This window comes from Papaver somniferum, chromosome 8 (genome assembly GCF_003573695.1).
Source record: "Papaver somniferum cultivar HN1 chromosome 8, ASM357369v1, whole genome shotgun sequence".
Classification (NCBI taxonomy): domain Eukaryota; kingdom Viridiplantae; phylum Streptophyta; class Magnoliopsida; order Ranunculales; family Papaveraceae; genus Papaver; species Papaver somniferum.
The window spans coordinates 83,215,248-83,287,336 of NC_039365.1; the positions used below are offsets into that span (position 1 = coordinate 83,215,248).

Below are 72,089 nucleotides of genomic sequence, written 5' to 3' on the forward strand. Positions count from 1 at the left end.
CATGGTTTAGTTAATCACCTTTTCTTTTTGGTTCATTTATCTTAGTTTGCTCTTGCATTTTTGAATCCATTGATTTTCACACTAATCATCTGATTATGTCTTCTCATACGTTCCTGCTGTGTTAACCATACAAACAAAACAAGCTTACAAATGATTCGATTAGGAATAAAATCAGAAAGCCCTGAAGAACCAAAAGACTGCAACAAATATCCAGAGATGAAAATGAGTAATGTTCCCAAGAACCCGAAGAAAAAGAACCCTGAATTTTTGGTATACATCAGGTATGATTCGGTTAGGTGCCCATTCTGTAAGTTTTGGGCACCTATCGCAACCTCTTATAAAAAATCTTATACATTAAACATATGGCATTCACAAAACATCTCAAATTGATAAATGGAGAGATGCATTCATAAAAATTTACCAAAAAAGCTGCTGATATTGAAAAAAAATTGATCAAAAAATGTAAATGAAAATTCTAACTATTTATGACTGTATAGAAGCCGTACTTGTACTGATGCCATTGTTGGAGAGCTCCGGTATTGTTGAATCTTTTTGCTGTTGGGTAACATCTGGTTCTTTATCCGAAAACACTTCAGATTTTAAACTAGGAACTAGATTGTCTACGATGGGCCATGTCAATTCCCAATGTAGGATCAGAACCAGGATTGATTTTGGGGTTCAAGAGAATTCCACTTGTTTTCATAACAAGCAAGGAATTCTTGAGAAGCTCAGGAACAAGTTCACGTAGTTTTTCGTTCTTTTTACCTCTTATCTTGATTGTGGCGTAAATTTCCATGCGGCCGAGGATTCCCACCCATAGCTTCGGAAAGCTGGATAATGAAGAGAGATCCATTATTTGCTGCAAGAACACCTTTGACGATAATTTCAGAGCATGCAAAAGTGTGATTTCCATATTACGGTAATCCCTCGATGATTTTCCCTGCACAATCTCAGGAAATCATCAAGCATTTGAAATAGTATCAAATCAAAGAAATTCAACCATAACTCTGGCAGCAGTGAAAATCCCTCATCATTATTGTACATCTCTGCAATGACAAAATTGCGTGATTTCGAACTTCTTCCCTCTGATCCAAGCAAACCTTCTTTAGTCCCTTCACTAACGCAAGCCAAACCTCTGATGCTTCCTGAGGAGATAGTTTCCATCGAGTGAGATACGTGAAAGACCCTGCCATTAGATCTAATGCATGAATCGATCTCTCTGCGGACCCAACCCGTGATTCTGCAAACTGCCTACATGCATCCACGCAAAGACTATAGTTTACCGCTGAAAGATGAGATCCATCAGTCATGATAAAAGCCAGTGTTTCGAAACCCACTTCGGAGGCTTCAGGATGTCGAGCGGTGATTGAGAGCAAGGAAGCAATTGTCCGCCATCCCATCTGAGATTTGATACAACCTGCATTTGTTTTCACAAGATCAGCAATTTCCTGTGTTATTTGCTCACAGTATGCATCGGCTACACGAGCATCAAGTTTAGGATAACTTGCAAAGATTTCAGGAGCTCATCAGCAAGGTTTTCTTTATAGGGGAGCAAACGCTGACAGATGTGAAGTAACCCGAAGACGCCTTTTCAACGAAGCACTAGGCATTACAGCAGATTGAACAATGCCAGCTATATGTTCGTAAACACCTGGCCAAAGAAGAACAATTCTGTCTCGATTGTAAAGTGTGATTGTGGTAAGTAATTCCAGGCAGAAAATCGAGGTATCTTCATCTTCAGATGAACCATTTTTCCTTTCTGGGATGGACCTGAAACCCAGATTAGGGCTTGCACGAGCTGCAATAGAGAATCAGATTGCAAGAACATGCTATCTGTGAAAATGGTACTAACTTGGCATTTCTCAATTGTTTGATGAGCGCGTCGTTGAGCTTCTAATTCTTCTTCGGTCGGTTCTAAGCTTTGCTGTTCTGTATCAAGAGATAATAATTGACTAAACCTGCCCATGAACCCCGATGACCTCTGAGGAGCAAGAGTCTTCACAGGCACATAAGCTGTAGACTGCGCTATTGGTTTTCAGAAACAGGATCTGAAGATTGTTCATTACTGGCCGCAACAGATGGAAGTAAACCTATTCTGTGCAAACTTAAAATGCAATCTAAGATGTTTCTCCCAGCCAGCACGATATAATCACCATACTTATTTGCTATGGTGAAAACTGTAACTGTTGCCATCATAGCTTTGGTGTCGTCGGCAAACGCTAAAATGGGATCATCCATTTGAGAAATATCAAGAAGAGTTGTGAATTTGCAAAGGGAAATAACAAGATCATCCAGTATGTTCACTGAATGACTGCAAGATGCTATCTGGGCCATGGCCAGGCAACCGTCTATACATGTCTGGTAAATATCTTCATTTTCTGCATTATCAAATACCACACAAATAGCGGCAAGTGTAGGACCCGATAACACAGAGAACATGTCACGGTCAAGAAAGGGTTTGGAGTCGCAAGTAATAAATGGAGGCGCAGTCTTTGATTTGTGCATCAAGTTGACCCGGTGGCTTGGCGTCACAACCTCGGCACCCTGCTCCGGAGACATCTTAATCTCGTTCTTGCAGATTGAGTGGTAAAGCTCCAATAGGAACTCACGAGGGAGGTCATCCCCACCATTTATTCGCCGATTGTTCCGCACAAAATCTTCTACTGTCATTTTTTTCTTAACTCGCACGTTGTGCTGGTCCGTATTTAACAGGATAATAGAATAAGATAACACAAGTGCAGCGTCCTTGTTAGCTAAAATCTGTGGTGACTGTTCATAGAATCTCTCCGAAAATGCCTCCAGTACTCTCTGTATCTTTTGGGATTCTCCTGGAAGCCTAAATGATTCTAAGAATAAACGCAAAGCTATATCCAAATTCATGTCTTGGAAATTAAAACTTCGAGCAAATTCCTGAAGCACCTGAACCCAGAATTCTTCATGACTTCCCAGAAAATCACCCACAATATTTTTATCCAACCCTAAGGTATACCTAAAGAACAAAGCTACGCTCTGGGGATCAAGTTCAGTAGGCAAGAGATGTGTTCTTTGCAAAAACTCTAGACCTTTCTTTGGATCCCTGTTGAAGTGATCAACACCCATCATCAAAGTTTTCTTAATTTGCTTCCTATGACGAACAAATCCAACCCAACTGTCTGGATCAGCATAATTCTTGCACTTCTCATTCCAAAATGGAGTATACTGTTCGAGAACTAACAACGATTTATCAGAAAATGATGGTGAATTACCAATTCTTTCAGAGAATCCCTCAACAACGGCAACCAAACCTTCCAAAGCGAGAACGTGCATCGAAGACAATGGAGAGTTAACTGGAAAAGCACTCTTTGACAGAAGGTTACTAACATCTTCAAACAGGTTGCAGCAAGATATGTCACAATCGAAGTTAGCGTACAGTTCTGCCATGAATGTCTTCTGCCTGCAGAGGTCAACAAGAGCCTCCATTAGAACCTCCTGCTGTTGATATGAAGAGTCCCCATGCTTGCTCTGTGCAAGTCTTTGAATTACAGATGACAAGAACGCTTCTAACTGTAATTTTAGCTCTTTTCGCAAATGGAGATATAAGTTTAGGATTATGTTACAGACCATAGAGAGAATCAGGGGACTCATAGACAGGCCAAACTGCATTAGATTTGGGAACAGCTCCTCCTTAATTAAAATCAATAACTTAGGATGCTGGCTTATAAAGGATCCCCCTAATTCAATAGACGAATTTATCAATCCCAAGGCAAAAAGTGGCACATCCTCATCAAATTCTGTCCAGTTCAATCTTGGGCTCATACCAATTTGGTCTCCAACGTTCAAGAGGGAACACAAAAATTGGAAAACCTCCAACACACAAGCGACTCCATACAGTTCGTTCATAGGATTTGGAACTGCATCGACTGCTACCTCACTGTGACCAGTACCAACCACAGAATCATCTACCAAGCTTCTTAGAGAACCCACAGAGACAGAAGCATTCTCGGAACTACCATTACTTCTATCTAACTGTTTATCTTCAGATGTGTACTCCTTTTGAAGCACACTCACCTGCATCAAATAGAGGTATTCGACTTGAATATATAATCAATCAGAAGAATTTCTGGGAGCAATGAAATATCTCAATACACGATGAGTTTTAGAAATGCAATATGATTGAAAAAGGAGCAATGAAATATGACTCCTGAGGGAACTTATAAAATATATAATAGTTTTAATGATACGGTGGAGTAGATGTAACCATTCAAATATCTAATGTTAAAGATTTTGATCTGGGCAGCAGCATAACAACATCATGCAGACAACTATTTTAAAATTGCCCATGAAGTAATACTGCCACAAGATAAATTAGTGGCTAGATGTCAATACCTCTGTCTCTCCAGGAGGCCCATTTCCATGCGTTGATGGTTTTCCTGTGTGATTAAAATGTTGTAGATGCAAAAATATACACCTTACAAGCTCATTCATCGTGTGGCGAGCTATACGCTGCAGTAACTCGCCTTTTGTGCCTGCTTGATGAACTATTCGAAAACAAGTATTCACGATAGTGCAGACATGCTGGTTGTTCAATAAAAATGATGCTTTACTCTTCATGCACGCCAAAAGAACTTGAAGTATCTTCATAAGCACAACCTCTTCGGATGCAGAATCGGTGACCTCAAATCTGCAACTTGTTACAGCGTCAACTACCAAATGCATTGCATCTTTGACATTCACAGTGGTTGGATCAAGTATGCCAAGAGACAAAATTTTATAAACAGAAGACAATGCAACTCCTGTTATTGGTGCTCCAATCTCATCTGATCTAATCACATCCAAGAATGGCTGGAGGTAAATGGATGGATCAACTGCATTCCACTGTCGATTCCAGGAAAAGAGTTTTTTCCGTAATGACTTCAATGATTGGATCAGAGAATGCTCTAGTTGATCCTCCTCAGACATATAACGGCCTCCCCAACGTACGTTTCTCCTCACAACAGCCAAAAGTGCACCAATTTCTGAATTTATCATACATGCAAAAGCAGTACTGCTTGGTATATACTGCCCAGGCTCGCCGTGCCCATTTTCCTCAATTCCAGCATGCATCTTTAAGCTCCCCATAGTCATTCTTACTAACTACTCTAATTCAGATTCCCCCCGACACAGAAAGGTATTAGAGATCAACTGGTACACGTCATCTATGTCCATGGAAAGGGAACATGTAACCTAATTTACATACAAAGGTACAACTATAAACCACAATACCCGAAAAGTTCATGCATACAAGTTGATTAGAATATAACCTTAAATGATGTCCATAACGCAAAAGAGATAGCGTTGAAGAGCTTACCTCAACATTTATGCCGCCTTACTATCACTCTAAAACGAGCGAGAAAAATAACTCAAAAGTCATGTGCATCTAGTAGTCCAATTGCCCCAGCTAGTACACCTATATATACCTAAACCACATTGAACAAACTACAGCGTCAAATAAAGTTTATAGTATCATATCCACAAACAAGTAGGTACTACAAAATGCGTAATTTCGAAACAATAGAAGGTTCAACAATCTCAATTATCAATATGGTCAATTTCCCATCACATCCTAACACATAAAAGAAAGTCATTAACTGTGTTGATATAATAAGATCCACTACTCAACTGAGATGATTTAGTAAGTTCTCTAATTGTATTTGGTCAATTGTGAAATTCAACATTATCCTAAATCTAGTTTCGCAGCAGAACATGATTATTCATTGAAACAGGAAATTGAAAATTTTCGCACAGATCTTATAAATTTAAGTTTTTCTAGGTAAACAACAAGTTAAGTGATGCTGATTTGGAGTAAAAATGAGGAATGAGTAGTAGATCTTCGATAATAATAAATCTAAGATCTCGAATTTTAGAGAGCTTAATGAATTTACCTTTGCTGAAGATCAAATACAGGGAGGGATTGCGTTTAGAGATAGGGAGAGAGACTTTTAGAGAGAGGAAGTCAGAGATCGGCCGCGCAGAAGAGACTGCAAATCAAAACTCTCTCAACGGCCAAAAACTGAAAAAGAAAAGTCAGGAGGAAGCAGAGACAATTAGAGACGATCGTCTTTGTTTGTCATTTTTACCTGAATTTGAGGGTAAAATTGGAATAAGACTAAGGAAAAAGAAAAAGAAAAAGAAAAGAAAGCTCCCTGTTCCAGTGCTGCACGGACTTACTTCTCATATTCTTCCTTTCCACGTGGGTTTTAGTGGGAGGCAAATCCACGGTCAAACTTCTCTAATAACTCAACTCTAGAAGCACGTATCTAGAAACGTGGGTTTTAATAGCATGTTTAAGATGCCAGAAGCATAAGTATTTCTGTTTTTTCAGAAGTAAAAGTTATAAGCATAAATCAAAAGCGAATACATTTTTCTTCACAATAGGTTGATTTTTCTGCTTCTAAAAGTCATTTTCAAATTTTACACCCAAACTACTTCTTGTTTTTTGACTTCTAGAAATATAAAAGTTATTTATGTATCCAGACATGGTATAAACCACAAAAAATGCTCTACGGCATTGGCACAACATGGATTGAACATTCCTATAGCTATATGCAGAAGATGTTAGTAACAGAGTTCTTGATCTAGCATTTGTAAAATGTATTTCATTACAAAATGGTAACTTTCATTACAGGACTGATTACAAGGCCATCAGTATTTAAAGCAAGGTAAGAGAACAATAACAAACTGATAACTCACACACGCGTGAGCAGAGTGAAAGATCACACGTGACTAAGACACAAGTGAACTAAAGAGGGAGTGTAGAATTTGAACTTATCATGCACTGTAGTTTTGCTTATCCTGCACCACTTCATTGTGTGTGCTAATACCCACCCCCCGCAAGCTCATGGGTGGCTGCATCACAGTGAGCTTGGATCTAAGAGTTACAAATCGTGGACCATGAAGCGGCCTGGTAAAAATATTTATAATCTAGTCAAGAGTATTGACATAAAAAACATCCAAAGCCTTGGATTGAACCAACTCCCTGACAAAATGATAATCCAAGGACATGCTTCATTCTTGAATGCAAGACAGGGTTTGAAGCAACAGAGATGGAGCTGATATTATCACAGCCAAGTCTGGGAATACCTTGCACTAGAAAATGAAGAGCCTGTAACACATAGCAGATCCAGATTATTTCAGCAGCACTGTGTGCTAGTGTTCTATACTCTACTTCAGTGCTCGATCTAGCAACTGTGGTTTGCTTCTTTGAAGACCAAGAAATATCATTTGAACCCAAAAAAACACAATACCCACCAGTAGATTTTCTGTCATCTATGTTACCAGCCCAGTCTGCATCAGAAAATCCCAAAAGAAAAGAAGAACCTTTTGTAAAGAGCATTCCATAGTCCAATGTGCCTTTGACATAACGCAAAATCCTTTTGGCAGCTATTAGATGAGGAACTCTAGGATTCTGCATAAACTGACACACCAAATTCACTGCAAAAGCTAGCTCAGGTCTTGACCAAGTAAGATAATGAAGCCCACCAACTAGTGACCTGTATTCAGTTGGATTCTCCATAAGTTCACCTTCGTATTTACTCAACTTATCTGCAGCTGAGATTGGAGTCTGACAAGGCTTAGCACCTTCCATGTGGTGTTTGTGTAAGATATCCACAACATACTTAGTTTGAGAAAGAAAAAGAGAATCATTAGTTCTCTGAACTTGTAACCCCAAAAAATAATGTAGCTGCCCCAAGTCTTTAATTGGAAACTGACTTTGCAAGTGAGCAATGACCTTAGCCATTAAATATTTGGAAGATCCAGTAAGTAAGATATCATCAACATAGATGAGTACAACAATTATTTTCTGACTAGATTTATGCACAAATAAGGATGGATCTGCAACAGAATTCTCAAAGTTTAATGACAAAAGAACTGTGCTCAATTTGTCATACCAGACTCTTGGTGCCTATTTCAATCCATAGATAGCTTTATGTAGTAAGCAGACATGATCAGGCCTAGTAGGATCAACAAAACCTGGTGGATGTCTCATGTAAACTTTCTCGTTCAAGTCACCATGCATAAATACATTACTCACATCTAATTGATGAATAGACCAGCCGAACTGCACCACCATTGACAAAATAATCCTAATAGTAGTTGGCTTTGCTACTGGGCTAAAAGTTTCTTCAAAGTCAATACCAGGATGTTGATGGAAACCCTTTGCCACCAGTCTAGATTTGTGAGTATCAATTGTCTCATCTGCTTTATATTTAATCCTAAACACCCACTTACAACCCACAAGATTTTGAGAAGAATGAGGTTTTACCAAGGACCATGTACCAGCATTTGCTAAAACTGTAAATTCTTTGGCTGAAGCAAACCTCCAAACCTCTTCTTTATGAGCAGTAGAAATACATGTAGGTATTCTAGTCTTGTGACTGAGAAGTGCAATAGACATTTTATGCTTTGTAGCGTAATAAGATTTTGGTACCCTTGTTCCATTCTTACCCCTATTTATCATATTATGATCATTCTTAGGAATAGTTACTGAAACTGCAGGAGGAGTAACAGTAGATAGAATAATAGCAGCAGAAGAAGAAGAAGTAGTAAGGGGCACTGAAACTGTAGAAGTGGATGTATTAGAGGGAGCAGTAACAGATGGTTGAGAGACATTAGAAAGTGTAGAATCTTCACATGAAACAGATGAGACTGACGATTTGAAAGGAAAATGAGTTTCATCAAATGAAACATGTCTTGAAATATAAATGGTGCCAGTGAGAGGATCAAGACATTTGTAGCCTTTATGAGATTGACTATATCCTAGAAACACACATTGTTTGCTTCTAGGTTCTAACTTATTTGAAGTGTATGGCTTTAACCAAGGAAAGCATGAGCAGACAAAAACTTTGAGAAAATTGTAATCTGGTGATTTGTGAAATAGTTTCTCATAAGGATTAGAAATTGAATAGCTCTAGTAGGAAGTCAGTTAATAAGATGATTTTCCGTAATAAGAGCTTCTACCCAATAAGAGAATGGGAGACCAGACTGAAAAATAAGTGTTCTTGTTACAACTAAGAGATGTTTGTGCTTTTTCTCAGCAACACTATTTTGCTCAGGTGTATGAGGACAACATAACTCATGTGTAATGCCTTTTTGAGCAGAAAAGTTAGCCAGAAAAGTATTTAGAAATTCTCCTCTATTGTTAGTTTTAATGGTGAGGATAGAATGAGATAAAAGATTTTATATTCAAGTAACAAAAGAACAGAAAGCATGTTTAAAATCAGACTTAGATGTTAAAGGCAAAACCCAACAATATCTGGTAAAGTCATCCACTATATTAGCATAGCCTAAAGAGCCTGAAACAGAAGGTTCATGACAAGGACCCCAAAGATCCATGTGCAACAACTCCGGAGGTTGCTTTGCACTATTACATGACAACTAAAATGGAAGTTTATGACTCTTACAAACTTTGCAGTCAATATAAGTGAAAGGCTTATTAGACACATTCTTTAAGTTGAGATTACTACATATTTTTTGAAAAGTTTGAAATGAAGGATGACCCAGTCTTCTGTGGAGAATAGTTGAATCATTTATTGTGGTTGAAAGAGCATAAGAGGTTGAGTTGAAGTGGATAGGATATAGGCCATTCCTATGTGGACCTTGGAAAAGAGTCTTCCCGGAGGGTACGTCCTTCACAGAAAAACCATTGGAATCAAGTGTTAGCGAACAATTGTTATCAGATGTGAATTTATGAATGGATAACATGTTATGAGAAGATTTTGGCACCACAAGAATGTCTTTTAAATGGAAAGAATGATCATTAATATGCTTACTAGAGGAGCCTGTGTGAGTAATAAACATATATTCACCAGTAGCAGTTTTGACAGCATCAGCACCATCATAAGGAGTTTGCTCTTGTAGAGTAGCAGCATCAGAAGTAATATGAGAATTAGCACTACTGTCAGCTATCCATTCTTCATTATCAAATATGTCCGCTGCATCTAACATAACATTTAAGTTTGTTGGTGGTTTCCTTCCTTGATAAGAGAAGTTCAATCTTTAAGGACAATTTGGGGCCAAATGAGTATCACTGAGACATAGTTGACAAGGTTGTGTGATAGCAGAAGTATAGCCTCTTCCTGATGAATTTCTAGTGAAGATATCTGGATTAGGAAATCTACCTCTATATCCTCTATCTCGAGAACATCCTTTGTGATTATATGAACCTCTATAACTACCTCTAGAAGAATTGGCCATAAATGCCTTCAATTCAGTTTCAGTTTTAACAAGCTGAATTCTTTCACCAATAACTGCCTCTTCACTCAGAAGATTATTGTGAAGTTCAATACAAGTAACAGGAGGATTTTTATGGCGCATAGAGGTTGCAAATGGAATATAATCTGAATTGAGTGCTTTAAGAGTTACTACTACAAGTTTTTTGTCAGAGATGAACTCACCAGCAGCAGCAAGTTGATCAGAAATACTTTTGATCTCATTTATCAATTCCGGGATAGATTTTGTACCTTGTGTAAGAGATAGTAGTTTCGTACGCAGCTGTATTGAATGAGTAAAACATGCTCTTGAAAATCGTTCCTCAATATTCTTCCATAACTCATGAGAGGTAGTGGATCTTGAAAAATAAGCAATTACAGATTCAGAGATGGTAGAATTAAGCCAGATAATGATGGAAGCATCTTCAGCTTTCCAGTCGGTGTAAGCATGATTCTCAATTCCATTTTCTTGATTTCTTATGTTAGTAAAACGCTCAGGACAAGGATGAAATCCATCTAAAAACTTCAATAACTTGTATATTTGAATAATCGGACTCAGTAAATTCTTCCATGTAATGAAATTATCTTCCTTGAGTTTGATATTAACAAAGTGAGTAAGGTGATTTATAGGTACTTTGGAGAAGGAATTCGAAGTTAAATTTTCCATTATTGAGAAATAAAAGTATGAATTTGAGATCTGATTTGAGAATAATGATGAAGAATCTTTGAAAAGAAAGAAAATTATTCTATTGAAAAGAATTGAAAACTACTGAGATGTAGAAATCAATTAGTGAGATAGATGATGAATGCTAAATACAAACAATTAGGATCGTACAAATCTACAAAATATAGATCTGAGAGAAGACAGAATTACAGATTCGTAAAGAAATCAAGATCATGATTTTGGAAAATCACCTCTCAATCAACAAATATCAGAAAACTCTTGTTGAAGATCACATTCAGAAAGCAATGAAGCAAGAGAATGAATATGGAGAAATACATGATCGAAGAAACGAGTTGAAACTCTAACCTATCTGATACCATAGTAACAGAGTTCTTGATCTAGCATTTGTAAAATGTATTTCATTACAGGACTGATTACAAGGCCATTAGTATTTAAAGCAAGGTAAGAGAACAATAACAAACTGATAGCTCACACACGCGTGAGCAGAGTGAAAGATCACACATGACTAAGACACAAGTGAACTAAAGAGGGAGTGTAGAATTTGAACTTATCATGCACTGCAGTTTTGCTTATCCTGCACCACTTCAGTGTGTGTGCTAATAGATGTCACGCTCTAAAGGCAATCAATAGAGCTTATTGAAGTGCATGGAATTTGAAGCTCTTGAACGAGTTGACAATCATCTACGATAGAATAAAACCAAAAGCACTAGTAGCTCTTATTAATTGGAATTTTATTTCCTGGTATGTAGATGTGGGAGTATCCGTAAGTTTGGTCCTAGCTCAGCTCAACAAACTGGCTTTAGACTTGGGATGGATGCTCACTTGAGCAAGCGCAAACTCTTTCCTTTTGCTAAACCCGTTAAGAGCTTTTCCAATGGTGGTTGTGTGTGTTTCCTAGGTGGCAACACAAACAAGACATCCTCATTCCAATTTTTCCTTAAATTTAGGGAGGAAAAATAGTTCTTCTCCGATGATGTTGTTTGTGATTTTTTATGGATTAAATGTAAATTTTATTTTTAGTAATTTTTAGATTTTATTAGAGCTAAAAATGGTTATTTAATATATTTGAATTAATTTAGGTAAGCAAAAGCTTAATAGGATAGCTTGACATAGTCAAGGTGAATGTCTAAAACTAGACATTCACCCTGACAATGTCTAAAAAAATTTAAGCCATGTCATCTTCGCATTGATTTAAGAAGTTGGGTTGGAGAAGAATGTTAGAAAAAATGAATGTCTATCCTATGTGAACTTAGACATTTATCTTCACATACATTCCATTGGAGAAGCTCTAAGGTAAAGTCTGATTCGAATAATCAAAACTACAGTGATGAAGATCTGCATGAACTGAAATGCCAAGTTCTTGGGTGCAATAATTATACTCATAAAAGTCATAACTAAAAGGAGCTTCTACTTGATCATTATTGTATTACAACACAAATGATTATCACATAAAATTGAATCACAATGAAGAATGAGACTTGATCTTCTGCCTCTGAACGGGAAAAGGCTGAAGATTCAGAACAAGGCCAGAAATTATCTAAGAAGCTGACTTTTGCATATGTACTCCCTGCTTTTAAACGGTTGACGTTTGCCTGCTCCAAAATCAGAACCTCTAGTTCGAGCTGCTTCTGGTGAAAAATTGTCACGAAAAGTATGCAGTCTTCAAGGTGGAAGCTTTAGGTTACAGTAGAAACATTTCTGACACTTTCTCTCACTATATTCTTAACGAATAGCTCGCCTGCTCTATATGAAGATCGAACCTAGAAAAACCATCAAATTAAACAAGTATCAGCAAGGACCTCTTGAGAAGATATAGATTGAATGCAATGCATAAGAACTAGGATGAGTAAAATCCAGATCACATTTTCCTTTCAGGATTGTAAAATTGTTCAATAAAAATAAGAAATGGTAATGGTCTTCTGCCATGCTGCTTGACTTTTGATACTAATAATCATGGCTTTGATTAGAATTAGGTAATGAACATGTATTGCTTGAATTCTTACGAGCAAATCACATACATGAAATTTCAGAAAATTTACAGCTCTAGACACTTACCAAGGGTCCACTGGCAACATAACGGAAACCAATTGATTCTCCAAATTCCTTCCAGAAGGCGAACTTTTCTGGAGTAACATACTCTTTGACAGTCAAGTGTAATGGAGTTGGCTACACAAAACAAACCTTTAATTTTTAGTGACACATACCACAAGTGTTGAATATATTATCAACTAAATAAATATGTACGTTATTTCACCTGTAGATATTGTCCAAGTGTCAAAATATCAACACCAATAGCCCTTAAATCGGTCATTGTTTCCTTCAACTCCTCGTCAGATTCACCCAAGCCAAGCATTATAGAAGATTTGGTCACCATCCCTTCTTTGCACAGCTTTGCTTGTTTGAGTACAGATAAGCTTTGGTCATACCTGTTTTGTTAACTGAAGAAATCAGTAAATATCCAAGATACCCAAAAAGTAGCCTCTGAAGCACACTAAACGGAACATCAACTCTGTTCAGAATCGAAAATTGGCAGGGGAAGTTCTTAAAGGGTGACGTTGGATTCATATATGCATGCTCATCATACTCATCCCACATTAGTAAAGAAACTGAGGCGAGTTACTTAGATAAATTCTGGCTGCACTAAACCTTAATCTGGAGAGGAGGAACACTCCTACTATCTAGTTTTAAAATGGTTTCATAAAGAGTTAATGTAGCAATAGTGAAACAAAAATAGATAAGATTATTGTGTACTCACCCGGCCCGAGGGTCTCTGACAATTCGTTGAAGCCGTTTAACAGTCTCAATATTGTGAGCAAAGACATCTAACCCTGAGTGTACCAACATCGTCACAGCTTCCAAATCTCCCCGGAAATCAGAAGTTAAACATTCTACCATAATTTCAGGCTTGAGTTTCTGCAAATTAAATTCTAAAATCAAATCAATTCTGGTTTTGTAAACAAGTCTTTATTGTGTTTTTGAGTAAAAACAACATATATACCTTCATAGCTTTGACTGTTTGAGCAAAATGACCACTTCCACCATCGGGTAGATCATCTCGATCAACACTTGTCAGCACAATGTAATCCACACTGTTACAGACAATAACCACCATTAGAGAGCAAAGTATCACTTCTACCCATATACAAAACCTATATGAAATCTCAAAACGAAAATTGTTTTCTGAATGCGTATAACAGTATTAAGTGGGTAATATTTCTTACCCCCAGCTTGCAATAGCCTTAGCAGTATTCTCGGGTTCCATTGGATCAGGTGGAGCTGGATTTCTGCTAGTTTTCACAGCACAAAATCTACAGCCACGAGTACAAGTATCTCCTAAAACCATGATTGTTGCAGTTGAAATACCATCTCCTCCCCCATTCCAACACTGTACTTAAAATTTGATTTAGCACTCAACAGTGTAAATGTCTAAACATAAAATGAGTGAAGTTTAGGAGACACAAGTTACCTCTCCAATATTAGGGCATTGAGCTTCTTCACAAACAGTATTTAGTTTCAATCTTGATAAAGAATCTTTAACTTGTTGAAATCTTTCACCCTGGGGTGCTTTTTGTCTAAGCCATTCAGGTTTTTTCACATTTGGATCTCTACCAGTATAAGCACCCATACCACCTGGATATGAACCTCCATTCTTATTCTTAGACTCAAATAACTCAGAATTACTTGATTGACTTACGGTTTTCAATTCTGATGGTGATGAATTTACAGCTTCAGATCTAATGATTTTTTTCCATGAAATTGAATTTGATGGTTTCGGTTTTGGTTGTAAGAATGAAATTGACGGAATTGAGGGTTTTGAAATCGATTGATGAATCATTTTTAATAAAATTGAGAAAGAATCCAATATAGAGAAAGTGTTTCTAATGGAGGAAGCTCAGCTTTGGATGTTTTTTTTTGTATTGTAATCTCCGTCACAAAATTTGGTGGTAGTTGTAACGGTTTGTTAAACCTAACTTGAATTTTTTTTGGTGTACTCATAAAACTCGGAGGATTTAACACAGTAGAAAATGTCGGCCGATTGGACTCGGGAATCGGACAAGTGAGCACGTGTTTTTCCTTTTGGTAATAAGTTTAAAAATAAAGGGTAATTTGAAAAGTGTATTCAGTAGCTAACCCTAATAAAACTAAAACTATCACAGCCTTGAGGTTTTGGTTCTGTTTCGTTTTTTGGTTGCAGTCATGGGAGGGAAAATAGAAGAGCAATACAGCGAACCAGAAACCCTAGAAATCAACAAGAAGAAGAAGAGGGAAAAGAAAAGCAAAAGGAAAAACATAGAAGATGAAGAAGAAATTGAAACCTTAGAAGTGGAAAAGAGTAATAAAAAAGAGTCAAATAAGAAGAATAAGAAGAAGAAATCACATGAAGAGAAGAATGAAATTAATGTTGTTGTTGTTGAGGAAGAGATGAAAAAAGAGAGTGTAGCTAAAAGTGTAGTTGTATCGGGGAATAATAGTAAAGATTTAAAGTACAAGCCTTTGAGTTCTTTCAGTGAAACCAAATTACCTGATGAAGTACTTGAATGCTGTAAAACATTTAGTAAACCCTCTCCAATTCAAGCTCATGCATGGCCTTTCCTTTTAGATGGTCGGGATCTTATTGGTATTGCTGCTACTGGTTCAGGTATATTTTTTTGTCTTAACTTTTTAGCTTATGAATTTATCAAGTAATGAAACTGTGATATTCAACAGGTATCTCATTTATGAGATAGTGTTGAAATTTATGAAAATGGAAAGTAAGAACGAATCACTGAGATTGATAGTTAATATGGTGGCTAGAATTTGTGGTTGGGGTGTTTGGGTGAAAGCTAGCTTCTTTCTGGCTAGTGAGGTTCAGATTAGTATTTATTATTAGATGTTTGAGCCAGAGAACATTGTAGACATTAATAATGACAATCTGATAGCTACAAGTATGACCTGCGTAGTCACTGGTATCTGAAATAGGAACTGAAAAAGCTTAAGGAAATATAGAATAGTCTCACTGTACTGGTATTCTCTCTTTAATAGAACGTGTCTTCCACCAAACCATGGTTATGCTTTTCTGTTTGTTAGGTGCTGCAGTCTTTAGTTTCTGCTTGCTAGTTGATGGTAGACTGTATTTGAGTTGACTGTCTAACCTGTTTCTTGGTCAGGGAAAACTTTGGCATTCGGGATTCCAGCTCTCATGCATATTCTGCAGAAAGGGAAAAACCAAGCATCTAAAAGAAAAAATCCTCTTTGTCTTGTTTTGTCACCTACAAGGGAGCTAGCTCAACAAGTATGTATTGTTCTGTATTTCATTTATATTTGTATATATTTCATTTTGTATGGCTTTTCTAATTGCACAAAAACAGGAAGAAATTCTTTTTGAATTTTGCAGAAACCTTTCTGTTGCTGCAATTTTAATGGGCATTTTATAGTTACATTTTAATCCTCTTTGAGTTGATATGATATAATGTATTTTACTCATATGAATTATTGATGGCAGATTTCAGATGTTCTTTGTGAGTCTGGAAAGCCATGTGGTGCAAAGTCAGTTGTCGTGTATGGAGGAACATCTAAAGGACCTCAAATATCTGCTTTAAAGTCGGGAGTTGTAAGACAGTTTTGATCTCTGTTAAAAAATTTATGAGTTACATACATGCAAAAGCTTCCACATTGGTTATGGTAAAATTGTATTTATGCCACATAGATATCGCCATTGTGTAGGTGAAAAGGCTAATGATAAAGCTGAATGGTATATATATACCATTTATGTTTAGCAATTAACTGGTGAAGCTTAAAATCCTGCACCAGGGTTTCAAACTCCGGTTGATTGAAAATGTATATAAGTGCTGCGTGATGGTCAAACCAGTTTGAAACACCTCATAGAGTTTAGGCGATGTTGGAAACACCTCCCAGAGTTTAGGCAATGTTTGAAACATCTCCTAACTCTAGGAGAAGTTTTAAACACCGCATACCCTCATTTATGATAAATATAAAACTCCGCTTCCTATACATAACAATGTCCCGTTGTGGTTTTGTCTCTTGAATGTTGAAATGGTATGCTGTATTTAGGTTCTCCATACCTTTTTAGCATATAGCATTGTGGATGCTCTAAAGCGTTTTTCTTATTTTGTGTGAACTTCTTTGTTTCCTACACTGAATTTAACTTCTATGGGAAAAAGCAGCTGAAATGTTCCATGTAACTCCACATTGCTTAATTGTGTTTAGAACAGAATCATCTTATTACATCTACTGACTACTTGCACATCATGAAATTCTTCTCATTTATTTACTTTTTCCATTTGAATATCAGGACATTGTTATTGGAACTCCTGGTCGCTTGAGGGATCTGATTGATTCGGGATTTTGTTGTCTAAACGAGGTGTCTTTTGTGGTAAGTTTAGTGGGGTCTCAGAAGTGTGGTTGATTAATATCTCATCTTTATTGATCTGTATCCAATTTTTTTGTTTGTGGTTGCCTCTTTAGATTAATCCTCAAACTTATCCTTCTTTTTTTGACATCTAAAAATATATGCTGAATACATTTATCGACATCGTTCACTTTAAATACAGTCATCTTGAAATAAATGAAAATACTAGTTTAGGCGCTGCTTGACACTCGCTGAAATTACATTTGTTAGGTTCTGGATGAAGCAGATAGAATGCTTGACATGGGGTTTGAACCTGAAGTTCGTGCCATATTGAGCCAGACAAGCTCTCGTAAGTGACATGCTCATCCTACTTGAAAACCTCTAAACTTTAAAGCACTTCCTCTTTTTGATATTTGCATGGATATTTGACACTGGTGTGACATGTGCAGATCGCCAGATGGTTATGTTCAGTGCAACTTGGCCTCCTTCTGTATATCAGTTGGCTCAAGAGTTCATGGATCCAAATCCTGTTAAGGTGTGCATCTTCATAAAATGTCCCTCTGTTAACAATATACATTGCCGTTTTCTTAATCATTGGTTTCATTATTAGGTGGTTGTGGGATCTGAGGATTTGGCTGCCAACCACGATGTTTTGCAGATAGTAGAGGTATTATGGAAGATTTGCTGACAATCTATCCTCTTAATTAGTTGTTAATCAAATCTAGATGGATGTTTAAGCACCTTTACTTGTTGTAGGTTTTGGATGATAGAGCGCGTGATGCACGTTTGACCACCTTGTTAGAGAAGTACCACAAGTCGAAAAGGTAATATTGTTTTTTCAAGTTGTTTCTGAATTTGGTTTTGTCATCCGAAGTAAACGATGTCCTATTTTGCATGACCCAAGCTTTCTGATTTAGCTATATATGTAATTAATGGCTAAGAAGGAGCCTGGTCCTTCCGAGCGCCTCGAAGAACCAACTTATAATCAGAGTGTAATAGTATCACCATGAGTGATTATTATAAAAGCTGATGTTATATTTCAAAGAAATTATTGTATTTTAGACCCTACTCCTCTTTAAGATTTGACTGCTTTGACCTCCTGCTGATGCATTTTTTTGTTGTTGCTGTTTTTGTTTAACAGTAACAGAGTTTTAGTATTTGTGTTGTACAAGAAGGAAGCATCTCGCGTGGAAAGCATGCTCCAAAGGAAGTAAGACCCTTGTTCCCTTGACATTTGTCTAAGTTAGTTCCTCTTATGTTGACATTGACCCTTATTTTGTAGGTTTCATTTGTTTCACTATTTTGTGGATCACACAATGACATGCAAAACATACTTTCAGAATAATATTTAGTTGTGTCATATGATGAACTTTCCCATTGTACAATATATTATTATTTTGAAAGCTAACATCCCATACTTCTGATTACAGGGGCTGGAAGGTTGTTTCTGTACATGGAGATAAAGCTCAGGGTGAGCGTACAAAATCACTTGCATTATTCAAAGATGGAACATGCCCATTAATGGTAAAGTCACTTACTACATGATGCCCATGGGCATATTTCTCAATGATAAGCAGTTTGTGTGATAGGGGGTCCGCTTAGGACCAAAAACTCAATATTTATGTGAGCTGGTTGAATTAGTGTTTACCTGGTATTTGTAAATGCTTAAATAAAATAATCACTTAATGACAACATGATAGAGAAAGGGAGAGAGGGAGGGGTGATTGTTTGTACTGGTGGAATACATACCCACAAAAAAGATTTATTTAGTGAACATTTAAATGTCTGCAGATAGCTACTGATGTAGCTGCTCGAGGATTGGATATTCCTGATGTTGAAGTAGTGATCAACTACAGCTTTCCTCTTACCACTGAGGACTATGTTCACAGAATAGGGAGAACTGGCCGAGCTGGTAAAAAGGGTGTGGCTCATACTTTCTTCATGCACGAAAACAGGGTATGATCTAAAGACCATTTTCTAAGTTCCTTTCCACCATTCCAAAAACTGCAGTGAGAAGGCAAAAAAAAAAAAAAAACTCTGCTTTTTCTTTTGGAATTCATTATATTCAATTCAATATAAGTTTTAATGTGCGCACCACCACAGGGTCTCGCTGGGGAGTTGGTGAATGTTCTTAGAGAAGCTGGACAGGTTGTGCCTGAATCCCTTATGAAGTTTGGCACTCATGTGAAGAAAAAGGTGATTATCTCACAGTGGACAACTTTTTTTGCATTTTTTTTTGTCATGTTAATTCATAACATGGTTGGGGAGTAGGCTGGGGCCATGCTTTAAGCATATCGATATGTGGAATGCTATGAGAGTGCAACAGCTCAAGTGTTTGACAGATAATATGTTCTCTTGTCGAAATTTTGCTTGATTGCAGAGCTGCATGACTAATATCTCAATTACTTGTTTCAGGAATCTAAGCTCTATGGAGCCCACTTCAAGGAAATTACTGCAGATGCTCCAAAGGCGACAAAGATCACCTTCGACAATTCAGATGAAGATTGATTGTATCTTCTGCAAACAGCAAAACTGCCAAAGCTCCCATCCTGCTTCACTTTCGGTGTTGGATGAATGCCAAATAGTGGTTTGTTTGAGATAAATCAGTAAGTGTTGGTCTTTGTCTACTGGAAGCAATTTAAAATGAAAGTTGAGCCTGAGGATCTTCTGTGCCTCAGCAACTAGAATGCTCCATATAAGTTATTTGCTTAACATTTTTTTTCTGTGATGATTTGTTCCTAAAGGGCATCAGTTAGTAGCTGTAAAAACTCATAATGGGAAAATGAATCTTATTCATGTTCGACCTAATTTATGTATTATGGAGAAAATTTTGCTCAATCTTATATAAGCTTATGCCAAGTCTTGGTTCCAGAAATTTTGTTTTTTATTTTTGTTTTTTTGAAGAAAAGGATAAAATTGTACGAGATACAACCATCATGTCACGTGAAGATCATTTTAAAGAAAATGATAAAATTGAAGATCATTTTAGCTCCAGGGTTCCATGGGTTTGATGAGCAATTTGAGCAAAGGATTTGTAGCTTGGTTCCTGAAATTTGTAAGACTCCACTGATCTCTTTACGAACCACAACTGCCTTTGAAGTTAGAAAATACTTCTCTTGGAATCCTTTTTTATCCAGGTCCATGTTGTAACCCTCCCCGAGGGTAGATAATACAATCATTCTTTGGCTAAGTCTTGTAAGGAGAATGGAAAGGCTTGTAACATAGCCATAGCCATATCCCTATCTTCGTCTTCGGTACTTTCCCTAAAACTTGTCATCTTGTGTTGAAATATTTGAAGATGATGGTTTGGATCTTCACCAGGAAGTCCCTTGAACTTCGTTAGATGGTGAATGAGATTTGACTTCCGCTCCACTGTGTCAGTTAGAGGAATACACAATGGTTGCGAATCTAAGTATGGAGACGTCAACTCTCTCAACTTCTCCTCTGCAGGTGGGGTTGGTGGAGGATTAACCATCTCTTCTGTTGTAGACAGTTCTTGTTGTAGTTTATGAGATTCTTGTAGTATTGTTCCCTTACGAGTTGTAATCTCATAACGTTGATAATCCCACTGTTTAGGTGTCAGAGATCAAATACCTGAAACAAGATTCTCAAAAACTAAGTTAGATACGGTAATAGAATCTAACAAAGCAAAAGGGAAAATAAAAACAACTAAAATCGTCCGCTGCTCCTCGGCAGCGGCGCCATTATTCGCTATTTATGATGATAATTTTTTGATCCATTTCTTGCTCAACACTTGATTCTTGTATTATCTCATTGATGATATAACACTTAAATGTTCAAAATGTAAATTTATGAATATTACCTAGAAATTTTGGTAGGTGAACTTGTAGTTTGATAAGGGAATTTTGGCTTTGTATTTCTGAACAGCCAACAAGTACTCTTTAACAGTGTTAAAGCACTGCTCGGTCGAACTCGCAAGCGTTGCTATCTTAAGCTCGTTTGTCAAGTTTAGTTGTCAAAACTGTAAGTCTTGATTTCTATCTACTTATAGTAATGTCTCGGATTAAGATAGAATGTATAAGTTGAGCTCTAGACTTCACGTCGTTCATCGATTGAAGATGAAGAACTACTAAGGGGAGCTTGTGGAACTTCATCAACAAAAGGTACTATGTGGAGACTTGAACTCATCTATCACTCGAAAGTCTATTCTATTGAAACAAAGTCGTATGGCGGTATAGACTTTACATTATACACATTTGATATTTCGAGGCGAGTTTAACTCACTTATATCTTTCTCGAAATATGTGTTAGAAAGCTTTTTGCTTTAACCACGTTCATCATCGTTCTTGACGAAAGTCAAAAGATGATCATGTGAAAATCACATGGTAACATCTTGCATGATTTGTGTGAGACAGTCATTTGATGTAGGCTCAGAATGTTTAGTACGGATCATTCAATCACTTGAAAATTGCTTATAAGCTAATAGTTTGTGTGAGACAGCTAGTCTTCTAAGAATGTTCCAATGATTGAAATGGGAGTTACGAGCTAAAACCCATGTCTGGATACATTTCGGTTTGTGTACAAACTGTTTTGATGGAATTCAGGACCGGAAGTTTGCATACCCGTTCAAAAACTTATTCAACTGTTTAAGTCAGGGTACTTAAGTTTGAATACTCGTTCGCAAACTGATTTAACTGTTGAAATCCGGGAACCAAGTTTGCCTACCCGTTTACAAACTGTCGGCTTGTGACCAGTGTCCGGAACTTAAGTTTGCGTACCCGTTTGCAAACTTAAGTGATTCAAGTTCTTAAATCGGTTAAGTATTATTTTATTCTCATGAACAAATGCATTTATATAATAAGGAATGCAATCTTTGCAAACCGTGGCTAAAATGTTCATGAACTGATTCTTTTGAGTCAATCCAATTTTTCTTCGATTGTGTTTTGTATATTTCTATGAGAATATAAACAATTGAAACAACTCTATACGTAACACAATTAAATTCATTTGATTATCATTAATTCTTGTTTGATTTTATCATCATATGTGATCTAGAAGTGTTAGATGAATAAGGTTAATACAAAAGTGTTCATATGGCTAACTTCGGTTAATTGTTATTGAGCCAACTCAATATATACGTTTAGGTACGGTTACCTATATCCAAATGAAGGTATATTTCATTTGTGTGTAACAAGCTAAGACCATTCAACGGCGAAAAGATATTAGCTTGAATCAAGTTTCATCTAACTATGAATATTGATTGGTTTGTTACACCATCACAACCAACCTCTTCTATGTTTGCAGCACAGAATACTTCTGGTTTCCAGAAATCTCCTTCTGCTTTTATACAATGTCATACTGTTTTTCAACAATTCTCAAGTTTGTTGGCAAGTGGGAGAATTCCGGATCTTGGAGAATGAAATCAAGGGCAAAAAGATAATAATGATGGACATTAAAAAAACTTGTAAGTTTTATTTCTGCTACGTTTGTAATTCTAATTTTAATTTATAAAAAGTACTGATGGTTGTTAATATCAAATTACTTTTAATAAGAAATAACCATTCAATTAACCAATCGAAAAACTTGTAATTGACCATCTTCGTTGAGATGTACTCGGTGGAACAACAACTAACAAGGTTGAACTTGTTCAAAACCTAAAGATATCGACGAAATTCCATATTATTCCAACTTCGCCATTCCTCTAAAGATCTTTTTACCAACTCGACATCAGTTTCACCCCGCAGTCTAAATCGATTGACTTGCATGGTTAAAGATACAAATTCATTTACTCCTTTCTTAGTTGTCTCATAACGATTTTGTATGTCACGTATAGCACGACGACTCGGGTTACAGGTGTCAATGTAGAACTTCTCGTAAACAATCCCCCAGAAATTCACTCCCAAAAATTGTGCTTCAACAAGATGAGTTTGTAACAACACAATATTTTTGCAAATTGAGAAATCTTCCTCTCGAGTATACGGAGCTCGCCGAACTAACAAGAGTTGAACATCTTTCGACAAATTATATTGAGTGAAGAGATTTAGAGGTACATAAGGTGTGAATTTGGAGTTGCAATGAGGAGCATTTATAGTGGAATTTTTTTGAAACGTTGGATGATTAGGTTATGTAGCCGTTCAGATGTTGCAGTTGGCGTTTCATGGTAACCCATGGGCGGACTTAGTGGAGACGCCAACAAATTATTTTGATTCGTATGCATGAAGTTAATCCGCCGGAAAATTTTGTTGGCCCGCGAGATTTTGGGTGAAATGTGCGATTTTTGTTGATCCGCAGTGGACAAACAAATATATCCGCAACTTATGTTGGAGGCATTTTGTGGTTTCTTAGACCATTTTATTTACAACTTGCGCCAGCATTTATGAGTTAATTATCTGTTTTTTCAGTATTGATTCTTATACTGTCAAACACAATACGTTGATGATGTGTTTCCATCGACTCATTTTGAAGTTTGGTCGCTTCATAGTGGGAGCAAAAGATTTTCCCATCCCACCGGAATTGTGTTAAGTTTTTTTTTTCTTTTTTGTTTTTAAAGGTTACTTTGCGTCAAAATAGTGTAGATCTCTCTTCTTATCTCTCCTAGCTCTGAAATAGTGTTTTTTTTTCTCATTTTTTTTAATCCTCTCTTTATGGAGTAACTTTTTAAACTGGATTCCTTAGCTTAAGTAAGTAAGGGTTAGTGGTTCTGCGGATTGACCATCAATAAAAAGGTTGGATTGGAATGGAATCAATAGGGGTTTTCAAAAAAATTCAATTTTGTTATATTTTGATAGCAGTATTTTGAAACTCGTTTGTGTTATTGTTGTTGAGCATCTTCAACAAGGAAGCTGTTGAGCATCATCAATTTCTTCTGCTTCTTTCTTGCTTTTTGTCTTGACCTCCTTTGGAAAGGATGCTGTTGAGCATCAGTTTTGTTATGATGTTGTTGAAATTGTGTTGCTTGTCTCCTCTCTAAGATTGAAATTGGTCGACTTTATTACTCAGGCCTTGTGATCCTTACTGTTCTTTATGCAATGGGTGGTAGGGCGTCGAACCTTTTTTTAAGATTGAGAAAGAACACCTGTTAACCGTGTATTTCAAGTTTCTTCTTGTTGTTTTTTTTTTGAATTAGTGATACGATGGTATCCATGGATTTCTTCCGGAGAAGTATTAGGTGCGTGGGTTTAATTTGTTAGATTAAATTTGTTTTTTTTCCCAAATTTCGTTTTACTAATAAGATTAGATAGGGAATAGGAGGCTGGAAGATTATCTAGCAATAAGAAAATTAGACCGAAATTAAGAGGCTTGATGTGTTATTAATACAGAGAGAAAGGAAATATGGAGGTGGTGACATTTTGAATTCTTAAACCCGTTTTGAAATCCTAATGATCGGTGTAGTGGGTTGTTGGACAATTTTTGTACTTACTATTTAGTTGTGACGTGCAATAGGTGTTTGTTAAAATGACTAATCCGTCTAACAGTGGAATTTCTTTTCATCTCAAAGGGGTGGTTGCCGGTGCAACCGAAAAGGAAATAAGTCACATCTAGTATTGTTTTTTTTTTAATGGGAATGTGAGATTTGGTAAGTATGAAAGTGAAAGATCAGTTTTTGGGGGTGAACTGTAATCAATAAAAATATGTGTTGTTGTTGGTAAAAATCGATAAGGAAAAAGGTATAGAGGGTTCTGTTCTTGGATGTTGTTCTTAATGACAACTATCCATGTCTGGTGAGTTCCCAGTGAAAATGTCTGAGTACCAACCATAAAGGTCTTTGATCCCCTCTCTCTCCTCCTCTCTCTCTCTCACTCCTTCTTCACCGACAAGACCATCAAGAACAACCCTTCTTTGCTCAGATATAGTCCATTTTAATATAGTTATCTAGTATTTTAGTATAGTTTTTATTATGTTTCTTACTTATCTACATCATTATGGTGGTTTTATCTACTCTTTTAAGGTTTATCTTCGCTTTAATGGCGATTCTTAGTTATTTGGTTGGGTTTTAAGATCAATAGTGATGCTCTCCATGCTTTCCAACGACGAAATCTTCATCTTGGTTATCTCCGACGATGGAATGTACATCGGAATCTTCATCATCAACTTCTCCGTCGATGGAATCTCCATAGGTGGTCTTTTGACGACGGAAGCTTCATCACTAGCTACAAGAGATTTGAGCAAATCACTCTTATTTTGGGAGCACATCTTTCAATAAAAGAAAAACAAATTAAATGGTTGGAAGTTAATTCTGAAAAAAACCATCCTTCTTCCGATTTAATCGGGTCGTATTCATACTTGTATCCGTCTTACTCCGGTAATCCTTCTTTTTCTCTTGTCGAATTTCTCGGTATTGTACTTTTACGCTATGTTCTTGTTACTTTGTATTCTCTTATTTTCGATCTTAAACTCATTGTAGACTCGAATTTTCATTAATGAAAAGGTTCCTTTTTAGGAAAAAAAAAAAAGGGTAAAATGTCTGAAATTTCTAGGAGTTAGTGGGTAACCTTGTCCTTTTCTCCTAGCTTTGGCTATGGATCTTAGTTGGTAATGCTTGATAAAGGAAGGCTTGTCGATCATGATCGATTTTATGTCTTAGCATAAATTTCAATTTCTCGGTTTTGGATTAATTGGGGCAATGCTTAGGAATGTTTTCTTTTGGACCCGAAAGTAAGTTATAAACTTTCGGATCAGGTGTTGGGTAATTTCGGTTGTTGGACCATGGACGTAAGTTAGTCATTCACCTATAAGAATCAAGTTAAAACGGTTCGATAACATCTTGCAAGTTTTTTCTAAACTTCGAGGCTAAAGTGATCTTTCGCATATGAGTTTTCTAAAAAAAATTAAAATCCTTTGTGATATGGAAACATCTCGATTTTGGAAACGTGGTGGGTTTCTTGATCAGCTTCCTCTGTCCTTTGGATAAGTCCGTGATTAGTCTGTTTAAGTTTATGTTACAGTAGGAATGAAAGTTAGTTTTTCAAAAATTGGGATCCAGTTCGATCTTATGGCATAGGTGCATATTTCGAGTTTTTTCCTCTAGTCGTTTAATTTCTGTTTAGATTATGCTGTCTCCACCTATTTTCTCCTTCTATCGTTTCAGTATTGCTGGTGGGGTTTCACAAATCTTGCTTTTGCCTTTAAATATATTAGTTTCTAGTTTTGATCATAATAATTACTAGGCTCTTCTTTCATCTTGATTTGATAACCGATGCTTTCTGTTTGTGACCTAGATTTCACTAAACAGGAGGATCCCTTTATGGTGTTTTCTTTCAGTAATAATTTCTTAAAAAAAAAAGGATTTTTGTGGTTGCAATTATCGGAACATTTCTACGGTATCCCCCGCCCCCCAGAATACTGGTTCTATTTAATCTATTCCGGCTCAAAAAGATCAATTTGTTCGATATCCGCTACTCTTACAGAAAATAGCTAAGAGAATCGAGGTACATAATTTCTGAAATTTTCTCTTTTATTACGCCCGTCCTGATTTTTTTTCAATTCTATGATGCTAAATACTTCCCTTCTGTATTCTAAAATATACTCTATTGATAGCTTATTGTTTGGTATTACTTTTAATTACTTGTTGTTACTTATTATTAACCTTCATTTTAATCAAATTGGGGTGTGAATCTCCAGCAAGAAGAAAATTGAGCAAGGCATTAGCCGAGCTAAGATTCCTAAAAACATGAGTGTAGATAGACTTAGAAAAACCTTAAGTTATAAACTTATTATGAAAATTCTGGCCTGGAACACACTAAGGTGTGGGCAGAAAAAAAACTCAACAACATTTGAACACTTTACTGAATGTAGAAAAACCTGATATTTTATTTTTATCTGAGACTAAATCTCATAGGAGTTTAGTAAAAAAAATTCTAAACTATTTTCCTAATACCCACATTGTAGACCCAGACGACATAGATGGGGGACTGGCAATTGGTTGGGTTGGCGGATTCCATTTTAAAATAGTTCAGTGGAATCTGAATATAATAAATGTCATAGTAAAAAACAATTTTCATTCAAAAGAATGGCTTCTTACATGTTTTTATGGTTCACCAAAACACGATTTGAATTTTGAAGTAATGGGATATCTGGAAAACATTGCGCAGAGAGTAAATTTAAACTCAATGCCCTGGTTAGTAATAGGGTACCTTGACATAATATTTAATAGTGAGGAAAAGGAAGGTGGCCTGCCTTTCGATAGAAAGAAAATTGAACTGGTAATGAACCTAATCCAGATAACAGGTTTGGAAGATTTAGGGTTCAGGGGAAATATCTTCACTTGTATTAACAAAAGAGAGGATCTGGAAAATATTAAGCAAAGGCTAGACAGAGCCTTGGCCAATGCTCATTGGAGTTTAGAATTCCAAGAAGCATCCCTTATGGTGGCAGTTGGCTCAGATCATGGGCCAATTTGTCTTTCACTAAAACCTTCTTCTTTTCATCTATCTTCTACTTTCAAGTTTTATGATACCTGACTCAAAGAGCCTACTTGCATTGAGATCATACAAAAGTCTTGGATAATAAATTTAGGAAACCCTGTCTTAGATCTAATTGAAAATATATCTACCTTAGGTGATAATCTCAGTACTTGGAAAAAAGATGTTTTTGGAAAACCTCGTAAAAAAATAAAATTCTCTTAAAAAACATTGAAAAGGTTGGCATCAAAACAAGCTAATGACACTAATACTAGTCTCATTAACAAACAATTACCGAAACTAGAAACATTGTATGATACACAAGAGGAAATCGCTAAACAACAATCAAGAAATAACACTATAGCTTTGGGGGAAAGAAACACAACCTTCTTTCATGTCACTACTTTAAAAAATAAAAATAAAAAATAACATAGACTGTCCGCATGATAAAAACGATAATGTGGTGTCTTCTAGACCTGAAATTGAGGAAGTTTTGACTTCTTACTTTTCTTAATTGTTCTCTGAAAACCCTGTTAGAGCATTGCTCGGTCGAACTCGCATGTGTTGTTATCTCAAGCATGTTTGTCAATGTTAGTGATCAAAACTATAAGTATTGATTTCTAGCGTATTTATAGATGTTTCGGAATAGGACATAGTTTGTGTAGTTGACCTTAGACTTCACGATACTTATCACATGAAGACAAAGAACTACTAAGGAGAGCTTGTGGAACTTCATCGACAAAAGGTATGTGGAGACTTAAACTCATCTATCACTTGGAAAGTCTATTTCTACTCTATCTCCTATATTGAGACATAAGTCGTGTTATGATATAGTTTTCTCTATACACATTTGAGATTTCGAGCTGAGTATATCTCGCTTACATATTTATCGAAATATGTATTGGTAAGATTTCGCTTCGACCAAGTTCATCTTATATCATGAGGAAATTGCCGAGTAACATCTTACATGGTTTGTGTGATACAATCGTTTGGTGTAAGACTTGGAATGTTTCGATAATGATTATTTCAATATCTTGAAAATTGCTTTGATGTTATAGTGTGTGAAAACGGCTATTGACATTATAGAAGAATGTTTCAATGATTGAAATAAAGAGTTGATATTATGTAACCATCTTTGGATATAAGCATATATAGTATGTTCGCATATTAGTGTATAAATCCATAAACCGGGAACCAAGAGTATGCATATGCGTGTGTACGAAATTAGTGAAGGAGACAAGTTAAGTATGCGTACCCGTACGCATACTGGCGGAAGTTTTCCAACCGAAAAATTCTGCTGAGTTTGGGAATTAACAAGCTCTTACCTTAAGTATGCGTACCCGTACGCATACTGGCGGAAGTTTTCGAACCGAAAATTTCTGCTGAGTTTGGAAACTAAACCAACTTAAATCCAATTGCTTAAGTATGCATACCCGTACGCATACTTAAGCTGGTTACTTTATCAAATCGGTCAGTTCATGAACTAAAACATTTATCATTAAGGAATGCAATCTTTGGAAACCGTGGCTATAATGTTCATGTATCGAGTCAAGCGAATCAAACCGATTTTGCTTCAATTGTGTTCTTGTATAAATCCATGCGAATATAGCAATTGAACAACTCTTTAACTAGTTTCGTTTGAGTCATTTGAACTAGTTATGGTTAAGATGAATAAGGTTGATATGAGAGTAATCATATGGCTAACCTCGGTTAACTATTTGTGAACCAACATGGTGTACACGTTTAGGAACGGTTACATAAACCTAAATGAGGGCACATTTCATTTTTGTGTAAAAAGCTAAGTTCGATTTAACGGTTGAAAGATATTAGCCTGGTTGAATCAGGTTTTTTATCTAACGGTGAATATTGAATGCTTTGTTACCAAGATAACTTGGACTGCAAACCCTGATTTGAAAACTATATAAAGGAGAACTCTAGCAATTAGGAAACCTAATCCCCACGCCTCCTGTGTGTTACTAGTTGCATAACTATAATCAATTCTCCTTTAACCTTAGGTTTCTTCTCGAGACCCTATAGGTTAACGACTTGAAGACTTCATTGGGTTTGTGAAGCCAAACCCAACTATTCTCTTTGTAGTTGCGTGATCTGATCTTGCTGTTTCTATCGTGTTGAGCACAATTGGAATAATTGACTCGAGATTTTATACCTCCAATAGGAAAGATAGAAAAGTAATCACAAACACCTTCGTCTCATCGTTTGTGATTCCACAATAACTTGTTTCGCTAGTCGATTAAGTTTATTGTGAGGTGATTGATAATACTAGGCTGTTCTTCAGGAATATAAGTTCGGTTTATCAATTGGTTCCTATTCACCTTGATTTATCAAAAGATGGAACAAAAACTCTTGGGTATTTCTGTGGGAGACAGATTTATTCAATCCCATAGAATTTTCTGTGTGAGACAGATTTGTTTATCAAGTCTTGGACTTTGGGTCGTAGCAACTCTTAGTTGTGGGTGAGATCAGCTAAGGGAATCAAGTGCGTAGTATCCTGTTGGGATCAGAGACGTAAGGAGCGCAACTGTACCTTGAATCAGTGTGAGATTGATTAGGGTTCAACTATAGTCTAATACGAAGTTAATTGGTAGTAGGCTAGTGTCTGTAGCGGCTTAATACAGTGTGGTGTTCAATCTGAACTAGGTCCCAGGGTTTTTCTGCATTTGCAGTTTCCTCGTTAGCAACATTCTGGTGTCTTTGTAATTTCTTTTCCGCATTATATTTTGTTATATAATTGAAATATCACACGTTGTGCGTTAAGATCAATCAATTAGAATATCCAACCTTTGGTTGTTGATTTACATTGATTGACACTTGAACATTGGTCTTTGGTACCGTTCAAGTAATTCCTCTTATATTCAATCGGGCTCGCAGATTTCTATTTGCTGATTGCGGATTGAATTAAGAGTTAGAGATATTAAACTCTTTGATATACTTTATTCTAGATTGAGTCTAACTGTCTAGTTGATTCTCTAGAAAGTGTATTGGAGTAAGTCCTCTCAGATTGCCAAACGAATTGTTGGGTGTGGTTGTTAGACCCCCACATTTTCAATTGGTATCAGAGCAGGCAAACACGTTAAAGACCTTATAAGTCTGTGTTTGTAGCGATCTGATATGGACAGAAGTGCTATCTCTATAAACGCACCTCCAGATCCAGGAATTTCTGAATTCTCTTCCATGAATGATTTGATAAAATCAGTAGAAGAAATTCTATCTAAATCTCCACCAGGTTTATATCCCTTGAAGTGTTTTCAGGGCTTCAAAAGAAACTAGAATGCTTATCTCTTGATGTTAAGTTATACCTCCAGAAAGAACAAGAATCTCTTGATAAGCTAAATTTAGTCATGATGAATAATATTCATGTTGAGGTTGACATTGATTTACTAATCAGTGAGAGAAATGCTCCTCCACTGTGTAATCCAACTAGTTGTAGCAAACTAAATGGTTTACAAGAAGAGTTTAAGTCTAAGTCTTCCGACTGTACCACCTCTAAGCATGAATCAATTCATTGGTCAAGTCCTGATACATCTTACCAAGATAATAGTATTGTCCTTTCTTATGAAGAAATTAGGATGTCTCTTTTTATCAAAAGAGTTTCCCTATGCGATACTGAAAATTATCTGCAGAAACTGTTTCTTGTAAGGTGCAAAATAAGAAATCGGGAACACAAATTATCTTGTGCTCTTTTTATGTTATTTGAAAAACTTGTAAAAACAGTCCCTTGGGTTTCTTTCAATACTGTAAGATGTAAGAGTAGTTGTAAAGAAACTTTTTCTTGGTGCCATGGGGAGCAAGATATTTTTTCACTTAAACACAACTGGATTGTGTTGGAGTGCATCCTCACCAAGAAATTCCTTGCTATGTATACGGTGAGGGAAGCACAAGAATTGGGGCGCGCAGAGTATGTTCGGTAAGGATGTAGAATCCGATTGGATTCTTCTAAAAAGGTATGTCTATAAACTTGAGAAATATTTGTTTTTTTATTTTCTTAGTGTACTTATAATGATCCATGTACCTTTCTTATCGTTCATTTCTACCTAACTTGATTTGTGTTTAAGGTTCTTAAATGTTTAGGTATGAAAATAGTAGTTCGGGATGTTTGGACTTCATGGTAGACATACCAAGTATGCATAACATCATTTAAAATCAAAATCCAGGGGTTTTAGTACGCATACCCGTTTCATACTACCCCAGGTCATGAAAATTTGTTTGCATACCCGTATGCATACTTGCCTGTAGACGTCGATATTAGGTAAACTTGTTTTGGCCGTATCTTCTTCGTCCGAACTCGGAGTGACCTCATTCTTTATGCATTCTCTTCCTATTTGAATTCTCTTCAAAATGGAGATGAGAATTCTTGAATTTGTATGAGTTAAGATTGGTAATTGTCCATTCTCTTGTTTTTGAGTATTTTGCTCCGTTTCGTTGCACTTGTTCTACTTCTCTTGAACTTGGGAACTTGGATTATTGGATTAATCCTATTCTAAGATCATTTATAACTTTTACAAGAATGATATCAGTGAATCACAGAGAAGGAAGTTCAAGAATGTGCAGTAGTACGCGTTGCTATGAAATTCTTGAATGTTCACAATCATCTTATGTGAACTTTGGTGCATGGTCATTAATGACTTTATGTTCTTCTTTGTTAAGAAAATCTTTTTATACGCCTTGGTAGCTATTATTGGTGTAAATCCTGGAGAAAAAGATTGATTCAACCCTCTAAGGACAAATCATCTTATATGTGCATTACGAGTTTGTCTTTATGTCTAGTAAATATTCTTTAGAGAATTTATTTCTTGTGTTTTTAGAAGAATAACTAGGGGAATAGCCATTATTGTGAGTACACATAGCTCTATCCAACGATTTTCATCTTTAATGTTTTTAGATTTATTTATTTCAATTCTAAGTTATTTGGAAGATGATTTTTTGCAATTTTAATCTTTATGATTTTATATATTACAAGTTTTTATGGGATATGTTGTTTACGTCCGTGAACCTGTGACTATCCCATACTTGTTCAAAAGTTATCTCTATTATGTCGGTATGAAAGTATTGATAGAAGATAGAATGAGCTTTTGACATTACAAAAGTTAAAGCCTTTTATGTCATTGTTTTGATGGAAGAAAGGATAAAACTTTTGTTTACAAGGATTAAGTCTATTGTATGTCATTGTGCAAATAGTGATGGAAAATATAATGAATCCTTGTCTATTCCGCAGTATTGGTCGATCTCCGATCCACATTCTTGTGCATATACTGTGTTGCTCCATAAGTTTTCTTATGTTTGAGCATGACCAATTGAATTGATCATTCTCTTGTGCTCAGTTTAGTTGTTGCTTCGTAAGTTCTCCCATGACGAGCATGACCAATTGAATTGATCACTTTTGTGGTTAATTTAGTTGTGTAATTCCAATTGAATTAATCATGGGTTTTCTTGTGGTTAATTTAATTGTGCATTTCGATTGGATTAATCATGAATTCTTTTGTGGATAATTCAATTGAATATTTTGTATTCAAATTCATGTTTTCATGTGATTTGGTTATGTTCAAAGAAATCCTTCTTTTCTTGTGAAAGTAAGGTCGCCTTTGTTGTTCTTTCGGGAATGACATTTTGTGGGGGGAGAGTTCTTTTTGAACTTGTGCTTAATTGCCAAATCTTTGTGGGGAGTGCGGCTGTGGAATATTATAGGGGGTATCGTGTATCTTTATAAACTCCTTGATGAATGCATTTAGCTTCGGATTTATGGTGGCATCTAAATAAGTTGATATGGTATTCTCTTTTGGTCATGAAGTATCTCTATGAAAATTTCATGAGGATCCCACTAGTTTTCGTACCTTTGCCAATTTATATTGACAAAAGGGCCGGGATCCTCTAACAAAATGATTTGACAAAGCTTTTTGACAAATTACGGTATCCGTTAGATTTTATGTATTCAACGGTCCAAATCATCGATGATGTAGCAGTGAAATCAATTATAGTGCTTGTTTGGATGCAACAAATAGTTGGGGATATTATAATTTTTCCATTAATCCTAGGGTTTGTGATTATCAAATTTAATCCCAAATTGTACGGTCTACAAATCTTAATAAATATATAATTATCAACTTAATTCCTAGCTACTGTGTAAAGATGTAGGAGTAAGTTTTTTTTCCCTATTTTTTTTTGTTTTGCAAATCATGAATCACAATTTCTTATATACGATATTCTGTTGGTTTAGAATCACGTTACAGATCATCGAAATAATCATTGATTCTTGGACAATCATTATTTGACAAAGTTTTTCATTCTACTGCATATTATCCATTTCGTCAAAGTTTTTGATTGATCTGCATATTATTCATTCCGCGACAACATCTCTACCAAGATCTTGTTTAAGAATCAACAATGGATATTTGAAACTAAGAACTGAAGGATGAGGGGAAAATGGGAATAAAAAACATTGATCGATGTAGAAAGAAAAAAAAATATTTGACTGGTATTCAGTATGTAACCTAAAAGAGACATGGATGACGAGAAGATCTTCCGATAGTGTTTACCTTCAGTTTTATTTTTGCAGTCAGGGTTGATTATTTCTAAGCCAAACGAGGAAGAGAATTAATTTAACTGCCACGTAGACAATAATTTGGACCGTTAGATATCCAAAATCTAAGGGATATTATGATTTTTCAAATGGTTTTGTCAAATGTTTTTGTTACAGGATCCCGACCCTTGACAAAAAGGGGGACACTTAATGTGTAGTGTGATACTACAAATACATATGGTTTAGGATCATTATGTAAGGGGGAGTGGTTTTCATGTCGAGATGAAGTATTGACTAAGAGGGAGTGATACATATCACCATAGTATTGTTGTCAAAGTTGTGATACAATTGAACTTTGATATTGTGTAATAATACTATGACATTGTATAACAATGATCGAGAGCACTTGTTTTCTCATTGTTATCGCTAAGGATTTTCAACAACTATGATGCTGAACTTACAACCTTTAGGATCATGGAGTACTTGGTAGTGAAGAAGATTTAGATTCGCGTTGAAGATGCCAAGGAGATCAAGCATTTGGATGAGAAGCTATAATTTTTATTTGTTTTGTAATCCATATGTATTGATAGTTTTGTCACTAAAATTGACAAAAGGGGAGATTGTTTGAGCACTGCTCGGTCGAACTCGCATGCGTTGCTATCTCAAGCATGTTTGTCAATGTTAGTGATCAAAATTATAAGTCTTTATTTCTATCCTATTTATAAATGTCTCAGACTATGACATAGTTTGTGTAGTTGAGCTTAGATTTCACAACGCTTATCACTTGAAGACGAAGAACTACTAAGGAGAGCTTGTGGAACTTTATCGACAAAAGGTATGTGGAGACTTAAACTCGTCTATCACTTGGAAAGTCTATTTCTACTCTATCTCCTATATTGAGACATAAGTCGTGTTACGATATAGTTTTCTCTATACACATTTGAGATTTCCAAGCTAAGTATATCTCGCTTACATATTTCTCGAAATATGTATTGGTAAGCTTTCGCTTCGACCAAATTCATCTTATATCATGAGGAAATTGCCGAGTAACATCTTACATGGTTTGTGTGATACAATCATTTGGTGTAAGACTTGGAATGTTTCGATAATGATTATTTCAATGTCTTGAAAATTGCTTTGATGCTATAGTGTGTGAAAACGGCTATTGACATTATAAAAGAATGTTTCAATGATTGAAATAAAGAGTTGAGATTATGTAACCATCTTTGAATATAAGCATATATAGTGTGTTCGCACATTAGTGTATAAATCCATAAACCGAGAACCAAGAGTATGCATATGTGTGTATACGAAATTGGTGAAGGAGACAGGTTAAGTATGCGTACCCGTACGCATACTGGCGGAAGTTTTCCAACCGAAAAATTCTGTTGAGTTTGGGAATTAACAAGGTCTTAACTAGTCACCTTAAGTATGTGTACTCGTACACATACTGACGGAAGTTTTCGAACCGAAAATTTCTGCTGAGTTTGGAAACTAAACCAACTCAAATCTGGTTACTTAAGTACGCATACTCAAGCTGGTTGCTTTATTAAATCGTTCATTTCATGAACTAAAACATTTATCAATAAGGAATGCAATCTTTGGAAGCCGTGGCTATAATGTTCATGTATCGATTCAAGTGAATCAAACCGATTTTGCTTCAATTGTGTTCTGATATAAATCCATGAGAATATAGCAATTGAACAACTCTTTAACTAGTTTCATTTGAGTCATTTGAACTAGTTATGGTTAAGATGAATAAGGTTGATACGAGATTAATCATATGGCTAACCTCGGTTAACTATTTGTGAACCAACATGGTGTACACGTTTAAGAACGGTTACATAAACCTAAATGAGGGTACATTTCATTTCTGTGTAACAAGCTAAGTTCGATCTAACAGTTGAAAGATATTAGCTTGGTTGAGTCAGGTTTTTCATCTAATGGTGAATATTGAATGCTTTGTTACCAAGGTAACTTGGATTGCTAATCTTGATTTGAAAGCTATATAAAGGAGAACTGTAGCAACTGGGAAACCTAATCCCCACACCTCTTGTGTGTTACTAGTTACATAACTAGAGTCGATTCTCCTTTAACCTTAGGTTTCTTCTCGAGATCCTGTAGGTTAACGACTTGAAGACTTCATTGGGATTGTGAAGCCAGACCCAACTATTCTCTTTGTAGTTGCGTGATCTGATTTTACTGTTTTTATCGTGTTGAGTACAATTGGAATAATTGACTTAAGATTTTATATCTCCGATAGGCAAGATAGAAAAGTAATCACAAACACCTTCGTCTCATCGTTTGTGATTCCACAATAACTTGTTTCGCTAGTCGATTAAGTTTATTATGAGGTGATTGATAATACTAGGTTGTTATTCGAGAATATAAGTTCGGTTTATCAATTGGTTCCTGTTCACCTTGATTTATCAAAAGACGAAACAAAAACTCTTCGATATTTTTGTGGGAGACAAATTTATTCAATCCTATAGACTTTTCTGTGTGAGACAGATTTGTTTATCAAGTCTTCGACTTTGGGTCGTAGAAAATCTTAGTTGTGGGTGAGATCAGCTAAGGGAATCAAGTGCGTAGTATCCTGCTGGGATCAGAGACTTAAGGAGCGCAACTGTACCTTGAATCAATGTGAAATTGATTGGGGTTCAACTACAGTCTAGTCCGAAGTTAATTTGTAGTAGGCTAGTGTCTGTAGCGGCTTAATACAGTGTGGTATTCAATCTGGACTAGGTCCCGAGGTTCTGCATTTGCGGTTTCCTCGTCAGCAAAATTTTGGTGTCTGTGTTATTTATTTTTTGCATTATATTTTGTTATATAATTGAATATCACAGGTTGTGCGTTAAGATCAATCAATTAGAATATCCAACCTTTGGTTGTTGATTTACATTGATTGACACTTGAACATTGGTCTTTGGTACCGTTCAAGTAATTCCTCTTATATTCAATCGGGCTCGCAAATTTCTATTTGCTGATTGCGGATTGGATTAGGAGTTAGAGATATTAAACTCTTTGATATACTTTATTCTAGATTGAGTCTAACTGTCTAGTTGATTCTCTAGAAAGTATATTGGAGTAAGTCCTCTCAGATTGCCAAATGAATTGTTGGGTGTGGTTGTTAGACCCCCGCATTTTCAAACCCCCTAAGACTGATGAACAAATTTTCTCTCATATCTCTCCATGTGTCTCTCTAGAGGAAAACTGTGCTTTAACAATGGTTTCAACTCCAGAAGAAATATGGGAGGCGGTTAAAAAACTCAAACCAAATAAGGCGCCGGGGCCAGATGACTTTCCGGTGACTTTCTACATAGTAAGATCACAATTAGTTGCTGTAATAAATGATTTTTTTTAAATAAACAATTGAATGTGGAGCTTAATAAAACTTTCTTATTTCTAATTCCTAAAACAAAAATTCCAAAATCCCCTGTTGATTTTAGACCAATTGGTCTGTGCAATACTCCATACAAAATCATAGTTAAACTTATGGCTAATATATTTAAAAAGTCTCTTGAAAAAATTAATTCTTCTTTACAGTCTGCTTTTCTTTCCTCTAAGCAGATTTCAGACAACATAATTGTTCTCATGAATTGGTGCACTCAATGAAAAAAAGTAAAACGTAAACAGGTAATATTGGCCTAAAAATAGACATATCAAAGGCGTTTGACAGGGTAGATTGGAACTTTCTGATAAAAACTCTCAAAGCTTTTGGTTTTTATGAACGTTGGTGTACATTAATTTATCAATGTTTGTCCACTTCTTCCATTGATGTTTTACTTAATGGTCATCCCTGCACTGAGTTCAAACCAACCAGGGGAATTAGGCAAGGAGATCCTCTTTCTCCATACTTATTCATCCTGTGTATTGACGTGTTTTCTCGTTTGCCGAGTCACTTAGAAGCTACAGTAAAAGTTCAGGGAATTAAACTAACTCCTGAATCTACTCCAATATCGCACCTTTTTTTCGCAGATGATCTTCTGTTGTTCACCAAGGCAGATTTAGGAAGTTGTAAAAACTTACTAGATGCCATACAATTGTTTAATGCTGCCTTAGGGCAAGTAATAAATTTCACTAAATCTGGTCTTTTCTTCAGTAAAAAAGTACATCGTAAACACCAAGGCATAATCTGCACACTAATGAAAATCAAAAAAATAAACATACAAGACACACACTTAGGGGTACCTCTGTTTATAGATAAATCAAAACTAAAAGCTTTTGACAACATAATTGAAAAAATGGAACAAAACATAAAAAACTGGCTAGAAAAGGTCTTGTCATAGCCAAGTAAAATAGTGCTAAACAAAGCTGCTTTATCTAGCATGCCTATTTTCAGTATGAGATGTTTTGTTCTTCCAAAGATGATAACCAAAAGAATCAATTAACATTCAAAGAGACTTTTGGTGGGGGAAACACATAAATTCTAAAGGTATCTACATAAAATCCTTTGATTTTCTATGTAAACCAATAGAACAAGAAGGCTTAGGCTTTAAGGAGGCAAACAAAGTGAACCAAGCCATGATTAGTAAAATAGATCGGAGGCTAGTCAGTAGCTCTAGTGACCCGTGGTCGCATATCTTAAAAGGTAAACACTTTAAGAAAACAGGAGCTTTACATTCTAAGAAGAAATCACAAGCATTTTGGGTTTGGAAATGCATCTTGCAAGAAATAGAACATATCAAAAAGTATAGCATATGGGAAGTGGGCGATGGAAAATCCATAAACATATGGGATGATAAATGGCTACCAGCTAGAGAAGAGACCTTGTCAGAGTCTGTTCTTTTAGGAAACACAACAATAACACTTGTGTCTGAGTTAATCGACTCAAACACCAAAAGGTGGAAAATTGATTTGATACAATCATTATTTGACAATTCAATAGTGCAAGAGATCACCAATATTAGAATTTATACCAATGACCAGGGAAGTCTAAAAAGAGATAAACTAAGATGGACATTAACAAAGAACAGTTAATTCACCGTTAAATCTTTATATGCAAAGTTACCGAATCCATCTAACACCATCCCCGACAAAACAAAGAAGTTTTGGAAAGGATTATTATGGAGCATGGATACTTCGCAGAGAATCAAACTGTTTATTTGGAAATGCCTGCAAGATGCATTACCTACAAAACAAAAGTTGAAATCAGTGGACAACAAATACATTTTCTGTAAAACTGTTTTGGAATCTACTTTTCATATGTTCTTTGACTGTGACTATGCTAAAGCTGTGTGGAATCTACAACCAGTGGCATTTCAGGAAGTACCTCTTAAGTCAGCTTATGTTAATACTTCTTTCTTCATAAATATAATGAATGGTTAGCAAGAGATTTGAATTCCATCTCAATGGTACTAGCTGCAACCAAGTGCTGATTTATTCAGAAAGAAAGGTGTCTTAGAGCGTCCACAGTGGTGCGAGTATAACCAAAGACCAAAGACTAAAAAAAAAGACCAAATTTGGGTTTAGTCCGTCATGTGGCGTAGTGGGAAAAGAGTATATTTGGTGGCGCGTTGATAAACATTACGCCTGGGATCAGGCGTTGGTAAAGATAACGCCCGAGTGGGGCGTTGGTATAGTCTACGCTTCAGAAACAAAAAAGAAAAAAAAGGGGCGGAGGTATAAAGCCCGCCCCATGCAAGTTTCATAAATTGGAGTGGGGCGTTAAGTAAATGAACGCCCCATTTCGCGCGTTAACTTTATAAACGCCCCATCGGGCGTACATTTAATCAGCGCCCCGTTTCAGGCGTACATTATATCAACGCCCCTTGTGTAGCGGACATTATATCAACGCTCGATGAATGGCGGAGATTATATCAACGCCCGATGTGTAGCGGAGATTATATCAACGCCCGACTATATTTGGATTTGGTCTTGATCGCAGACCAAATTTGGTCTGGATTTTACTCTTTGATCAAATTTTGATCGATGGTCCGTCCCACTACGCCAGCCCACTCGACTGAAAATTTGGGTTTACTCGTCCATTGCAGTTGCTCTTAGGATATTTGAAGATAAAACTAAAACACCAATTCAGTTAGCATTAGATATATCAAGACACTATGAGTACTGGCATCCAATGACTTTGAATAGTTTGAGTCAAACACAAGATAGAACCATCAAACAATACCACATCGGACCTTCCTAATCACAAATACTTTCAAACTAAATTGTGATGTTTCTTGGTTGTCTGAAAAAACTAATACAGGCTTTGGTTTTGTTCTTCGTAATTAGACAGGAACCTTCAAAGGAGCTGAATCAGGCATCTTCAGGACTTCCACTGATGAAGAAGCAGAAGCTCTAGTTCTCCTTCAAGCAGTTAAATGGGCCAAACTACATAACATACAACATCTGGTCATAGAAGGAGATAACAGGGCAGCAATTAGGTATTTACAGGGAAATGAATCAACTATCCAATAGCAAAGCATTGCAATTCTAGAAGAAGTTAAGAAGCTAGTAGAACAAATGGTCTCTTTTTTGGGTTTCCAATACGTAGACAGACGAGCAAACAAAGTGGCAGACCAATTGGCAAAGAAATGAAGAAAAAGTACCACTGCAATTTCTTGGTTAGACCAAGCTCCCTTACTTTTAATTCCAACAATTGCTTTTGACACTGTTAAAGCTTATGAATCTTGTAATATAAGTACAAACCTTGTACCAGTTCAAAATGAGGCTAATCAATCATTAGCGGGACAACTCTATCTGAGCTCGCTCCTAAGGAGACTGAACCAAATGCTTAGCCAACTCTTCCGGTAATATATTTCCATTTTCAGAAAAAAAAAAGTTACTTTGCGTTAATTAACTGCCAACCAAAAAAATCAAAATAAGAACGAAACCAAAAATGTAATTTGAAAATTCTATCCTCTCGGACAGTGACAACGAAATGAATTATATGGCTCTTGTGAAACTCCCAAGTCCATTCCTTGAACTCTTCTGGAAGTGATCATGAATTCCCTTCAAAACCCTTTTCTTTCTCCTCCTCCCCCTTCCCGCCAAAACCGTACCTCTCTTAAACCTCGCAAAACCCCTAAATTCACCATTACTTGTTCAGTCAAACCAGATCCTTGGACACCAAGTGATGGAAATTCAATCAAATCAAAACCCTACAAAAGAGACCCTAAAAAACGCCTCTCAGATGATGATGCTCGTCGAATAATCAATGCCAAAGCTCGTTATCTTAGTGTATTAAGAAGAAATCAAGGTTCACAAGCTCAAACGCCTAAATTAATTAAGAGAACTCCTGAACAAATGGTACAGTTTTTGAAAGATGATGGAGATGGACATATATATGGGAAACATGTTGTTGCTGCAATTAGGGTTGTTAGGAATTTGTCAACTAGGGTTGACGGCTCTTATGATATGAGGCAAGTTATGAGTTCTTTTGTTACTAAATTGACATTTAGAGAGATGTGTATTGTTTTGAAGGAGCAGAAAGGTTGGCGACAAGTTCGAGATTTCTTTAATTGGATGAAGTTGCAGGTAAATTCGCATAACTGCTCTTTTGTTTTCTCTGATTTCATTGGATATGTTCAGTTTTTTCAGTTGATGATTGATGAGATTAATGAGAACTTTATGCTATAAAATAAGGCATTGGCAAATGTCACCCCTCAACCTCAAGGAATTAGTTTTAACATGAAACGATGACAACTTTAAGCTGTCTGTTGGTTACTTGAATTTGTGGAATCATGAGGAGGTTTCTTTTACTAAACTCATCTTGAATTAAAATTATGATTGATTTACTAATCGGGTTTCATTAAGATGTTTATTCGAAGGAAATTGGTGAGAAAATGAGAAATTTATTGATTCTGCTGTAATACCAAACTAACACTTTGCAGCTAAGGTTTTTGATATGGAAAACCACATCTTTTATCAAACAACGAAAGGTAAAATAATATGGTTCATGATATGTTAACGTCTTCGAGTTCCTTCATCTAGTTTGCTCTTATGGTTCAGCAGTCATATGGCACCAATAGAAATTCAATTTGCAAACTTTAGCTAGATTTTGGTTCTGTTTATGCAGTTCTTTTGGTACCCGTAAAAAGCCAATTCGCATACTTTCACTAGAATTTTCAAGTTCGAAATTTACCTGTGACTATGAATGCAGCTATGTTACCGTCCCAGCGTGATCGTCTACACCATTGTTTTACGTATATACGGCCAAGTTGGAAAGATCAAACTCGCTGAACAAACATTTCTTGAAATGCTTGAAGCAGACTGTGAAGCAGATGAAGTGGCTTGTGGGACCATGTTATGTGCATACGCTAGATGGGGGCGCCATAAACCTATGATATCTTTCTATTCTGCAGTTCAAGAGCGTGGAATCGTACCTTCTGTTTCAGTTTTCAAATTCTTGATCTCGTCTTTGCAGAAGAAATCACTGCACACCGAGGCTATCTATTTGTGGAGACAGATGATGGATGTAAAGGTGGCCCCCACTCATTTCACCTATACGGTGGTTATTTGCTCATTTGCAAAAGAAGGTCTTGTCAGAGAGGCCTTTGAGACATTCTATGAAATGAAGAAATCTGGATTCACCCCAGAGGAAGTTACTTATAGCCTTCTCATCACTTTAAGTGCTAAACACGGGAATCAAGACGAAGCATTACCAAGAAATGAGATCTCTGAGAATCATTCCTAGTAACTATACTTGTGCTTCACTTTTAGCTTTATATTACAAAAATGGAGACTATCCTAAAGCCCTAGCTCTCTTCTCGGAGATGGCGAAGTGTAAAGTGGTTGCAGATGAAGTCATATATGGTTTACTTATTAGAATATATGGCAAACTCGGTCTTTACGAGGATTCACAAAACACATTCGAAGAGATTGAGCAGTTAGGGATTCTCACTGATGAGAAAACGTTTGTGTCTATGGCACAAGTACATTTGACTGCGGGAAAGTTTGACAAAGCGTTAAATGTTTTGGATCTTATGAAGTCTAGGAACATTATGTTCTCTAAGTTTGCTTATACTGTCTTACTCCAGTGTTATGTTGCGAAGGAGGACGTGGGGTCCGCCGAACTTTCTTTCCAGTCTTTATACAAGACTGGGCTTCCAGATGCATCCTCCTGTAAGGATATGCTTAGCCTATATATGAAACTTGATCTTCCTGAGAAGTCCAAGGCGTTCGTTGTTCAATTAAGAAAAGATCAAGTACAATTTGATGAAGAACTGTACAAGATGGTCATGAAAATGTTTTGCAACCATGGCATGTTAGAAGATGCCAAGCAATTAACAGAAGAGATGGGACAGAGTTCGGTTGCGGTGAGTAGCAATTTCTTACAGGCATTTTTGATGATTCTGTGTGGAAAATCCAAGACAGTTGAGATAGCAGAGGATAGTTCTGTTACTCTAGGTCTTCCTGACAGTATGGCACTTGAACTGTTGATTAGTCTATATTCTGTAGATGATCCTACCACTGAGAAGATGCAAACCCTGAAAAATTTGCTGCAGACCCCTGTTGGCTTGTCAATAGCTAGCCAACTTATAAGCAAATCAAATAGGGAAGGTAAGACGTCTTCAATGTGCACTAGCTTGTTTGCTGTTGTTCTGTTTATGCAAGTTCTGTAATCAAAAGAACACTTCTTCCACATAGCTTTTGATATTTGTTTGGTCTGACAATCATTTCTTTTGAAGGTAATTCATCTAAAGCCAAGTTTCTCTATAATGAAGTAATCAAGCTAGGTCATAGACCTGAGGATGCAGCAATTGCTTCTATGATCAATCTATATGGAAAGCTTCAGCAATTGGATAAAGCCCAGGAAGTGTATGCAGCTGCTGCATATTTCCCTGCTTCAATGAAACGAGTATATAGTTCTATGATTGATGCATTTGCCAAGTGTGGTAAACTGGAAGAAGTAAGCTGGATGTATGACGAAATGGTTAAGAAAGGGCATAACATAGATGCTGTACTGATCAGCATGGTTGTCAACACTTTGACCACTTACGGTGTGTGCTGCAAAATGTTTCGTCATACTTCAGTGAATTGTAAATCTAGCTATATATAGTTCTTTTTGATCTGTATTTCATTCCTTATTTTATTGCTACTCTGGGGAATCAGGCAAGCTGGGAGTGGCAGATGGAATTATCCGCAAAAGCTTTCAGGAACAGGTGAAGCTTGATACCGTAGCATACAATACATTTATCAAGGCCATGTTAGAAGCTGGTTAGTTGGCTACCGATCTTCTTTTAGTTGACTGTTAATAACTGAAGAGAATGATATGCATATTAAAGCTTTAAATGATACATTTAATGTCTTGTAGGTAAGTTGCATTTTGCAACCAGCATCTTCGATCGCATGATTTCTAATGGAGTTAGTCCATCAATTCAGACATTTAACACAATGATTAGGTAACTATCACCATAAACTTACAGATAAGTAAAGACAGAAAGAGAAAAAAAAATTGATCAGCAGAAAGAGAATAATTGTTGGTCTAGGTGTTAAATCTTGTCTCAATTCTTCTGAGATATTTGTCTATTGTTGGTTAATAACGGCAGTGTGTACGGCCGGGGCCGAAAGCTGGAGAAGGCTGTGGAGATGCTTAGCATGGCAAGGGATTTGAATATCTCATTGGATGAGAAAGCATACACCAACATGATTAGCTATTACGGGAAGGCTGGTAATGATCCAAAAAATGAGATCTTATGGAACTGCAGTTTGAATCATACTCGTATATCTTGGAATGCCAAACCTTTTGCTTTTTCTTTACTTTTTTTTTTCTCGTAACTTCACTTCATTTTTTTCTTTCATAACTTCACTTCATATTGGAATTAGTTATTTGTAATATATTTAATTTCATACTACATGGTATTTTCTATGTAGGTAAGTGGCGTGAAGCTTCTCAATTGTTCATCCAAATGCAGGAAGAAGGGATACAACCTGGGCAGGTGAAATTCCTAATTAGTATTAAATTTGCGCAAATTGGATGGTTTTATTAGCAAGATGTATTTCGTTATTTTTATCTATTTCTGTTTCAACTACAGGTTAGCTACAATATTATGATCAATGCATATGCTATTGTGGGACTCTCTGATGAAGCTGAGAAACTTTTCCAAGCCATGCAAAGAACTGGTTGCTCCCCTGATTCCTTCACCTACCTAGCCCTGATACGAGCTTACACAAAGTGCGGTAAATACTCAGAAGCAGAGGAAATTCTTGATGAAACGAAGAGAACAGGAATCTCTCCTTCCCTTGTACATCTCAACCATGTATTGCGTACGTTTACAAATGCGGGATTAATGGGTGATGCTGAAAGGGTCTATAGAGACCTCATGTCTGTGGGATTGAATCCTGATCTAGCATGTGAAAGGACGATGCTGAGGGGTTATATGCACCACGGATATACCAAGGAAGGCATCTCTTTCTTTGAAACGATAAGCAACTTTGTGGAACCAGATACTTTTATGATGAGTACAGCTGTGCACCGGTACAGGTCAGCTGGAAATGAGATAAGAGCTGGGGAAGTTATGGAGTCTATGAATAATATGGGGGTCTCATTTTTGTGGAAGCTGAAAATTGGTTCTAAAACGGAAGCAACTTGAGATCTAATGTAGGAAACTGCGGAACAGTCTTCTTAAAAACATGAGAAAGGAGAACTGTTATGGATATGGGAAATCACCTCCTCTCAGCATTACACAGAGGCCAAACAGATATGTACGGTAATGTGGAACCTTATTAAGCTGTTTTTCTGGTGAATGTCTCCTAAGTTGCACTATTTATAAGTTTTTCTCGTAAAACAAGATTAGTAAACAAAAATCTGTTATGTTCAAACCCAGAAATTTTATCGGAACATCATGACTAATTTAGCAATTTTTATTTCAGGAATCACAGCTCTATGGACGCCTAATGATGGTCACAGCAGTTACCTTTCAACAACTCATGAAGATAAATCGACCCCAAGAGCAAATAACAGGAAATATGAAGTCCGAACGAACTGGGAACTTCAGTTAAACTTAGAAGTTGGTTTTCACCGATGCGCTTGAAACTAAAACATCCATGATTGCACTTGACCTAATATGCCCCCCACCCCCCACCCACCCCGACCACACCGCATCTTTCTGCAGGCTGATGAAGTGTAAAGTGCACATGCGATTGTTGTAAACCCAATTTAACATCTTTCCAGCTACTACATATGACACTTCTTTCTGTTTTACCATGTAAATAAAAATGTCGAAAGCACCTGTGAGAAATATAAGTTGGTGTATCACCTAACTGTACTTTTTATTTTGCTACAAAGTGTAATAATTCATCTTTTTTTTGGAGTCTCATATCTGTCTCCGTCAAAGGTATTTGGTACTGTTTTTGCAGATATAACATATCCAGAAATGAGAAATGGGAACAATTATCAGTTTCCATCTGGCCATTTTTTAAAACAGGTGAACGGACATACAAGCTGGCAACAAGAATACAAGATCAATATGGACTGGTGTCTTATCATATTATCAGTTTCTCTCTCCAAAAACAGAAAAAAAAACCTTTTTTCCCCAAGCAAGCTGGGGTAGGCTAGATATGAACGCCAAGAAAGCCCAAGAGATCGGTGCTTCTATCGGTTCATCTCATGAAGATATGACAGATTTTACGCCAGCTTGCTCGCCTCGACAAAACCTACTCCTTTTATCCTGGCTAAGGTATAAGCTGTGTAGGTAATAACACAAGTGAAATGAAGATCCTTGACGCTTTCCGTACCGGGTTCGTTTTGGTACAGGGAGTGGAGTCACCACCATGATGGGCTTATGTATTCAAGACCTCGGCACATACACTTTATCCCTGCTCGGGATGCTGAGCTACGGGGAAATCCCCCTTCACATTCCTGCTAAAATGGTTTTAAATGTTTGTTGGTTGTAGGGTGAATCCTCGGTCCAAGTTCATATATCATGCTTCTATAATGTGGATTGTTGCTCTCCACGCGTGTCTGTCCAACGCCAGTCCTTCAGATAAATTCTGTCGGTTCAGACCCCATTTCACAACTTCCTCCCAAGTCGATTTCGGTCGATCTCTGCGTCTGATTCTTCCTTCATCCTGCTTGATTAGTTTTGTGCGACCAGTTGCATCTGACGCTCTTCACTGGAAATGCCCAAACCAGCACAACCGATGCTAGCTGAACATCTCCCCAATTGGAGCTACCCCAAGTTTCTTGCGTATATGCTCATTCCTGATTGGTCGTGTCTCGTATGTCCGCAGGTCCACCTCAGCATATACATCTTTGTTACGTCCAACTCTCTAATGTGCTGGTTTTTAGCATACCAGTATTCCGCTCCATACACCATCACCGGTCGAATCGTCGTTTGTAGAACTTTCCTTTCAGCTTTGGTGGGAATTTCTGTCGCAGAGGACGCTCGTTGCCAATCTCCATTTTGCCTACCCCGTTTGGGTCCTATGTCTAATGTCCTCACCAATTCCGCCGTCGCTTTGGATCATCGATCCCAGACGCCGAAAGGAGTCATTCCTTGGTACTAGATGCACGTCTAGCAAAATATCCCCGTCGTCAGACCTGGTATCATTGAAATTGCACCTTAGATACTCAATCTTGGTCCTACGGAGTCTAAATCCCTTCGAAATTAGAGTTTGTCGACACCACTCTAGTTTTTTTTCGCCATCGGTCTTGGTCTCGTCAATTTGCGCCACATCATCCGTAAAGAGCATACACCACGGGATCTCTCCCTAAACGTCCCTCATAACTTGATCTATTACTAGAGAAAAAAATGTAGGGACTCAAGGATGATCCTTGGTGTAGCCCTATCTTGATCAGAAAGTCGCTCGTGAATCCATCGCACGTCCCAACACCGGTCACCGCTCTCTCGTACATATCCTTGATTAAGGTTATGTACTTCGCTGCTACCTTTTTCTTTTCGAAGGCCCACCACATCACCTCGCGCGGAACTCTGTCGTACGCTTTCTCGAGGTCAATAAATACCATGTGCAGGTCTCGCTTTTGTTCCCAGTTTTTTTCCATTAGTTGTCTCACCAGGAATGTCGCTTTTGTGGTTGATATCCCAGATATAAATCCAAACGGGTTCTTCGTTACGCCAGTTTCCCTTCGTAAGCAACGATCAATGACTCTTCCCCACAGCTTCATTGTATGGCTCATCAGATTGATGCCTTTGTAGTTCGTGCAACTTTTGGATGTCCTTTTTGTTTAATCAGTACCATTGCGCTTCTTCCCCGTTCGTTCGACATCCGGTTTGATTGGAAGATGCTATTGAATAACTTGGTTAGCCAAGTTATCTCTTCATCCCCAAGGCACTTCCACACCTCAATAGGGATGGTATCGGGTCCCAATGTATTCCATACTTTAATCCTTCTTAGGGCCTCCTTTACTTAGCTCTCGTGTATGTTCTAAGCAACTCACTCTGTGGTGTCCTCAACTGGGTTTACAATTTCGACCGTGGGAGTTTCACCCCTTCATTAAAAAGTCCGTCGAAGTATTCCTTCCGTTTGCCTTTATCTCCGAGTCCTCCACCAAGACTCGATCTTTTGCGTCCTTTATGCATTTGACTTGGATTAAGTCGCATGTCTTCTTCTCGCGCATCCGAGCAATCCTATAGACGTCCTTCTCGCCTCTCCTGTGCTCAATTTTCTATTTGTCACTCTCTCCCTCGCTGAAAAAAATGGATGTTTTCACTTTAGATACTTGTCCCAAAATAAGTGATACTTTTTTTGGGGAGGTTGGAGGAGGGGAGAGAGAGTGAGTCAAGACGAAAATCAATTCCTTATATGTTTTTCGGCTTGAATAGTAACTACCAACGCACTTGTAAACGTTTTAGGCAGAAGATTGATGAAGCTAAGGATTTTCACAAAAATGCTTAATAACTCTTGTCTAAGATCAGAAAGCTTTTTACAGAAAATCTGATTAAACATCCTAAAAAGGGAAGTAATATTGTCAGCATCGGAGCATTTTCTTTTAAATCCATATCAAAATTTCAATGGTGTCCTGAAAGTGTATTTAGCAGGCATATGATAGGAGGTTTATCTTAGTTCGTAGACATAAATAATTACAAAGGAGGACCTATAAGCTTTCGAGATAAGAGTTGTTCTACTCAACAAAAAGGAACGATGAAAATACCCAGTGTGCCTGAAATACGTGACATGTTTTATGTTTGAGGTATGCCTGCAAAACTTCTTTCTGTAAATCAAATTTGTGACAAAGTCCATAACGTTATTTTCAATTTTGAAAAGTGTAATACTGAAGATTAGTCGGGAAGAGTAATTTTCCATGATATTGGTGGGAAAAATAATGGTTATCTATTAGATATTCAGTTAAATATTTGTTGCAATTTGACCTAAGTGGAATGATTCATTTATGACATTAACATTTTGGTCACAAAAATTATCGATTATTTGACAAGATTATTAATAAAAAAACCTGTGAGGGGCATTCCCAAAATCAATGCTAGTAGATAGTATTTGTGGTGCTTGACAAAAGGGTAAAAAAGCAAGAATTCCACATAAGTCATCACAAGACATTGTGACCAAAGTTCATCTTAATTCAACTCACATGGATTTCTTTGGCCCAATCCAACAACCCACCGTTGGATGAACGAAATATGGTTTGATAATTACACCAGATTTACACGGGTTGCGTTCTTAGAGCATAAGAATAATTCCTTGGAAGAATTTAAGATTATTGTGAATATAATCCAAAATGAACTAAGTCACAATTAAGATCGATCATAGAATAAAATTTAAAGATATCAAGCTATTTAAATTGTATGACAAACATATTCTCCGCATATTACTCCACAAGAAGGAGTTGCAGAAAGGAAGAACATGAATATTCAAGAAATGTCCAGGATAATGCTCCATAATAAAACCTTACCTTTGAAGTTCTCGGGAAAACGGTTTTTTACAACATGCTATCAAATAATAGTTTGTATTTATGATCACTATATTATTATTGACGACTTAAGTGATTTTCGTCAAAACAACATCTCTCCTACTAAGTTGCCTCCTAATGAAACAATTGGGAAACTCAAGTACCATCATCGACGAAAGTTGTTGCAACTATTATGGATCTTTATGGGTTCAACACTGCCATATCACTGATGATATCATAGGGGAGAAAACTTCTAATGAGGGTGTTCTTGTCGAAACAACTTCTTTGAATCCTCCCAAATGGGTTCAACATTGCCATGCCACTGATGATATCATAGGGGAGCCAAACACTAAGGTCATGAGAACAAGTAAACTTCATAACTTACGCAATTTTGTATGTTGCATGTCATGTGTTGAACCAAAAAATATTAGTGAAGCTCTAAAGGACCCTGCATGGATGGTGCTATGCATGAGAAGTTAAATCAATTCAAATGGAAACTTGTCCATTGTCCTACCAATGAGGAACAAAGTGGATGTTCAAGAATAATTCTGATGAGTTCAGCATTGTCTCTGAAATAAAGCAAGACTTATTGCTCAAGAATACTCTTAAAGTGAAGGAGTTTATTTTTAATTAGACTTTACTCTTGTATCTCACATTGAGTTCATAAAATTGCTTCTTGCTCATGTTGGTTTTCTCAAGATTAAGTTATATCAAATGAATATTTACTCCGCATTCTTAAATAAATATCTTAAGAAAGATGTTTAATTTTGTTATCTAAGATAAAAGATTTGAAATTCCAAAATTTTCATATCATGTCTTTAAGCTCAATAGGCATTATACGGATTTAAGCAAGCCCCACGAGGTTGGTATGAAAAGCTAACAACTTCTATTCCTAGGAAGGGATTCTCAAAAGGTGGAGCTGATGATAGTTTTTTTACTAAATGGAATATTAAGTGTTGATTAATCAAATCAATATAGACGGCACCATCGTCACTTCCGAAAAACTTATCGAATAGTTCTGAACCTCGTTGAACAAGGAGTTCGAGATGAGCCATGCTGGTGAATTAAAATTCTTCATACAAATTCATCAACATAAGGATGAAATTGAATATCTCTCAAGAAAAATATGTCATCAAATTCCTTTTTAAAACATCTCTTGAAGGTTCTGCTCCAAATTTGACTCCATGTCCACAACTAGAAAACCACAAAGGGATCTAATAGGAATCCAAGTAGATCCAAAGATGTATAAATCAATTATTGGAAGCATTCTTTGTTTAAAAACAACAAGACTTGATATTGCTTTCACTGTTGGTTGTTATGCAAGGTTTTAGGATGGACCTAGAGAGTCACATCCCACTGTAGCAAAAAGAGTAATTTGTTATATATGTGGTACTATTGGATTCGATTTAGCATATCCGTTTGACACTAATTTCTATCTTACACCTTATTCATATGTTAATTGAGATCGATACATGGAAGATAGAAAAACAAATATCGGGAATATTTTTCTATATGGAGAAAAATCTTGTAGCCCGACACAGAAAGAAACAAAAATCACAATGCTTATCAACGTGTTTAGCATAATGCAATGTAATAAGTACGTGTTATGGTAAACTCTCATATGAACGAAATAAATGCTAACTGATTATGTAATCGATATTGAAACCATGAATAGTTTTTGTGATAAGTTTTGTGCAATAAGAATAACTGAAAACCCATTTGAGCATTCTAGAATGAAACACATGGATATTATATATCACTTCATCAGCGATTTGTTTGAATAAGGTACTGCCAGACTTGAACATGTATCATTGAACGACAATTGGCTGATATGCTTATTTACCACTAGATAACCAATTTTTTTTACCATCTTTAATGTCTATCAGTGTTATTCTTATTTACTAAAACAAGCTTATATTATTTTCCACGTGCTCTATATATATCTTTTGAGCGATATATTTTTTTATTATTATTCTTTATGACTTTTTACCATTTTCCTCACTTTTCGCTAAGTGATTTTTTGGGATTGCTGGCAAAGTTTGATTATTTATTTATTCTTTATAATTATTGCTTATGTTAAGGGAATCCTACAGAGTTCATGTCATTTTTTTTGAGCCATCTTGTTCCAATGAGATGTAGCATATTTAACAGGTTATGTAACCTTTTGTTTGAATGGTTTTCTAAGTATAAGTCCCAAAGTGGTTGTCATTGTTATCTTCTACACACCAATAAAAGGAGAAAAATATAAATTTTAGAAAAATCCGACTCAAGGTGCTACGACACCGTTAAGAGTGATCCAAAAAGGTAATCATTCGATGTGGGTGTCGATAGTTATTGTCATGTCCAAAATTCTCCCTACCCTAGGCTCCTAAGGAAAGAGTCGAGAAAATTATGAATGGGAAAAACTGCATCATGAGCTGAGAAGTTTATGCGCTAAGATAAAATTATCTTATCATAGTGTTGATATTTGATATTTAAACTTAGGTTACGATGAATGGTTTGAATTCATAAAAATAAGACATCATACAGATATTTTCGGGAATATCTTCTCCTTGGATCAACATGCGAGCACTTCAATTTTGAACCGATTTCTTTAAAGTAAATTCGTGAGGATAATGGTCTTTTCCATTGATAATTCTATGCTTATAGGGTTAATTGTATGATTAGTATCTTCAGGTTATTTTTGTTGATCTTTTCTTATGTGGGACATGTTTCTTGATGATCTTCTTAGATGTTAATCTCTTTTCTAGGAGAAAACAACTTTTGTTGATTATTGTTTAACATCTTTTTGATTATTAAACTTCAAGAGAAAGGTTATTTTCTTCGAAAAGTTCACTCTTTGAGAATGACAACAAGTGGGGAGTGTTCACATTGAGCTTGCGTTTAATTGTTATATCTTTATAGGGAGTGCAGTTGTGGAATATAATAGAAAATTCTACCTTTTAGTCTCTCCATGGTGAAGAAACTAAGTTTTATTTTTATTTTTTTTGAAACTTAGTGAAATCATCGGAAAGTTGGTACGTTATTGTTATTCTCGATAATCTCTTAAAAACGTAGTTCATAGAGATCACTATTCTCAATACATTTGTTATTTTGTAACAAAAAAGGGAAGAATTATTTGGTACTAATATACTACAGGCATAATTTTCTTTGAAGTAATGTCTAAGTGGAGTGAATTACTTGTGTGTTTAACCATTGGATTTAACAAAGAGAAACAAGTAAAAACTAAGGGGAGAACATATAACAGTAGTATCGCTTTAAAGTTTTTGTACAATGAACCTTAAGTTAGGTAAAGTGATGGTATTTTCAATGATGTTGTACTAAAGAGTTCGTTGAGGCTTGTGAAGGCAATGAATTCTAGACTTAATAGAACTTAAAAATATAGAAAACTTAACTGAAAATTAATTTCAAGTGATTGGAAAATAACCAAGACACTAGAATCCACTATTACACATGAATGATGTCAAATATTTCATAACTCTAATTATCCTTTTAATCCTTTATTTCTTAATCCACAAATAATCAAACATATTCTCAAAAATTAATTGTATCCCTTAAGCATAGATTATCTAACCAAAGCATAACCTATCTAATTGAATCACAACTAATGAAGAAAATTATGTAAACTTTTAAGAACTCTGCAAAAGCAGTGATTGAGTGAATTATAATTAAATATTAAAGAAAATAAAATAGTTACCCATTGTTCATGTGTGAATAGCTTCATCCATTGCCTTGGTTACGAGAGAATTAGCCGCTCATCATGTTGGAAACACGCTCAAAAGTTGATTTCATTTATGCTCAAAGGGTTACAAATGATGAATAAGGGAGAATTATAATAAAAATCGGGTTTGCAATGCTTATAACTATTGCAAAAGCCGTTACAAAGAGCCGTTACTGTACTGTTGCGTTTTTTAAGTCTGTCTCTGATTTGCGACCCACAATATGAGTCGCTGACATTGTTTAAAAACGACGGTTGTGGCGAGTCTGTTCTTCGTGTTCTTCAGTGTTCTTCAATAGCAGCAGCAGCAACAGGTGGTCTCTCTGCAAATTCGATTTTTTTGACTCTGTGGTGCTCTAAACTTCTCCCAATCTCTCCCCCCCTTCTATGATATCCCAGCAGCCTATTTATACTCAACAGCCCCCTCGAATCTCGAGTTAAATACCACAAATTCTCTATTATTCGGCAGTAAAAAAAAAATTCTCCGGATATTTTTTTCTTCATCCGACCATCTGTAGTTGTCCAACCTTCCTTATTTTCCTTCTACACGCCTCTGCAGAGTCCAAACTCCATCCAAACACGAGCAATACACGTTTCAATTTGTTGTAATCCCGTGATGGAGTTTTCCGGCCACGTACTCCTGTTTTCTTCACCACGGCAATTCCAACCAAATTGGGTCGAAACAAACACCCATACCAGCTTTGTTAGGACATATCACAACTACCCATTAAGTTTCAGCCCTTTAGTCTACCCAGAACTGCTTCAAATTTCGATCGAAACTTCATCCAGTTTCAGTGTTTCTTTTTCCCGCCAAATTTAATTTTCAAACGAAGAAGATGGTGTCCCCCTAACCAGCTGTGGGGTGAGAATAGCAGCTGCCTGGTTTGGGGGTGACCTGGGGTACCCCTTAGTAATTGAGGTGCCCCTTAACCAAATCTGGGCTCCGTGTAGCAAGTGTCCTCCGGGGGGTGTTCCGAGTGATTTTTCGAGCCGATTTTTCCAACAATATTTATTTTCCAAAAATACCTAAAAATACACAAAACACCATAATAAGGAAGAAAACGAGTACCAACAATACGAAACATTGAGGACAAATTAGACACATAAATGCGTCTATCAAATACCCCCAAACTTATTATTTGCTAGTCCTCGAGCAAAACTAATAAAAAAATAAAACCGAGTTAATCTCGGGAGGGTTTACCATAGGTGTGCCCACAAAACCATTACTCCAAACCCTAGCTATCTATGCAGAACCTTGGAAGTCACTAAAGAATCTCCTTGGTTGGCATACTTATTAACTACAGGAGGAAGTACCCTGATGCGAAATTCCAATTGTTGTACACGAGTTTGCACTCAAGCATACTAAAATTCATATAAAGTGACAGAGCTCTACTCAGATAGTTTCTGGACATCATAAACCGGAGTCAACCAATCACATGGATAGATTAAGAAGATGGATGTAGAGAAAAATGTGGATGATGTTGACTAAGGTGAACCTATCCTAATGGACTGAGATACTGGTCTGGACTAATATCAACACACTGGCAAATACAAGGGAACCAGTGGTCGATAATCCTAACTCTAGGTCAACTCAGCTGGCATATACAAGGGTACCAGTGGTCGACTTTATTGTATTTATTCTGGTTGGTCTGGTGGTCTGGTCTCATTTTTTTTTTTCATCTCAGTCACTCTATTTCACCCTAGTAATGGTAAAAAAAAAAAAAAAGTGATCATGATTCTTTCGATGTTTCCATCACGAGGATATGGCGAAACTACCATGTTTTCTTTTCTAACACCTGAGCTCTATGCTTTTATGAATAGACTCTTCTAGATGTTTCCATCTAATCAGATTGGTTCCTCAATTCCTACAATCAAAATGTTCCCATCCACTTAGATCGGTTAGTGCCAACCTTAATAAACATAAATTTCTAGACTCTGGAGTTTATTTATTGCAACTAAAAGCTAACAAAAAGTTTCTTCCCCACCCCCAAACTTAAATATAACATTGTCCTCAATGTTTCTAATGAAAGAGCAATACCAAAAAGTAAAGTAACATGAGGAATCAGTAAAGAGAGAAGTCGGAAAGATAGTACCTGGGTGAAGAGAGAAATCAAAATTTAATATACAACATACAATCGCCTCGATGGTCAATCAAGGGTAAACAGGGTCCTCCAGAGGGACCTCCTCAACATCACCTGTTGGAAAGGGCTCTAAAAAGGGTTTCAATCTCTGACCGTTAACCTTCGAAGAACTACTACCATCCGGTGTCTCGATCTCAACAGCTCCATGAGGAAAGACAGTGCGAACAATAAAAGGACCCGCCCACCGAGAACGTAACTTCCCAGGGAAAAGATGCAAGCGGGTATCATACAGAAGAACTTTTTGACCTGGAGAAAATGACTTCCTTAAAATATTTCTATCATGCACAAGTTTCATTTTGTTCTTATACTCCTTCGCACTATCGTAAGCATCAATACGAATCTCGTCCAACTCATTGAGCTGGAGTTTCCTATGGGCTCCTGCCTTGTCAAGAGAAAATTTTAGCTGCTTAACAGCCCAATAAGCTCTATGTTCTACTCGACAGGTAAATGACATGCCTTTCCATACACAAGCCGATGAGGCGACATTCCAATGGGGGTCTTAAACGCAGTACGGTAAGCCCATATGGCATCAGTAAGCCTAGACGACCAGTCTTTCCGATTAGGATTAACTGTTTTCTCTAATATACGTTTTATCTCCCTATTGGAAACCTCAACCTGACCACTAGTCTGTGGATGATACGGGGTAGCTACCTTATGTGTAATACCATATTTCTTCATCAAAAGCCTAAAAGGTCCATTACAAAAGTGCGACCCACCATCACTAATTATAGCCCGCGGTGTACCAAAACGTGTAAGAATATTATTTTTCAAGAAATCAATCACAACCCTATGGTCATTGATTTTACACGCAACCGCCTCAATCCACTTAGAGACATAGTCTACAGCGACAAGGATGTATAGGTTACCAAAAGAATTAGGAAACGGACCCATAAAGTCAATACCCCACACATCAAAGACCTCGACAACTAAAATAGGGTTCAAGGGAATCATGTTCCTATGGGAAATGGTTCCTAATTTTTGAAAACGTTCACAAGTAACACAGTAACTGTGGGAGTCTTTAAACAACGAAGGCCAATAGAATCCACACTGCAATATCTTAGCAGCAGTCTTCTTAGCACTAAAGTGACCCCCACAAGCATGATCATGACAAAAGGAAATAATACTGGACTGGTGACTCTCAGATATACATCTCCTAATAATCTGGTCTGGACAATACTTAAACAAATAAGGATCATCCCAAAAGAAGTGCTTAACCTCAGCTAAAAATATAGAACACTCTTGCTTACCCCAATGGTGGGGCATTCGACCAGTTTCAAGATAGTTCACTATATTCGCATACCAAGGTAATTGGGTAACAAAGAACAATTGTTCATCAGGAAAGCTGTCCCTTATAGGAAGGGAATCATTAAGGGTATCCACAACAAGCCTAGACAAGTGGTCTGCTATTACATTTTCTGCACCCTTTTTGTCTCTAATGCCCGGAGAAAACTCTTGTAACAACAGGATCCACCTAATCAATCTAGGTTTCGTATCCTTCTTAGATAAAAGATATTTCAAAGCAGCATGATCAGTAAATATTACGATCTTAGAACCTAAGAGATAGGGTCTAAACTTGTCTAAGGAAAACACAATAGCTAACAGTTCATTCTCCGTAGTGGTATAGTTCAACTGGGTATCATTCAGAGTTTTGCTAGCATAGTAAATTACATGAAGTAACTTGTTTTCTCGCTGACCTAGCACAACACCAATAGCATAATCTGAAGCGTCGCACATGATTTCAAAAGGTAGGTTCCAGTTGGGTGCCTGGACTATGGGGGCGGTAGTGAGTAAAATTTTAAGCTTCTCAAAAGCCTCTAAACAAGCATCATCAAAGATAAAGTTAACATCTTTTGCAAGAAAATTGCAAAGAGGTCTAGAAATCAAGCTAAAATCCTTAATGAATCAACGATAAAAACCAGCATGCCCTAAGAATGACCTAATACCTTTTACGGTTTTTGGGACCGATAAAGTTTTAATAAGGTCAACTTTGGCTCTATCTACCTCTATACCCTTTGAAGATACGATATGCCCTAGAATAATTCCTAAACGAACCATGAAGTGACATTTCTCCCAATTAAGCACTAAATTCTTTTCCTTACACCTAGTCAAAACTAATGACAAATGATGCAAGCACTCATCGAAAGACGAACCAAACACTGAAAAATCATCCATAAAGACCTCTAAGAACCGATCTACCATGTCAGAAAATATGCCCATCATACAACGTTGAAAGGTTGCAGGGGCATTACATAGGCCGAAAGGCATGCGTCTATACGCAAAGGTACCAAAGGGACAGGTAAAAGTGGTTTTCTCTTGGTCTTCTGGGGCAATAGGAACCTGATTATAACCGCAGTATCCATCTAAAAAGCAATAATGGCTACGTCCATCTAATCTCTCTAGCATTTGGTCGATGAAGGGAAGGGGAAAGTGGTCCTTCCTAGTGACCTTGTTCAATTTTTTATAGTCAGTACAGACACGCCAACTCGTGGTCATTCGGGTTGGGATTAACTCATTGTTATCATTCTGGACTACAGTAATACCGTATTTCTTGGGAACAACCTAAACGAGGCTGACCCACTTACTGTCTGAAATGGGGTAGATAATGCCTGCATCTAACAGCTTCATAACCTCGGTTCGAACAACTTCTTTCATATTAGGGTTCAATCGACGTTGCATCTCCCTAGAAGGTTTGGTGTCACTCTCTAAATAGATATGATGCATACAATCAATAGGACTTATACCCTTAATGTCTGCTATGGTGCACCCTAAAGCTTCCTTGTTATTCTGAAGGACAGTCACTAGCCTACTTTCCTGATCACTATCCAAGTCGGATGCTATAATCACAAGTAAAGTTTCAGAGGGGCCTAAAAACACATACTTCAGGGTATCTGGTAATGGTTTAAGGTCCAACTTGGGAGGCTTTTCCAACGAAGGAACTAGGGTAGACTCGGGAACGGGTAAAGGTTCGAACTTAGGTTTCCATCCATTACTAGTTTCTAACAAAGGGGTTGAATCTAACAAAGAATTCACCTCATTAATCACATCATCATCATCAAAATCAATCCCAAAGTGAGCTAGGCATTTCTCTAATGGATCTTCTATCAAAGTGTTTGGTAATGACTCCTCTACTAAGGTGCCTATCATGTTCACCTCTTCTACGCTCGAGTCGTCCAGTTCCTGGGGTAGCTTACTAATGTGAAAGATGTTCAGCTCAATAGTCATATTACCAAACGAAAAATTCATAATACCAGTTCGACAGTTAATGATCGCATTGGATGTTGCTAAAAATAGGCGACCTAAAATCACCAGTATCTGGTTCTCTGGGTCAGGGACAGGTTGGGTATCTAGGATAACAAAATCCACTGGATAAATAAACTTGTCGACCTCAATAAGAACATCCTCGATCACACCACGAGGAATTTTAACGGACCTATCAGCTAACTGGAGTGTCATCTGGGTAGGTTTCATCTCACCAAGTCCCATCTTAAGGTACACATGGTATGGAAGTAAGTTCACACTGGCTCCTAAGTCAAGCAAAGCTTTCTCAACACGGTGTTTACCTATTGTGCAAGAAATGGTAGGGGACCCTGGGTCTTTATACTTAGGAGTAATGGTATTCTGAATAATGGAACTCACGTGACTAGCTAGGAAGGCTTTCTTTTGGACACTAAGCTTACGCTTTCGTGTACACAAGTCCTTAAGGAACTTGGCATAAGCCGGAATCTTCTTAATCGCATCCAACAATGGTAGGTTGATAGTAACCTGCTTAAAAACCTCTAATATATCATTAAAGTTGGACTCCCTCTTAGTCGGAACTAGCAGCTGGGGAAACGGGGCTCTGGGAACAAAGTCGGGCTCAGCAGGACCCTCATTGGTCTCTTTGGAAACTCTACCAGTCTTCTCATTCTCTGGCTCAAAAGGGTGAACTACATCATGTTCACTATTAGGCATGGAAACCTTGTTGTCTATCTCTCTACCGCTCCTAAGGGTTTTAATAGCATTTACATGATCAGATGGTCTTTCACCTATTTCATTAATTCCTCTAGGGTTTGGTTGAGTTTGACTAGGAAACTTACCTCTTTCTCTTAAAGACTCATTTATATGACTAACCTGGGTTTTCAACTCGGAAATAGCCTGAGAGTTAGCCTGGCCTATTCTCTTATTTTCTTCTAAACCTTGAGCAACAGATTGCTGAAACTGCATAGTGTTACGAGTTAACAAAGCAAGAGACTCTTCTAAACTCATAATCTTCTTATCCGAAGGGTTCTGAAACTGTGCCGGGGCTGAAGGATTCTTAAGATAGCCAAAACCTGGGGGAGCTTGAGAGTTACTAGACTGAACTTGATTCTGGCCCTTAGACCAAGAAAGGTTGGGATGGTTTCTCCAGCCAAGGTTATAGGTTTCTGAATAAGGGTCAAACTTCTGACGGTTATCGAATCTAGTGTTGTTATAAAGAGCATTGGCTTGCTCTTCAACAGTATGGTCTTCCCAAAAAGGCTCTATTCTACCACTAGTACCACTAGAATGACCTAATTCCAACGCTTCTAACCTTTTGGCTATGGCTGCTATTTTAGCATCTGACTCATATGATCCTTCTACCCTATTGACATTTCCTCTACTTAGAAGAATTGTTTTCTGGGGTTCCCTATTATTTTCCCATTTTTGGGTCTTATTGGCGATTTCATTCAAAAATGTCATCGCCTCATCAACAGTTTTATTCTCAAACCCACATGTGCATAAGGACTCAACCATGGTTGTTGTTGAATAATCTAAACCCTCGTAGAGGATCTGAACTAACCTAACCTTCTCTAAACCATGATGAGGACATTGAGATATTAAGTCATTGAACCTTTCTAAATACCTATATAAAGATTCTCCCTCTTGTTGAGCAAAAGTACAAATTTGTGTCCTAATAGACGATGTTTTGTGCCTTGGGAAAAACTTATGTATAAAGGCAGATGTAAGTTGTTCATAGGTTTCAATTGACTCAGAATCCAAACTAACCAAGATTTGGCTTTATCTTTTAAGGAAAAGGGGAATAACCTAAGTTTCAGTGCATCATCACTAAGGTTTTTAATTTTCAGAGTACTACATACTTCCTCAAATTCCCTAACATGAAAATAGGGGTTCTCATTCTCTTTTCCTAAAAAGGTTGGGAGCATCTGTAAAGTCCCAGGTTTGAGTTCATAATTTGCCTCGGTTTCAGCTAACTTGATACAAGACGGACGAGAGGTCCTAGTTGGGTTAAAAAGCTTTTAAAGTTGCCATTTCTGGCACTACCAAAGGACTAGGAGTACTTTCTTCACAAAAAGCAGATTCTCAAAACTGAAGTTTCCAAAAACGGGGCTCTCTAAAGAAGAGTCTTCGAGCTCCCCGCCTTCACAAGAAGAACTACTAGGTTTATCACTAATCAGACGACCTAGAGTGTTTCTTTTCCAAGCCCGTTCTCTAATGACCTCGGGCATACACTAGAAAAACAAAACTAAAACGAAAAGCCCTAAAAGGGAAGGGAAGTTCTATGCAAACACAAACAAGGCTGACTCCACCACAGCAAACCTACTGAATTCTAGCAAACAAAAAGCATGATGGCTCCACTTAGATTGTTTCTAGACCAGCTTCTAATCCTTCGAAAGGGAATTCGTTACAATTTAAGCAAACCCCTCTGGAATCAATCCGAGTCAAAGTAAGTTGAATTGAGGCGAGGGAAGCTCAGTGGAGCTTTGATACCCAAGGCCTCACCGCTATCACAAGGCGGCGCAGTCACGCATTCAACTCACAGAAACCATCATGAACTTCGAAGTATGCTAAAAGAGTAACCAATATTTTTCGAACGACTTTCCTACTAAGCTCGTTCCTATAGGTCTCGTTCTATTCCAAATTTTAAAGCTTAGGTTCGCGTTTGGTTTCGTTTTCCTAAGGCGGGCAAGAAGAGAACGGTGATGAAATCCGAACCCTTATCTTGTATGGCCAGTCCTTGCCCTTTACTAGGAATTTAAAACAGCCGTTTTCAGTTCCTCAGCATATATGCAAACGAAGGAATACAGTAACTCGCTGACAGGGGATTCGCGAGTGTTTCGACAAACTTACCTCCCGTTCCAGACGGGGGATGAACCGTTGTCGTCGACTCGGGCCACAACTCCTATGTTGTGTACGAACCCGAGGGGCCGAGGTGATATCGTAATCACCGTCCTTCTCTGCAAACAGTTTAATATTTAATCTACCCTTCCGTAGGGTTTAAAAAAAATTAATGTCCAAATGTCCAAAGTCCAAAAGAAAGGTCCAAAAAATAAAGTGCAAAAAGAAAAAGAAAAATACAAAATAAAAAGAATTCCTAATACAATCTAATAAAATAACACTCTTTTTTTTTCTCTCTTTTTCTATAAAATAAAAAAAAATTCTTCTTCTTTAGCTCCTTTCGCTTTGCCTTTTACTTCAAGTCTTTAAATATTCGCCAAAAGCTTTGGCAAAAATTTCTTTCGCTCCAAATTCCCAAAATCTGAAAGGAAAAGACAAAAACCCAAAAACGTAAAGAAGAACAAAAAAAACTAAAAAAAAAATAAATCTAAAAACTCTATCCTAAAGACAAGCCCGCGTCGGCGGCGCCAAAAATTGATGGTATTTTCAATGATGTTGTAGTAAAGAGTTCGTTGAGGCTTGTGAAGGCAATGAATTCTAGACTTAATAGAACTTAAAAATATAGAAAACTTAACTCAAAATTGATTTCAAGTGATTGGAAAATAACCAAGACACTAGAATCCACTATTACACATGAATGATGTCAAATATTTCATAACTCTAATTATCCTTTTAATCCTTTATTTCTTAATCCACAAATAATCAAACATATTCTCAAAAATTAATTGTATCCCTTAAGCATAGATTATCTAACCAAAACATAACCTATCTAATTGAATTACAACTAATGAAGAAAATTATGTAAACTTTTAATAACTCTGCAAAAGCAGTGATTGAGTGAATTATAATTAAATATTAGAGAAAATGAAATAGTTACCCATTGTTCATGTGTGAATAGCTTCATCCATTGCCTTGGTTACGAGAGAATTAGCCGCTCATCATGTTGGAAACACGCTCAAAAGTTGATTTCATTTATGCTCAAAGGGTTACAAATGATGAATAAGGGAGAATTATAATAAAAATCGGGTTTGCAATGCTTATAACTATTGCAAAAGCCGTTACAAAGAGCCGTTACTGTACTGTTGCGTTTTTTAAGTCTGTCTCTGATCTGCGACCCACAGTATGAGTCGCTGACACTGTTTAAAAACGACGGTTTTGGCGAGTCTGTTCTTCGTGTTCTTCAATGGCAGCAGCAGCAGCAGGTGGTCTCTCTGCAAATTCGATTTTTTTGACTCTGTGGTGCTCTAAACTTCTCCCAATCTCTCCCCCCCTTCTATGATATCCCAACAGCCTATTTATACTCAACAGCCCCCTCGAATCTCGAGTTAAATACCATAAATTCTCTATTATTCGGCAGTAAATAAAAAATATTCTCCGGATTTTTTTTTCTTCATCCGACCATCTGCAGCTGTCCAACCTTCCTTATTTTCCTTCTACACACCTCTGCAGAGTCCAAACTCTATCCAAACACGAGCAGTACACGTTTCAATTTGTTGTAATCCCGTGATGGAGTTTTCCGGCCATGTACTCCTTGTTTTCTTCACCAAGGAAATTCCAACCAAATTGGGTCGAAACAAACACCCATACCAGCTTTGTTAGGACATATCACAACTACCCATTAAGTTTCAGCCCTTTAGTCTACCCAGAACTGCTTCAAATTTCGATCGAAACTTCATCCAGTTTCAGTGTTTCTTTTTCCCGCCAAATTTAATTTTCAAACGAAGAAGATGGTGTCCCCCTAACCAGATGTGGGGTGAGAATAGCATCTGTCTGGTTTGGGGGTGACCTGGGGTACCCCTTAGTAATTGAGGTGCCCCTTAACCAAATCTGGGCTCCGTGTAGCAAGTGTCCTCCGGGGGGTGTTCCGAGTGATTTTTCGAGCCGATTTTTCCAACAATATTTATTTTCCAAAAATACCTAAAAATACAAAAAACACCATAATAAGGACGAAAACGAGTACCAACAATACGAAACATTGAGGATAAATTAGACACATAAATGCGTCTATCATAAAGGTACTATTTATTGGCATAACAAATCTATTGGATCAATATTTCATTCATATAAGCTCAAATTGATGATTTTTAGAAAGTTGTTATCAAGCTATGTATCTTCAACGACGAAGTACTCAATGAAAATATGACGTACCATAAAAGAACTTTGGAAAATGAAGAATTCAAAGGTGTTGAAGATTTAAGAAATCCACAAGTACTATGTAGATTGAGCTGAATGTTTATTTTTTTTACAAAAAAAGTCCATATAACGGCCAATATATCCGACGGTAGTTGGATGAATATGGTATAACTAGTGATTTACCCTAAGATTATACTGAGGTCTTTACATCATAATTGGATCAAGAGTTGACAAAAATCTCTGCAGTTAAGCGTGCTCGACGGGAGTAATCCAAGGATGGCTGACCTCTTGGGAAACCGCTCTTGGATGACCGCAGTGGCGTCGTTGAAAAATCCACACAACTAGATGACCACAATATATAAGTGAGGACAATATCGATGTAGGGTAGAGTCGCTACAAATAGTATCACAGCCGATAACAGGTCACCTTCCGAGGGTGGGATAGTATGTTGGACGGGTTGAGCCATGTACTTATTTCATGAGGGGAACGGAACTTCGGTGATCTGGTTTTGAATATACTCTGGAGCCGAAGATGGCTCCAATTTAATGTGGTGGTATTATATTACCTTGATTCTGCAGGTAGGGTTCGTAAAATGGAATATAGGTATTCATTTGTCATTACCTAACACTGGGGCCTTTTCAGCATAATTGACTTCATGATTGGAAAAAAACAAACTTTGCAGTTAAGTTTGCTCGGGCGGGAATACCCAGGGATGGGTGAACTCGCGAGAAGCTGATGTACGATGACCGCGGTGGTGACCGTTGAAAACCCCACACTGCCGGATGAAAACACTGGCTAAATGGGGGCATTATCAGTGGAGATTAAACATTATATCAGAGCCGATGATGGATAACTTGTCGAGGAAGAAAGTGTATGCTGGACGATTGGGCTAGGTATTGGTCTTATGAGTGGCGGGAACTCCGGAGATCTGGGCTCGTATACTCCGGAAACGGGGATGACTTCAACCTTAGAGGGTGAGACTGTAACACCCAATGTTCGGCGGTGGTTTGCGGAATAGAATTTAGGTAATAATTTATCCTCAAATTATATTGAGGTCTTTTCAACACAATTGGCTTCAAAATTGGCAAAAATCTCTGCAGTTAAGCGGATTCTGGGGGATAATTCAAAAATGGGTGACCTTCTGGAAAGCTGCTACTACAATATCAGAGAAGACGACGGGTCATTTGCTGAGGGTGGAAGAGGGGTTGGGCCACATATTATCCCGTAAGGGAAGGAAACATTAAATATATAGGCTTTAATACATTGTGGGGCGAGGCTCTAATTTAAGGTAGTGGTATTGTAATACCACAACTCGACATGTAGGGTTTTTCGAATAGAATATAGGTAATGGATTCTCCTTTCCTAACAGCAAGGCGCGCGCGCCTTTTCAGCGTAATAGGATCCAATATTGGAAAAACTCTGCAGTTAAAGCGTGCTTGGGATGGAATAATCCAGGGACGGATGACCTCTCGGAAAGTTGTTGTTGGATGACTATGGTAGCGCCCGTTAAAAACCCCAGAGTGTCGGATGACCATAGTGGCTAAGTAAGGATAATATTAGTGAAGAGTCGGGTGATTACAGTCCATATGTAAATTTGATAATTTTGCTACTAAAATTGAGAAAAGGAAAATATTGTTTGAGCACTGCTCGATTGAACCCACAGGTGTTGGTATGTGAAGATTATTTCCAATGTTAGATGGCCAAAACTATTTATTAATTTATTGTCCACTAAAGTCAGTCTTGGACTAGGATTATATTTAGGTAGTTGAGTTTCAGAATTGGCAAAAATTCTTGAAGATTGAAGCCTGAAGATCACACGAACACATTAAAGAAAACTTCATTAATAAAGGTATCTGAAGACTGACAAACCTATTTAACCTATTGTTTTCTACATATCTATCTTCTTAGAAAATGTTGACAACTTTTATATATGATGAGATATAAAGAAAAAGCTTCGAGTTCAAGCTTGTACTCAACTAACCTCAAAACTCGAACTCAAACAATGGATCTTCCAAGGACTTATCTTATTTGAGGTTGAGAACAATTCTATTGTTCAATAAATTATGATTGCACTTGAAGTACTTACAACTTTAAGTTACAAATTGAGTTCGCAAGCTGAAAAATGTTAATTCGTGAACTAAGAACTTACGAGTTTCTGAACTCCGATAATGCACTGGAGTTCGCAAACTGAAAAAGCTAGTTCGTGAAATATATAAAACAAAGAGTTTTCCAGTTGACCCCCAAATTTTACTAGAGTTCGTGAAATGAAGATGTTAATTTGCGAACTAGGCAATCAAGGAGTTTTATGTAACTCTAACATTGTACCTGAATTCGCGAACTAGTTTTTCCCATTCGTGAACTGTACAATTCTCAGCAAGTTCTGTTGACTTCAACTTTTCTTAACTTCACGAACTATGTCAAACTTGATCGTTTCTGAACTTGAAATTTTCCTGATGGACCATATGGTTAACTCGTGTTTTTGTGCACGATCCTTGATTGCCAAATACGTGTGTGCACATTCTTCTTTGTGTTACAAGAAAAACTACCCGCGCTCTTAATGGTTTCCATTCTTGGTACCATGCTATCGTGAGTATGTTAATTATATTTCTAATTGAGTAAAGGCTAAACTTTAGAAGTACATTTCTTTGGAAATTACTTGGTTTTTATTGTTACCTTCTCTATTGAAGAAGAGAACTTTATTGCTAGAAAGTTCTAACTAAGCAGACATGTTACTTAGGACCTAAGTAAAAAGTTATTCTAAGTAGTAAACAATTACTTGGGATCAAAGTATTTCATAAATATAGAAATTATTCACGAACTTGAGTGCAAGTAATAGTTGCTTGAACTTTAAGCAACCTAGATTTATTCGCCATTATAAATAGAGAACTTTCTCCGACTAAGATTCTTAATTCATGTATGATGTGCATCTTGTTGCCGTAATAGTCAGCCTCCATAAACTTAGGTTTCCTTAAGAAACATAATTAAGTTAAGACTTTGGAGATCTCACTTGGGATTCATGAAGCCCGGTCAGACTTATCTTTTACTAGATATATTTTTTTTGTTATTTGAAACCTTATCTTGATCATCATAGTTATTTTCTATTCTAAAGATATGTATTTTCTGCTATGCGAATATTTTCAAGGAATATCAAATGAAAAACATTGATGGAAACTACAAGGAGTTCTTCATCTCTAACCTTGTTAGTTCCACAAGATTAAAATATAGATAGATTTTGTTGAATACAATCACCCTTAAAGAAAATAGATTTTCATTACCTTCATTGAAAAATGTCGAAGGAAACCGAATAGGTTTCCTGTAGGAGGTAAGGTAGCGCTAGTATTCACAGAATACTGTAGAGCAACTTCTATGCCTATAAAGGACGTCAACTAGCCTAATTGTGTGTACAAAATCTTACAAGATCCAAGATATGTAAGGGTGAAATTGCAGTTGAATAGCTTGGAGGTGTGATCGTTCTCAACTACGTTATAGTATAAAGTCTGATGGTAAGATTAATGTACGTAGTGGCTTAATTCAATGTGTGTTCAAGCTGAATGAGGTCCCTGGGCTTTTCTATAAGAATGAAGGTTTTCTAATCAACAAAATTCTTGTATGTATGCACTCTTACTTTGTTTGTACAATAGTTTACTTTATTTCCTTAAGATGATAATCTTTTATTTCTATCAAGCATAAGGGACATTCTATTTTGATTCCCTAGCCACATCATGGGTTCCACCCTAGTTTTTCGTCTTCTGAATCCGACGATTTCACCTCTTTTACTAATATTCTTATTACCTTGACACATGATATAAAGTTTTTCAAAAAGATGATAAACTTCACCATGGTCTCTCTGAATTTTATTTCCTATAAGATTAAGGAGGAAAATATATTATCCAGAAACATCTCTACGGAGAATTCAATTTCATTGAGTATTTATCATTCTTAAAACTTCAAATCTGTACCCAGTACTTAACATTTTTAAAATTCTAAATCGATCAAGGAAAATATATATTTAGAGATTCAACATAAAGGAATTGCTCTAATCTAAAAGAACAAACTATGTCGAGCCAAGAGCACCTTCATACCTATGTAAAATGGTGGATGTAAAAATACACAACCGATCATGTCCTTCAAGTCGCATGTTGCTTTAGGATTTTAATCCATATAGATGCACATCCGGTTAATGGAGTTTAAGTTGGTGTCATGTTGCAAACTAAATAGATAAGTAATAAAGGAGAACTATTTATAAATAACGTTGTTGAAGATAAAAAGACAAATCTTTTCTCCATTGTACATGCCACTTAAGATCAACTGTCAAAGAGTTGTTATTGTGTAGGGAGTATAACATCTAATTTACAAGCTTGCTTTCTAATGATGCTTTATTTCCTTTGCGTATCTAAATTAAGCTGGAAATTCGGCAGTTTTTTGTTCCCAAATCATACGTTCAAAGTCTAACATTGTTGGACTGCAATTCAATTTTCTGTTTGGTAGTTGTCGAACTTTAGGCATCCTTCTGTAGAGTGACTAAATTATTTTTTGTCATGAAATGATTTTTCTCCTCCATTTTAAACATGTTTTCAATTTCATCAAAAACCAATCAAATTCATCAAATTGTTTTCAACGAATACAAATTTCTTACTAATTAAATAGTTTGAATTCCAAAAGTCTAAGAAAAGTCCACCATTATAATCAAATAAGATCAATTTAAAAATTTCTTGAATTTTAATTTTATACCAAGCCATCAAATTAAACTAGTCTGCATTCGGTAATTCAATTTAGTTTTCAAAAAAACAAAACAAATGTCTTAAATTAATTGATTGAACATTTTAATCACTAGATGACTGCAGGAAGAATCGGGGGCCAACCGGAAGCATGAAAATTTTGGGAGAATACAAAATTGGAACGAATATCTTTATTCATAAATATTTAATTAATGGCTAATTTTCATATAGCTAATTTGCAAAATGACCTTTCTTCTTCTCCCATGTTTTATTCGGTTTTGACATTTTTTTCTGGTAGAAATTCAACTGCGAAATTCTTTTTTTATGTATCAAATTCATTTTAATTCAAATAAGCTATAACGATAATTAAACATAATGTAATAATTTGAAAAGAAAACGAACTAAAAATGATCAAAATCGAATATTAATATCTTTTTGTTTATGGGTGAAAACGGTTTCTGCTGATTTTGGTAAATTCGTGTGTGTGAATGAGAAACGAGTCTAAACCCTAAACAATGTACTGCACGGGAGTATTTTTGATTCGAGAGATAATCTGCACAAATCTGGCCTAAACCAAGAAGTGGCCGTTCCAGACTTGCTTCAGTCACAAAGTGAAGGAGAAGGGTTGGTCTTAGGGAGGGAAGCGAAGAAAGTGTTGAGACCAGAATCGTCGTTCTGGAAGTGTGGTTGTTTTGTGACTTGTATCAGAAAATTGGACTGCCTAGCTGAACGAAAAAGCTATCAGGTGATTTCTGAATGTTGTATTGTTCACCTGACCAAAACTTGTCGTTCGGTGGAAATAGGTGAGACCTATTTATACAAGTCACAACAAAACGTACCCTGGTCTCGTGGGAAGTGGAAACGATTGAGTAGTGGAAGAATGGAGTAACGGATAACGCCTGGAATTGATGTTTCCATAATGAAGGATACGTTTCACCATTACTTATTTCCATTACTAACCGCCCTGCTTTATGACACTTTCTTGTAACGGGCGTATTGCACGCCACACACTGTAAACCGCCAGACCAATACCCTGATGAGTATCCCCCAGTTTGTGACATGTTTGATGTCTCGAGTGTTTTCTGTGGAAAATATGTAGCACTTTGCTACGTGCGGCGAGCCAAAATCAAGAGACTTGCTGTAGAAAAATAGCATGTGATGCTATTAGGCTTATCTTGACTGGTCGTCTGAAACTTGCCACAAGTCTGCCAGTTCGGTGGCGAACTTGGATAGCGGAGATTGCATCTCATCAGGAAGGGTAGCCGTTGATTATGGCTACCTTCTATTAGCGCCTGATGATGGCATAGTGGCGCATTGAGCGCGCGCTAGTGGGATTGCGGCATGGCTGGCATGACCAAAGTCAGGACTTGGTACCGTGGCCAGAATTAGGGCTTGGAACTGTGGCCAAAATAAGGATTTTGGCACTGTGGCCAAAATCAGGGTTTTGGCACTGTGGCCGAAATCAGGGTTTTGGTACTGTGACCGAAAGTAGGGTTTTGGCATTGTGGCCGAAAATAGGATTTTGGCACGTTCGGCATGCCGATTGGCATGTGTGCCTGACATTCGCGTCTGGAATGTTTGGCATGCCGATTGGCATGTGCGCCTGATATGCGCGTTTGGCATGCAGATTGGCATGTGCGCCCGGCATGCGCGCCTAGCGAGTTTGGCATTCTGCTTGGCATGTACGTCTAGCATCCGCGTTTGGCATGCTGATTGGCATGTTTGGCATGCCGATTGGCATGTGCGTCTGACATGCGCGTTTGGCATGCTGCTTGGCATGTTTGGCATGCCGATTGGCATGTGCGTCTAGCATGCGCGTTTGGAGAGTTTGGCATGCTGCTTGGCATGTTTTCCAGGCCGATTGGCATGTGCGTCTGGCATGCGCGTTTGGCGAGTTTGGCATGCTGCTTGGCATGTTTGGCATGCTGCTTGGCATGTTTGGCATGCCGGTTGGCATGTACGTATGGCATGCGCGTTTGGCATGCTGCTTGGCATGTTTGGCATGCCGATTGGCATGTGTGTCTGGCACGGGTTTTGGGAAACCAATTAGCTTTGCGACCATCTGGCGTGGTTTCCTCCTTTTTAACGCTGTGGCGAGTTTGAAGCAACCTGATTGGTTAATGTAAGAGGGCCGGCCAGGCATGGGCGTGGCTACACTTCTGTGTGAGTGTGGCGGATTTAGAGCGACCTGATTGGTCGATGGGAAGTGGGTCCGGCAAGCTAGGGCGTGGCCACACTTCTAGTTCGTTGTGGAGGATTTAAAAGCGACCTGATTGGTCGATGGGAAGTGGGGTCGACAAGCTAGGGCGTGGCCAGACTTCCAGTGCACTGTGGTGGATTTAATCGCCTAGTTTGGCTAAGCATAGTTTTTCTACCAACGGGGTCTAGTGTATTGCGCGGGACGTGAAATCCTGATTTTGCAAATGAGTCGGGTTTATGAGTTCTTTGTGAGTTACCACAATAATTGGTTGGATTTTGTATGCTGCCACAAAAATCCTTATCTATATTTCGTGCGATGGCCTTAACTTTGGTACTTGGAGGTTCATTCTACTCCGCTACGAGTGAACATAAATCCGTCATGCCATGCCGATATTAAGGGTTCTTCCAGGGAACAGAGCACCGGAAAGTACTCAGTGAGTCTTGTATTGGCGAGGTGCCGAAATTTACAGAGTGTTTGGGATGGTTGCTACATTCGCCAGTATGGATAAATTTCATGCAACTATATTGAATGGCTCAATAAATATGCTGGTGGAGAGGTTAGCACTCACGACACCGTTTCCTTGCAGAGTGACATCAGATGCAAGGTTTTATGATTTTAACCCTAAGCTAAAAACCACCATCAACATTAAGTCCCCTGCTTAGCACGTAACAGTGGCTTTATTGCAGGTTAAGCATGAGATGGTGACATACGAGAGTAAAATCGAAAGAGCAAGACGTGAAGAAATTGCCACGGAAATTCAACTAACCTTTGGCAGAAGGCATGAGGAATCTGTGATCCTTGTGTTGGAGGCTTTTGCATAAATTCGTCTTGGCCATGGATGTTTGCACCAGTGCGGCATCTTTGGCTACTGGTCGAGGAATGGTTCATGGTGCCGCTGGATAAGGCATTGGTTAGGACGCAGTTGGAGTTGGTTTGGGATGCGAATGACGCTTGTCAAGAGCGGAAAAGTTGGCGCTGATAAGGACGCAGGTGCATCGGCTATCGAGCAGAGAAGCTAGCGCTGGGAGGATGCAAGCTGTTGGTGCTGGCTAGGGCATTGGAACCGTTGGCGCTGCTGGC

General features: G+C 37.2%; 3 protein-coding genes, 1 long non-coding RNA gene and 1 pseudogene across 4 annotated transcripts; 3 read left to right on the forward strand and 2 right to left on the reverse strand.

The window, feature by feature from the left end:
• Window positions 1-1,499: 1,499 nt before the first annotated feature.
• On the reverse strand, window positions 1,500-6,067 carry LOC113301814 (ARF guanine-nucleotide exchange factor GNOM-like). The gene is made up of 4 exons (XM_026550643.1): window positions 5,901-6,067; window positions 5,327-5,435; window positions 4,366-5,202; window positions 1,500-4,047 (listed from the first exon to the last, which is right to left on the reverse strand). The coding sequence occupies exons 3-4, from the start codon at window positions 5,101-5,103 to the stop codon at window positions 2,026-2,028; spliced, it is 2,760 nt and encodes a 919-aa protein (XP_026406428.1). The 5' UTR covers window positions 5,104-5,202; window positions 5,327-5,435; window positions 5,901-6,067; the 3' UTR covers window positions 1,500-2,025.
• A 6,189-nt stretch (window positions 6,068-12,256) lies between these two features.
• LOC113301815 (lipoyl synthase 1, chloroplastic-like) lies at window positions 12,257-14,872 on the reverse strand. Its single transcript, XM_026550645.1, has 7 exons — window positions 14,378-14,872; window positions 14,133-14,296; window positions 13,910-14,000; window positions 13,667-13,824; window positions 13,166-13,337; window positions 12,967-13,077; window positions 12,257-12,671 (listed from the first exon to the last, which is right to left on the reverse strand). The coding sequence occupies exons 1-7, from the start codon at window positions 14,744-14,746 to the stop codon at window positions 12,588-12,590; spliced, it is 1,149 nt and encodes a 382-aa protein (XP_026406430.1). The 5' UTR covers window positions 14,747-14,872; the 3' UTR covers window positions 12,257-12,587.
• A 199-nt stretch (window positions 14,873-15,071) lies between these two features.
• Window positions 15,072-20,119, forward strand: LOC113301816 (DEAD-box ATP-dependent RNA helicase 5-like). The gene is made up of 13 exons (XM_026550646.1): window positions 15,072-15,550; window positions 16,059-16,183; window positions 16,394-16,501; window positions 17,204-17,284; window positions 17,531-17,609; window positions 17,710-17,795; window positions 17,871-17,927; window positions 18,017-18,084; window positions 18,402-18,470; window positions 18,691-18,784; window positions 19,052-19,216; window positions 19,364-19,456; window positions 19,676-20,119. Exons 1-13 carry the CDS (start codon window positions 15,109-15,111, stop codon window positions 19,766-19,768), a joined length of 1,560 nt encoding a protein of 519 aa, XP_026406431.1. The 5' UTR covers window positions 15,072-15,108; the 3' UTR covers window positions 19,769-20,119.
• Window positions 20,120-25,804: 5,685 nt separating this feature from the next.
• LOC113301817 lies at window positions 25,805-40,872 on the forward strand. The gene is made up of 2 exons (XR_003336497.1): window positions 25,805-26,649; window positions 40,391-40,872. It is a non-coding gene; the product is annotated as an uncharacterized LOC113301817 (long non-coding RNA).
• A 229-nt stretch (window positions 40,873-41,101) lies between these two features.
• LOC113301818 lies at window positions 41,102-46,418 on the forward strand (annotated as a pseudogene).
• Window positions 46,419-72,089: the final 25,671 nt, after the last annotated feature.

What these genes read in the sequence shown, in the direction of transcription:
- LOC113301814 (XM_026550643.1), bottom strand. Translation starts at nt 5,103, where the DNA reads ATGACTATGGGGAGCTTAAAGATGCATGCTGGAATTGAGGAAAATGGG. An exon ending in GGCCTCCTGGAGAGACAGAG is followed by an intron (nt 4,048 to 4,365) that starts GTATTGACATCT and finishes TATTTGATGCAG; the next exon opens with GTGAGTGTGCTTCAAAAGGA.
- LOC113301815 (XM_026550645.1), bottom strand. Translation starts at nt 14,746, where the DNA reads ATGATTCATCAATCGATTTCAAAACCCTCAATTCCGTCAATTTCATTC. An exon ending in AATGCCCTAATATTGGAGAG is followed by an intron (nt 14,297 to 14,377) that starts GTAACTTGTGTC and finishes TTTTAAGTACAG; the next exon opens with TGTTGGAATGGGGGAGGAGA. An exon ending in GTCAGAGACCCTCGGGCCGG is followed by an intron (nt 13,338 to 13,666) that starts GTGAGTACACAA and finishes TTAACAAAACAG; the next exon opens with GTATGACCAAAGCTTATCTG.
- LOC113301816 (XM_026550646.1), top strand. Translation starts at nt 15,109, where the DNA reads ATGGGAGGGAAAATAGAAGAGCAATACAGCGAACCAGAAACCCTAGAA. An exon ending in ATTGAGCCAGACAAGCTCTC is followed by an intron (nt 17,610 to 17,709) that starts GTAAGTGACATG and finishes TGACATGTGCAG; the next exon opens with ATCGCCAGATGGTTATGTTC. An exon ending in TCTTCATGCACGAAAACAGG is followed by an intron (nt 19,217 to 19,363) that starts GTATGATCTAAA and finishes GCACCACCACAG; the next exon opens with GGTCTCGCTGGGGAGTTGGT.